Raw genomic sequence first — 60948 nt, 5'->3', positions numbered from 1 at the left:
ATACATTTTATATATAATAAACAGCTCACTTTCATATTGTTGTACAACAAATGGAGTTCCAGTGAAGTTTGTCAACACCTGGTTATGTGATCCACTGATCTCTGAGCGCCTCAGACGCGACGTGGACTATTGTCCCTGTTATTTATTCATCAACAGTGGAAACCAGCCGCATTGGTGGTGTTCTGCGCTGTGTGTGTGTGTGTGTGTGTGCGTCTGCAGACACCTGCACACGCACACACAAATAAAATTAATTAATTAATTTAAAAAAAAAAGTATATATATATATATATATATATAACACAATTTATGAATAAGTAAATAAATAGAGAGACTAACTTGAGTTACTCTCCAGTTTTATTACCTTCCTTTTTATTTTTTTATTTATAATTAATTAATTGGGCTCAAACTAACCTCCGCCCCATTTGACCCACTGTCCGGTGGGGGCTGCTCGGTTTAGGCACCCGGCGCGCGCCGGAGGAGGAGTTGACACAGTGTTTCTGCTTGTGTGTGTGTGTGTGGGGCGCGTGACGCATACAAACCCACACACGCGCCACCATCACAACCACAACAACAACGTGCGGAGACACACCACAGCACACAGCCCCGGGGGGGCGGAGGTGACATGACTCGTCCGAGTAAAGGTACATTTATTTATTTTTGTAGTTTAGTAAAAGTTTGTTTTCAACAACAGTTTAAAAACCGCCGCGTGTGCTTCGAACGCACCTGTAGCTCGACTTTAAATTAGCTAGCATGTGCGCGCGCCGCGTTGACCTAATCCCAGGCGTGTGACGTGTGTGTAACACTGTATCTGTTTATGTGGCCACTGTAGCCGAATTATAGATTATTAATCCCGTGTTCTGTGTGTGTTTTTATATTGGAAGATGAATTGGTTAAACGCTTCAAAAAAACCTTCAATTAAGATATATTTTGATTTAAAAACAAGTGTTTAAATAAACTGAGGTTTAAAACCTGTTAATTATGTTAAAATAACACATTTTCCTCCACATAATGTGTCACACAGCACGTTAAAATCAACACTTATTCCCTGTACAGTGTGAATACATGTGATACAGTAATCTACTTCACTATGAGAGTAATATGTGGCTTAGTTAAACATAAAGACAGCACTTAAGGTTCTGAGTGTTGTCTTTAAAACCTGTTTATGAAGTTAAAATAACACATTTTCCTCCACATCATGTGTCACACAGCACGTTAAAATCAACATTTATTACCTGCATTTATTCCCTGAGTGAATACATGTCATACAGTAACCTACATCACTATGAGAGTAATCTGTGACGTGTTTACAGTAGATTAAAAAACCTTTACCTTGAAGAAAATACCTTTTTTTTTTTTTTTTTTTTTTTACCAGTTGTCATAATCCCAAACGCTAACTTTGTCATGTCGTCCTGTGATGGAGTGTTTGCCCCAGCTCGGCTCTATTCTTTATTTTGTATCGGATCACTTCCTGTCAAATCAGCTTGTCACACACACTATTGTGATTTTTATTTATTTATATTTGTTGTCATAACTGAGCTGATAAGAAGCAGCGATAGCAGCAGAGAGAAGCTGGGGGAGGCCAAAGGAAAGGATATGCAGAGGCGTAATTTATCAACATTGTACAGATTACACAGGTTACTGCACGGTGTCGTGAAAGATGATTTTAAACTCAAAATCACAAAATTAGGAACACCGGATGACACAGATTGTCTTGATTTTTCTTCGTCTTGAAGGGGATTAACCTGGCAGGTGTGGTTTTTTTTTTTAGTTTGTTTAGGAGCGTTTTGTGTTTGTCACAAACAAAGCGAGCAGATGCCGTGTGATCCGTGCCACAGCGGAGGACGCTGCACATCAATAGGCCTGTGATGATCAATAGGGAGTTTTTTTCCTCGCATTGATTATAGAAACGTGAGGCGATGAATGGAACCCGATTCCTCTGCGGGGCAGGGAAGGGAAGGGGGGGGGTTTATACAATTCCTGCAACATAACACACCTTTTTTTTATTTTGTGCATGACTCAACTCCCACAATCCCCCCCAACCCAACCCTCTCCGTCTGTCTTACTCATATGTTCACTCGACGGTTGTCAGACACCATGTGAGTTTCTCAGCTGCTTTCTTCTTCTTCACCGGGGCCATTGTCGGCGGTGGACTTTCTTCCAATAAGATGCCATGGTAAGAAGCTCCGCTCTTATGATACAGTAACACACCGAGACCCGTCCGTCACTGTGAAACGCTATCTGCATTCTCGGCATTCTTACTGGGCACGATCGACTGTGGCGGGCTGTGAATGGTTCTAAAGCTGTGGTTAAAAGAAAGAGAGAGGGGACATAGTGTGTGGACATCTGCCTGATGTGAGGCTTCCAATCCAGGGTATGAGTTATGGCTGGAGATCATCTCTCTGTTGTTGGTGGTGAAAGGTTCACAATGGTCCCTCTCTGTGTGCAGTAGCATCAGCAGCGAATGGAGCTTGTGGCACAGCTCAAAAAATACACTTTTATAGTAGTTTATGATGCTAAAATGTTGATTTAATTGTCGTCACGTTTTATTTTGAAAGGCTTTGTGTGATAAAAGCACTTCAGATAATGTCAATATTAGATTTATATTTTTAATGTTGTCTTTTGTTTACATTTGAATTCTCTTTATTTGAGATGGAAAAGTTTGTGTTGAAGCATTTGTGTGTGTGTGACTTGTGACTTGTGTGTTTTTGCACAGAGCGAACGCTTGGTACCCCTCCACCCTGCCGCTACACTGCCACTTTTATAGTGGTTTATGATGTTAAAATGTTGATTTTAATTGTCGTCGCGTTTAATTTTGAAAGGCGTTGTGTGATAAAAACACTTCAGATAATGTAAATATTAGATTTTTTTTTTTTTAAATGTTGTCTTTTGTTTACATTTGAATTCTCTTAGGTTAAAAAGTTTGTGTTGAAGCGTCTGTGTGTGTGAGTGACTGACTGGTGTGTGTGTGTTTTTGCACAGAGCGAACGCTTGGTACCCCTCCACCCTGCCGCTACACCCCCCCCCCCCCCCCACTATGTCGCGTTAAGTCCTGCCCCTCGGAGCCAGCCAACAGCAGCTGTTCCATATTCATCAAGCCCTTGAGTCTTAAAGAGCCCCATCCCGACCACGGAAAGAGTCATTCTTTCTGCTCTCTCCATCTTAGCGCTCGTCCTGCTGCTGCTGCTGCCTCTCTCTCTCTTACCCCCCCCTCCTTTACCTCTCTGTCTATCTGTCCCTCCCCCTCTTCACTCTCTCACACACACACACACACACACTTTCTCCTTCTCCGCACATAAACACAACACACACATGCTTACGCGCGCACACGGCGAGCCGCTCGATCCGTCAGAGTCCGACATACCTGTGCAGGCTGGGGGCTGCGCTGCTGGAGCTGGGGCTTAGGACACTGTGTGTGTCTGTGCTGGTGCTCTGCTGCTGTCATTTGGGGAAAGAAGAAGAAGCAGAAGCAGCGGTGGCATCAGCAGCAGCTCTCAATTGTTTTCTCTTTCCTCTTCTTCCTGGAATGCTAAAACTGGACTGATGGACATTTCAGAACTTTGTCTTCCAGACCCTCTCAGCTATCATAACCAGTAGGTGTACTATCTTTGTTTCCTTCCCTTTTTTAACCTCCTTTTTAAACTTTACTCGTTCAGACGCTGAACTTTTCGTCCTTCACATTGCTCTCTTACTTTAACATTCTCTTAATCTCAGTTTAGATTATGCAGGACTTTAGAGCAACAGGGCAGGTGGAACTGTTTTACAAGTTTTGGCTCCTCGTCCACTTGGCTGATGGCTTTGTTCCCCTGAATGTGGTCGCACAGGGAGAATGAGAATTTTTTTTTTTTTTTGTCTTTTTTAAATTAAAAAACATGAGATTAATGCAGAAAAGAATGCGCAGGCGTTGAAATAGAAATAAAGGCAGCGGTTGCTGTCCTCCTGACCACATGGACACTCTGCTCTTATCGTATCATACTATAACTATTAATTTAACCTTACACAGAATTTATTTTAACTTTTAAACCACATTTAATATTTATTTTCACATAGGAAATTGTTTTAAATGCATTTTCCTTGCGTCGCTAACACACTAAATGTTCATTAATCATTTTAAAACACTGTATTGATGCAGAAGGGTTGATTTAATCTTTTGTATTACTTTAATTTAATCCCCACTGCAAAGACGTTTTTGCTCCAGATTACACTTTTTCAATTGGCCTCGTCGTGTACTCCATAATGATTCAATCTCTCTATGATGAAGCAGAATAGTTGAAAATCTCATTAGATTACAGAGCAATCCAGAAAATCCCTTCAGTGTAAAGTTTATTGCTGAATTCTCTTCGTTTGTGTTGCAGACTTTTGAGAGTCAATTGCTGCAAATTCTAAAATAATCTGTGTCTGAGCCACTTTTTTGAAACACACACACACACAGCAGTAACAAAGTAGCTATTTCTGTAAAATATAAGGTGTTATAAGTTGCTATATGGATTATTTAATATTTTTATTGTGACACATTTCTTAACGGACGATTAAACTAATAAGTGTTTGATCAGTTTTCCATCATTTATGTAAAAAAATAACGTTGATAATTCTATATAATTTTCTTTAGGTTTTAAGAAAGCTTCTGTATTTTATTCTGACAAATATATCATTTTAATTTCTACCAAGAGAAATGTGATTTACACATTTAAAGTACACTTAAATACACACCATAATATTCACTAGTCCAATCACACGTGAAATAATACAAAATTATTGAATTAATTTAACATTTTTTGTTAGATTACACAAGAATAACACGTTTATGCAAATAAAACATGCCAGATTATAGTGACGATTTAAAATAATCTGCAATCCAGGAGTGTTTTATTTGATGTACCACATTTTTAACAAATTCATTTAAATTGCTGTGAAAGTGAGCAGCAGGTGTATGCAACCTTTAGATGTTAATTTCAACAAAAGCGGTAATTTTCTATATCTCCCTAATCTCAAATAATCTGGTCTTAAAGTAGACGAACACACAGAGAGAATTAGTGTTTCCCTACCAACGACAACAAGTTAATTTGTGGAATCCCCCCAGCGTTGGCCCGAGTGTGCTTTTCAGTGAGTGAGTTAGTGAGTGTACACGTGCACTGAAGGTCTGGATATGACGGGATTATGAAGATTGTGTACATGTATATGCTGTACATTTTGCGTAATTAGCGCAGCACTGTAGTAGAAACACTGCAGTGCTCTTAATACGCTGACCCGAGAGTTTTTATTACTCTGAAAGCACAATTTCTTACTCTCTCATTTGTCTGCGTCCCATTTCCTTTTTTTAATTTACATTAGCGCGACTTGTTTAAAGCTAAATTATTTGCTAATTGCAAGTTTGAGACAGCGTTATTGTTTCGGCGTGCACTGCAGTGGCTCGTTTAACCCAGAAACAACCTGAGAAGTCGCTCGGTGCTGAGGACTTGTCACTTTGAATTCCTCTGTACTTGAACACACACACACACACACACACACACACACACAGTCTGAGCAGCAGTGAATGAAGACGTCTTCTTCTAAACCTCCGCTCTAAACCCCCTTTTTTCCCCTCCCAGAGAAGCAGAGAGAAGTTATCACGCGATGATGAATTAGATTTCAATTTATTTGACTTCATTCCCAGCTGCTCCGCCCGTTATTAAATCCCCCCCGAAAACACCCCATGTAGCACTTTGTCCTCTTGATTCTTATTAGGTTTCAGGGGAAGAAGAAAGAAAAAAAAAACAACAAGCACGAGGGGAGAATTGCATTAGCGTATCTTAAGTTAAAAGCTCTTTGACCAAGTGTTTCATTGTTATTGGGTTAATCAGATTTTTTTCGGGGGGCCGTCTTCATGGAGATGCTATCTATCGTGGGGGGGGGGGGTAAAAAAGGGCTTTAGAGGCAGCGGTGGGTAACCAAAGCAGCCGCGCACAGACACTATCCAGATGGGATCAGCGTACGCTAATTTGGTTTCGGAATACATTACCAGAAGAGGCTCCTGGCTGAGAGTGGAGCCAGGAGCTGGTGGTTTCCGGGCCCCAAACCACCTGTCCCCTCCCACCACTTATCTGTGTTAGGAGGTGTTGTTTTTGTTTATGTTTTTAATCCCAATTCTAAATACCCTCTCCCTTATACCAACAGGGCTTTGTTGTCCAATTCATTAGAGAGATTCCTGAGTCCACTGGCCACGCTGGAGCCCTCTCATTTCTGGTATCTAGTATCATTACTTTCACTGTAAATATGTCACTCGGCTCAGGCTGAGATTGGGGTGTGTGTGTGTGTGTGTGTGTGTGTGTGTGTGTGTGTGTGGAGGGTGTGGAGTGGAGGGGGGGTGCATGTTGTCGCTGTGCAGGCCAAATGAGGATGCAGAGTGTATTGACTCTCTCTCTTTGTATGTTATTTGGAGGTATTTTCATGTTTTTTAGCTGCCACATCAATCCCTGAGAGATTAAATCAGGAATAAAAGTAGTTTTAAATAAGTCGTATTGCATGAAATAATGCAACTTTCTATAATACTTTGTATGCAACGGAGCAATTTCAGAAGATTTCATTGTGTTTTTCCTGGGTTTTTTTTTGTTTGGTTTTTTTTAACCTTGGACACGTCCCCACTGCAGTGGTGAGAATCTGTTTTAAAAATAACCGAGTCCATTAGCCCGAGCGCAGGATAATGCTATATAGCCTACATGGGGCTCTCATGCCCTTGTGGCAGCAAGAGTGCTATCACTGACGGTGCGTCAGCGTTTTGGTCCTGTTGCATCCTACAGTGAAGGACTTCATTTACACACACACACACACACACACACACACCCACACACACAGTGACAGATGTGATGAAAGCGTACAAAATAATCTGTTAAATGACTCCATTCTGGGTCGGTTCATTTGCGCTTCGTCATAAAACGTGACGCGGAGGTGAAGTGTGAGGGCGGCGTTTTGAAGGTTATGTTTCAGAGCAGTAATTGAAATGCAAAATAACATTAGGATCGATGGTTCGGCTTTGTTTATTTATGAAATCAATATCGACAAACACACACCCCCCACCTCCCAACACCCCGTTTCGTCACAGTGGCAGCTCTGGATTCTCACCGACAGCTCCGACAGGTCTTGTTTTAACGCCGTTTTTCCCTCTGTTTTTCTTTTTGCGATGTTAAATGATGAACAATAAAGGGCTGTCGCGCGGGATATCAACTGTTTTAAAGCAGTTAAAAGAAAAACGCAAAAAAGTAGTGTTTATTTTTTTGCACGCTGTAAACGCCACTGGCCTCGTTTCTCTTTTGCACTTTCCATTGACAAATTTGTGAAATGTAACCCAGAAATAAGCTTAACGCAATTAGTGTTATTATTACCTCCCATTCATGCTGATGCCACATTAAAATATCAGTTATTATAATAGTTTTCTGTCAATAATTTCTGTAAAATGACTTTAAATTGCTATATAATAGAAAATGTGTGTGTGTATATATATCATACATATTATAAGGAGCTTTATGCATTAATTCCCCCAAAGTTTAATTATTCCTGAATGGTGACTGTGTGCTGGTGCTAGCATATAAATCAGTGTGGCCCACCCCGCCTTTTTATTACCTGCGCTATTTATGGGGAATGTGTGGCAGCTGGAAGAGATGAGCCTGTAAAAATAAAAAGAAGAAGAAGCTAGAAGCTATTGCTTTGACTGTGTCACACACACACACACACACACACACACACACACACTCAACAGAAATAGTGTTTTCAAGCAGCATCCCATTGAGCTTAAAAACAAGACTTCAAGTGGAAAGAATCCAACTTTATTGATAAAGCACTTTAACAACAGCTGAAACAAAATGCTGTAGATAAGAGATAAATAAATAAAACCTTATTAAGTGGCCTTAGCCGTGTGTGTGTGTGTGAGTGTGTGTATGTGTGTTTCTGTGTGTGAGCCTGATGCCTAAATCTGCTTATTTTAGCCTTTTCATTTTTGTGTGTGTGTGTTCTTCTTCTGAAGAGGATCATTTACAGAGACGGGGTTGGATCTTTGTTTATCTCAGGTATAGCCCCCCCTTTCAGAAGAAGATTAATGAAGTCATTTCATGCATGGCTCTGTGTCCAAACCTGCCATTTAAACTGGACTATGTTAAATTAACACCTTTATTTTTTTACATATTTAATTCTTGTTGTGATACACCGCGCACACACACACACACAAACCTAATAGTTGAGATTTTTGCATCGTCTTAACCCACTCGTATATGAATGAAATCGTCGTTTTCAAAATCAAAATTGTTATTTAAAATTAGAATAATGCAAATGCTGCATTAATTAAATCATAGAATAAAGAGTGTAGTCCCTCTTATTTTGATAGGGTCTTATGTGGCGATGCTGGAAATCAAATTGAAATGTGTGTCAGGAAAAATCACAATTATAGCATTTTAACATGACTTTAATTCACCATTTTTTCAATTCAACTTTCTTCCTTTTTAATAATAAATATATGTAAATAACAGTGAAACTATAAGAAAAAACACAACATTCTAGTTCCTATTGGCTTCAGTCGAGGGTTATTTTATCACACACACACACACACACACACTTAATTGTCTTGTGAGGAACATTTTTAAGACAGATTTTTTTTTTTTTTTTTACAGACCATAATTGCTTTGAGCAGTTATCATCGTTGTAAGTGTGCATTGTTAAATTATACCGTGGCCTCGCCACATAATGGATGTAATGGAAACTAATCTTTTCTAAATGAAAAGAGCAGAATTAGAAATTCGATCCCAAACGTAAAAAGGCAGACGAGACTTATCGCTCAACTTTCTTTTTTTACGCGTTACAGTATTATGGGCTGTCCAGTTCTACAGGGAGCCCCCCACCCCCAACCCCCCCGTGGGTCTGTGTAGAGAATGATTAACCCTTTCTCCCTCACATCCCAGAGCCATTTGTCTCTCGTTCAACATCCTGAACTCAGCCTCTCTTTATAAGAACCAGATCTGCCCAGCGAGGCCCAGACAGTTTACGTCAGACAAACGGCAGCATCTTTGGAACAGGAAGCAGCGAGGAGGAGGAGGAGGAGGAGGAGGAGGAGGAGGGGATGGCGGATCGATAGATGTGATCTGCTTCTTGTGCCCGCTGCTATCTTCTTGTTGTAGTGGAGTGAGCTCACTGCTTTATAAAGACTTCAGTGACATCGCCCTGTGCTAACAGCTAAAAATAATCCTCTTCTAGAGAAGACCGAAAAACTTAATTGCTCCGGCCACAGAGCCAGCATCGCCCCCCTCTTCCTCCCTCTTTTTGGTAACACGGCACGAGCCTCTATTCCATGGACTATTGATTTAAGGCCCTCGCTCCTCCATCGGTACAAATACACACACATGCGTATCACTTACTTTCTCTTTCTCAGTCTCCTCAACTTCCACCTTTTGTTTGCCTCCATGCATCCACACGTCATAAATCTCTGTCATCTTCTCTTGAGTGTGTGTTGGGCACAGACCCCTCCTCTCTCAGCCAGGGCAGCTCTTAATGAATGAGAAAGTCCAAAATTAGGGGGGGCCCATGTCCCTCTGTAGATTAGAATGAGGTCCCTATGGACACACCCCCCCCCCCCCCATCCTAAAACACACTATATTTCCATCTTTTATATTCTGTTAATCGATTACTAAATGAATCGTCAACTATTTTGAAGCGTTTGTAGTCCATGATTTAAACATGATTTCTGATCGTTTTAGCTTCTTTTCTTTGTTTCTTTGCTCCACGTAACAAAAGAATCATTAAAAATTAATTATTTTGGTTTGTGGACAAAACAAGACATTCAAAAACATCGCACATTTCAACTCCGAAGTTTTTGACTTCTTGTGCAATGACGTTAGCACAGCTGAAAACTTTAATATTTGGAATAAAAATCATTATTTCTAATCTTTTCAATGTCTTGACTATATTTTCTGTTCATTTTGCAACTCTTTTGATGAATAAAAGTCTGACTTTTAATGGAAAACACGAAATAATTGTATAGGTGACCCCAAACTTATGAGCACATATAAGCCCGTATACAGACATTGACCCTAGAGTCTTTTGGCCCCTAATTCCCCTGATGGTCATTAACCTAGAAACCATTGGACAGAGAGACTGCGGTCCGTATTTTAACTAAGTGTTTTGGAATATCTCTATTCCGTTCATGCTCCCAGGGGCCTCTCATGTACCCTCTCCTCACCACCACTCGTCTTTTTTCCATTTCCATTTCCCTCTGCACGAACACACCAATCACCCTCCTCGGTGGCATACAAGCGGCCACGTGTATTTCTGTAACTTTTGCGGATTTTTTTCTCTGCTCTCCCCTAAATATGAGGCTGTGTGTCGGAGCGGTAAAAGGTGGCAGTGGCCCCTGCAGGAGAGGTCAGCGCCGGCAGCTGCCGGTGGGGTTTCTGGCTGTGGAGAAGAAGAAGGTCTGTCAGGAGCTAATTGAGTTCGTCCTCCCAGCGCCCGACTCTGGGGCCAGTGGCTTATCAGGCCACATCGCCTGGGGCCCCTCCAGACAGATCTGCCCCTAGTGGGGCATCTGATATCACCGTCACCCTGCCTGCAGATGTCAAACCCCCACCACTCACCCCCCCCCCCCCCCTTTTTTTTCCCCCCCGCTTCCACTTAGCCAGTCTGATCAGGTAGCAGGGATGTGACACTCTGGGATGAGGTTAGCAAATCTTACAAAATGCTGTTTTTTTTGGGCATGTGGCGGCCTTGAGAGTGAAGAGGACATTAGGAATTTTGCTCAGTGTTTGAGTTCAGCCTCCAGCACAGGGTGTGCTCACTAGAGCTGAAACGATTAATTTTGATCATCGAGTAATCGGTTTGAAGCTTTTTTTTATGATAAAAACAAGATTTCTGATTGTTTTAGCTTCTTAAATGTGAATAATGACTTAACTTTTTTGCTCCACATAACAAAGTAATCACTAAAAGTGAATCATTTAGGTTTGTGGACAAAACAAGACATCGTCATTTCCAGATTTGACAAACACATTTGACCAAACTCTTCTTTGATTAATCGAGATAGTGCTGGGCACGTTAACCACGTCCAGAAAAAGACGTGTGTGACGTCATGTTTACGTGCCGCGGCACCGGAGTCTAGGCACCGTTTACCAGTTACCTCCTTTAGCGCCATTAGTGCACCTACAGTCAACCTGGAGCGGTCTGTTTATTAAAACGAAAAGAGCAGCGCTACAAAACTCTAGCGTACCTGTGTACTGCGTATGTGTGCCTCTGTTTTTAAAGTTGTCATTCGTTCACGTTGACGCTAACAACGCCATGTTTACGTGCCCCGGCACCATAGTCCAGGCACCGTTTACCAGTTAGCTGCGTTAGCTCCTTTAGCGCCAGTTAGTGCGCCTACAGTCGAACAGGAGCAGTGTGTTTATTCAACCAAAAGAGCAACGCTTCAAATAACTAGCTTACCTGTGTGCTGCGTATGTGTGCGTCTGTTTTTAAAGTTGTCGTGCGTTAATGTTGACGTTAACAACACCATGTTTACGTGCCGCGGCACTGGAGTCCTGGCACTGTTTACAAGTTAGCTGCGTTAGTTCCTTTAGCGCCGTTAGTACGCCTACAGTCGACCTGGAGCGGAGTGTTTATTCAACGAAAAGAGCAGCGATACAAATAACTAGCGTACCTGTGTACTGCGTATGTGTGCCTCTGCTTTTTAAAGTTGTCATACATTAATGTGTGTTGACGTTAACAACGCCATGTTTACGTGTCGCGCCGCCGGAGACCAGGCACCGTTTACCAGTTAACTGCGTTAGCTCCTTAAGCACACGAAAAGAGCAGCGCTACAAATAACCAGCGTACCTGTGTACTGCGTATGTGTGCCTTTATCCAGTCAGTCATCATGGAAACTCGTCATGCGTTAGTGTCCGTTAAACGTTGATGCCATTGGCCGTTAATCAACAGATTAAACGATTATGAAGCTAATCGTTAGCTGCAGCGCTAGTGCTCACTGTGTTTGTGATTTACACATAAAAATGTGCTGTAGTCGCGGACAGAACAGCAGAGGAACACCTCTGCAGAAAGCTCTCAGCAGGAATATGTACAAATTGGCTCAATTAGGTTGCAAATGTTCTGCCCTCTGACGACAGCGTCGACCAATATTCAGAGTTTTCGCTCGCAGGCGAGGGAGGTTAAGGCCTCCAGACGTGCTGCTCCTTCTCAAATTCGACAAACGGCGAGTGTGAGATGAGCTGCCAGATCATGAGACCCCGGCTAATCCTGGCCACAGCAGCACAGGTGGAGATGATATGAAGGATCTGAGACGCTGTTAGGACGGCCGGATTCAAACCAAACTGTTCCGTGTGCATTTTGTGAGCCCGTAACCCACGACTCAGCATGAATTTTGATCAGTACAAAGGGAACAAAAGGAGGAGGAACAGAGGCAGATACTGTATCTTAGAAGAGCTGTGCTCCCGTGGTCAGGCGGGCGAATTTCAAACGCTCTTACCTTGAGGAAGGAAATAAGACAGAACTATAGATTTTACAGCATCCTGTCTGTGTAGCACACGAGCTAATTAGCACCTGCTTCATATATTGAATTATTTATCGGGACTATTGCTGCCGTCAAACTATTTAATGTTCGCAATTCATTTTCCCCCTTACCCCACACACACAATGGTATTTATAGATTTAAATTGGACCTGTCCCATTACAGATTACGAATATTTATAGAAATATTTTAGAGTATTTGATTAATACGCCAGGTTCAAGTGGGTAGTGTTCGCTCGGTCTCATTAATCAATATATGCGGCCCTGTTAAAAACATAAGCATAGCGGCGGATATGATGTGTCGTCGCGGAATGAGTTAAGGGGATTCTCGCCAGCACATTTATTATAAATGACCACATTGAGCTGGAGGGGAAACAGTTAAGACACTTATGCAATTATGCTAAGTGTCACCCCTGAAAATGGCCTTTGAACCGGGGGTTAAGCTTACTCTGAATTTGTGAAATAAAAAGCTAAATGGAGCCATCTTGCGCTCCCGCGTTTTTTTTTTTTAATATATAGCCTTAATAAGCCCAAGTGCAAGTTCCCCCGTCGCACAGGTGCACATATCCATCTGAAACACAGATCATAAAGTAGATGAACACAGAGCCGTGCATTAATTTATGGCGAGATGCAATCTGCATTCATTATCGCGAGCGGCGAGTTCTATTTTAGAGAGGCATGAAATTGATTCGCCTTTTTTTTTTTTCAATTTCTGTCTACAAGGACGTTTAAGTCGCAACTATGAATAAACTCCCACAATGCTATCGCTAATATTAACATATTCTGTGCTTTGTTTGAATTTGGAGTAAATGAAGAAAAAAATGCACCGGACAGCGTTTTTCGTATCACTTCAATAACAGTGGAGGCTTATATTATATATTATATTAAGAGGAAATCCAGGAGTGCTCAGGCAAAAGGGGGCTTATTCCACAAGGTCACCGGTTTTAACAGGGGGGCCATTTTTTTTTTTTTATTATTTATTTTAGCAGTTAACCTTTTTGCGAATTTCCAGAAGTGCTCGGCACCCGGCGCTCCGATGAATATACATGACGGCAGGGGAAGGAAACCCGGGAATGAGATTTAATTTGACACGCTGACCCCCATCTCCACGGGCCTGGGAAGCCAGGGTGAGAAAATAAGGTTGACCCGCTGACCCCTGGGCCCTGAACCCCCCTCCGTCACCCACCCTCACAATTAAATCAGCCTCAGAGAGCAGGAGGCAGCAGCGCGGTCAACCGATAGGGGACACGGGGGTGTCGATGTCTCATTCCCTGCTCTGAGACAGACAGCGATGGTCCAGTCGGGTAGATGGAACCCTCCCCTTTCTCTTAGAGCTGATGGTAAACTGACATGTCAAATATGTAAACATTACCATTAGTTGGCAATATTCTAATGGTAGCTAATGTGCTAAGGCACAACTTGGGCCTGTCTAGCTGCCACTCACTGGTAGCCCCCGTGTCTGCATTTGCATAAGCCATGCAAGGCTCAATTTTGTTAATGCAAGCAAGTGAAGGTGACCTTTCACCCCCCCACTTCCCTGGTACCCAATGAAGTGGTGTGTGTGTGTGCAAGTGTGCGACCTGGCCTTGACCCTAACAGGTCAACACAGCATCCCCAATACATTGAGTTATCCATCTCCTCGCCACTCTATTTACAGATAGACAAGTTTTTCTCCCCTCCTGCAATTTCCAGTCAAAGGCTACAGAGCACAAACCAAACCACAGATTTGTATGGGCAGAGTGCATTTTGTGTGGCCACGGAGCCAAAGACGCTGCACTTTAGCTCGCACACATGTTACGGCATCAGCTTGCGTGTGCTCCAAAACACAGTTATTAAGCCGACTGGTGGTGGAGAAAGTCGATATCTCCGGCCGTGGGTTGTTTTCCTTTTGGTTGACTGCTGACTCAAGGAGACAAGCCAAGGTCCACTGTGCTCTGTCTAAACTGTGTGTGTGAGTTTGTGTGTGTGTGTTTGCAGCTGCCACGACCGTGGCTAATGAAGCGCTTACAGTAAACGCTCTGTTGTTTGTCGGAAAGATTAGTAACAGAAAATTAGAAGGACTTTGAAAACAAACGCATAGAAATAGTGCCGTAAACGTACGACACTTGTTTTTTTCTTCGTAAAACCTTTTGAAGCATAACGCCATCGCCGAGTATTGGAGGTTTATTTTAGTCGTTGGATATGGGCCAGCAAAACACGAACTATAGATAATGGGGTCACTTAGAAATGTCCTTATTTTTGAAGGAAAAGCACATTTTTATATACACTCTATACCAAGGGTGTCCAACTCATATTCACTGAGGGCCACGTCAGCATAATGGTCAGATGTCATACAGGATAAATGTAACCAAATTAAAATAAAGGTAACTACTCTGTAACATACTGCTAAATAACTTTCTCTATTTATTACTTAGTCGCATGATGCGTATACAATGATACACTCCGATCTAGTGGCAGTGCCGTCACTTTGCGGCTAACGCAATCACCATGCATTGTGGGAAATGTAGTTTATGGTCAACGCACGCCTTAAAGCAGCATAGACCTATTTTAACACGGATTTTTAAGACCAATTAATCACTCGCAGGGCCACATAAAATGATGTGGCGGGCCACATCTGGCCCCCGGGCCTTGAGTTTAACACGTGTGCTCTATACGTTGTTAATGTGGTAAACGAGTATTCTAGCTGCAAACGTCTGGTTTTTAATGGAATATGTACACATTTCTAATCATGCCAATGTCTTGACTGTGTTTTCTATTCATTTTGCAACACTTTTGATGAATAAAAGTGTGATTTTTATTGGAAAACACAGAAATTTTAAGGAATGTAGGAAAGGGATTGTTTGGCACATCATCATTTTGCACTTAATCAAGCATTTTGCTGAAAAGAAGGTTGATGAGATTCAATTAAAGCCCCTTTTTGAAGACCTCTGCTAATCATCATCCTCTTCTCAAACCCCCCCCCCACCCTCTGTGTCTTAACCCAGGCTGCTGAATAGAATGGCCGCTGATGACCGGCACCTGTCCTCCAGCTGCGGGTCGTACATCAAGACGGAGCCGTCCAGTCCCTCCTCAGTCATCGACACGGTCAGCCACCACAGCCCCAGCGGCAACTCAGACGCCAGCGGCGGCTATGTCAGCACGATGAACAGCCACTCCAACGGCCTGGACTCTCCGCCCATGTTCACCCCCGGCGGGATCGGGGCGGGCGCCTGCCGCAAGCGCTACGACGACTGCTCCAGCGCCATCATGGAGGAATCGTCCATAAAGTGCGAATACATGTTGAACTCCCTCCCCAAGAGGCTGTGCCTGGTCTGTGGAGATATAGCCTCGGGGTATCACTATGGGGTGGCCTCTTGTGAGGCCTGCAAAGCCTTTTTTAAAAGGACAATACAAGGTATTTTACTCCCCTCTCCCTCTCTCTCTCTCGCACACTCAATACCAGTCATTTCATCCCCATGTCACCACATCACTAGACACAGAAACGCCCTCCGTACAAGCCACCTTTGGCCTCGCGACAACAACACTGGGGACAAACCATTCACTATGTAAAAGAAATCATTGGAGTGTGGAAGACGCCTCCTGAGACCTGCAATATCTCACTGTGGAAAGAACATACACAAGTTTGGGGTCACCTCTACAATATATTTTGGTGTTTTCCATTAAAAGTCACACTTTTATTCATCAAAAGAGTTGCAAAATGAATAGTAAAAATATAGTCAAGACATTGACAAGATTAGAAATAATGACTTGTATATTAAAATAATAATAAAAACACAATGGTTTTCAAGGGTTTTCTAATCCGATAGCCTTCTAACGCGATTAGCAAACACAATGTACCATTAGAACACTGGAAATTGACTTCTATACACCATTAAAAACCAGGCATTCGCAGTTAACAATGTATAGTTAGTGTATTTCTGATTCATTTAATGTTATATTTATTGGGAAAAAGGGGCTTTTCCTTCAAAAATAAGGACATTTAATAATAATTAGAGTAAAAAATAAATAAATAAATAAAACAGATGGGACAGACTACGAGAGAGATTGAGATGAGATCATCTATCATGGGAGGGGGGTGTAAGGTGGACATGACATCATCACTCATAGGTCAGATTTTGTAGACTGTTTTGGTTGGGGGGGGGGGTGTGTCAGAGAATATACTATATTATTTGATATGTGTCCTCCGTGGCCAGGATTGGCTATCTGCAAAAAAGCATGATGTATCACAGCTTCTCATTAGAGAGAGGCAATGAAAGACCCCCCCCCCCCCCCCACTGTGGAAACTGTGGACCGCTCCAGATTAATCAGGAAGAGGGCAATCCGCAATCCCGTCTTTTATTCGTCGCTTTCACTAAATTTAAATCGACAAATAATTGCAGGTGTTATGCAGAGAGCAGGGCTCCATGTCTTGACGTTGGGTGTTGATTTTCCAGCCATATCAGCTTTAGACAGTCTATGTACCTTTTGCAGGCAAACAAAAGCATTAAGCCAAACCCCCCCCCCCCCCTGTTTACCCCACCAGCGATCATGTCTATTTACAAAAGATGAACATTTTTCTCTCAAGTAACATAACTAGGGCTTTTGTCCTCGTCGCTAAAAGTACACTGACGGCAACACAGTGGAACACCGGAGAAGAAAGAGGTGTCTTAAGTGGAGCAATGGCCCGAACAATTAAGAGGAAGGTACACGGAGGAAGAAGAAGAAGAAGAAGAAAAAGCTCCTCTTTTTTCTGCCCCCCGCTCACTTTGCATTGTCGATTTGAAATCCCTCTCTTTCTCTTCTTGGAGGGGCCGCCTGTAATGGAGCTAATCTGTCGTCGTTTGTCCGAGCCACAGGAGTTTTGTCAATAACAATCAGCGTTTGGAAAGTGTAATTAAGGCCGAGGCTTTTCATTAGGAAGAAGGGAGGGGGCCCCGTCTCCAGGGACCCGCATGCCAATTAGAAACTCAGGCACGCGTCGCCGGGGTAATTTCAGGAAAAGGAGGGAGAGGAGGAAGAAAAAAAAAAACCCAGGACTTCTTTAGATTGGAGAGGGACCCTGCTGCTCTTTCAGAGGAGAGGCTTAATGGCATAATAATCAGACAGGGGTCCCAGGCAAGAGGACGCGGGGACGATGATAAAAGAAACACACGCAGAATTTGCTGCAGTAAATAGCGCCGTGTAGAGCCCTTGAAAGAATTGAGAGGGCGCTGTTGATGAGAACCGATTAATTAAAGGAATAACGAGGCAGTCAAGGGTGGAGTGTGAGACGGCCCCCCTCTAATGAGAGGAAAACAAAGGAGCCGGCTTTTTCCCGCCCTTTTATCACATTGTTCCGTAGCACGTTAGCGTTAACCGTGTGCACGACGGATTCTAACGCTTCCGGCACACGCTAACGTAAACATTGATGTAAGCTGATTTAATGTAGCTTACTAGAGCTGCAGCTATCGAATATTTATGTAATCGAGTATTCTACCGATTATTCCTCGAGTAAGCGGATTAAAAAAATCTGATTTTTTTTCAAAAAAATAAATTATTATTATTTTGCGTCCTCCATTAATCAAAAAATAATTGATCGAATACAGGATTACAGAAATATTCGATAGCTTCAGCGCTACTCCTCAATGATCTTCTTCCTAGCATCATTCAACATCCAGTTGCTAATGCTTCCGGCACACGCTAGCATAAACATTGATGTTAGCTGATTTAATGTTATATTTTTGTGTTTTTGGTCGAATACTCGCCGTGTATAACTGTTTTTAATAATCTACTAATATCAAAGCATTTTAATGTTTATTCTCCGAGTAGCCGCCGCTATCTAAACCTACTTCCCGCTCTTGCCAGGGCTTCTGAGAACAGAAGCTCCATCTCCTGTCACCTGTTCAGTGCATAGACCCTTGAACTCCTGTGTGGAAATACTTACATTAGTCAAGGCCCAGATACAGATTAATGTCAACCTGGATCTCCATCTGTTCCAGAAGTACGTTCTTTCTTCTCAGGCCTCCGTAATCATACGTCCACCCCTGCTCCGCAGGTGCCCCCCACCAATCAAAAACATAAATCTCTTATTGAGCCGGTGTTTTCTTCCCATTTTGAACCCGAGTGTAAAATTGCCTGAAAAACCAACTGAACTCAGTGCCCCCCTCCTCTTATATATGAAGTAATAGACCTTGACAGTAAGCCTGTAAAAGTCAGTTTAGATTTTGATGAAAAATACCTGCCATTTTACTGTAATTTACTTACAAGACCTGACTTTCCCCCTCTGTGCCCTGGCATGGGTCCTAAAAAGCCATAAAACAGATTGAGACAGATACTTATCAAGAGGAGAAGGAGGGCAAATCTTTTTCTTCTCTCTTCACTCTCTCGATGTTATTGGGAACCATACCATAACCTCTCCAAAGACAGATAAACCCGAGAATGGCCCTCGGGTTAAAGGGGTGCACGACGCCGGTGTGCTTCATTTCTGGAAGTGAAACTCCACCGTGCTATTAGACTACTATATATATATATATATGTGTAGTACTCATGTGTCACAGTCGCAGGTCATTTTTTTTTACTTCTTAAGTTATTTTAAGTGGTGGGGACATAATAATAATAATAATAATAATAATATAAATAACTGTAACGTTACATTTTTATTTAATGAAGTGCATTAAAGGGCTATTCGGTAATTAACCACATGAATCGCAGGGGCTGTTTTGCATACAGCGTCATGAAATCTTTGGCATGTTGACGACTGAACATGAAAATGAAATTATAGGCTTGTTACGGCCGTGGTGAAAAAAAAAAAAAACATACACAAACAAAGCACCATTGGATATTTTACTTGGTTTCAATGTTATAACAGCTAAGATTTCTATTTTTTGCCCACTTTATATGCGTGTAATTTTGCCCTTTTTGTCAAAGAACCTACAAACTGTTTTCAGCTGTGCTAACATCAATGCATGAGGGTTTTCAAGGGTTTTCTAATCATCCAATAGCCTTCTAACACGATCAGCAAACACAATGTACCATTAGAACACTGGAAATAGGCCTCTATACACCATTAACCCTTTAAGGTACTACTCAACCGTTTGGTCTACCACACTTTAAGTCACTATATCTCATTGAAAAATGCATCAAGCTGAACTCACTAACGCTAAATTAGCTTTGTTTGTACAAACAAAGGGGCCGACTCTCTTAGTTCACTACCAGGTGTGGTTTTGCTCACATGACCGCTGCAACCCTACAGAAAGGAAGGAAGGGAGGAAATAAACTCCATAAATAGAACCTTCCCCTGGGACGCACACAGGGTCAACTGTGGTCAAAACCACAACATAGCGTGCACACGACGTGGTGGAAATTTGCCACCTCTCTCCTAATGACCACTCGTTAAGTGTTTTGTCCCGGGAATCAAACCCTCGACGTACCGCTGAGCCACCGCGGTCGTTCTGATTGCCTCCTCCCAGCAAAAATGGGTAGGATTATTATCGTCTGCTTCTGCTATGACAACAGAGAGGGGAAGACAATCACAGCTCATCAGCCTCACACCTTTATTTACCCCAATCCCAAAGAGATGAGGGCGGCGAATTAGCATAATGATTTCTAACCCAGATATATGGAGGATTTTCTAATTATTTATAACATCTTGGGAGCCCCAACCACCCCCCCCCCCCACCCCCTAGCTTGATCTGTCCAATAATGTTAACATAATTGCATAAGTTGTCAAAGGGGTTGTAGGAGGGCGAGGAAATGCCAGCGGAATATTTATTCTCTGTATGGAGAAGACGGAGCGAGGGTCAGCGCTGGGGGGCAACGACGGTGCGTGAATGAATATGTCGACGCTGTACTCTACCTGTTTGTCACATACTGACGCATTTTGGGAATTAAGATGATTAAATTGTATTGTTACTCAACCTTTCTTTTAGCTTTAACGCTAAAAAGCTCATTCAGAATGAGGATGGATGTAACGTCGAGGGAGTCGTTTCTAGAGCCGAAGCAACGCTTTTATTTTGTAGCAGTGCAACTCCTTTTCATTGCTCTGTCCTGGAATCAGATGCTGCCGTTTTGAATAATGCATCGGGCCTCTCTTTGCCTGTACACTATGTAAAATAGTCAACAATGGCAACAGTGGTAACAACAGGTTTGGGTCTGCTGCAGTATAATATAAAGTGGTCAGAGGAAGTGTCAGTAGCAGGCCCCTCTGAGTGTAGGGGGTCCACAGTCTGAGCCCGGGGGCCTTTCAGGGGACACGTACAGAATTAATGAGGCCAATTTAGTGTTGGACTGGTGTGACGCCCACTGATGTGCTCCTGAAGGGCTATCGTAGCTTCTTTACCCCAGGTTCTCCAGCTGTGGCCCCCAGGAAGTCACTGGACGACACAGGCCACAGAAATGGCTTCTATAGCAATATGTGTAATGATAGTTAACCCTTTAAAGCCCAAATCATTAAATAATTGACAGAAAATTCCAATATCAATTTCCATATAGGAGTTTTAATTTGTATCATATTTTATACAGCGGATCACAATGCAAAAAAATACACAAACCAATCCAACAAATCCAACAAAAACAATGGAACTGGCAGAGGTGGAAGTCTGGAAGACACAACATTCCAGTTATTTTTTACTAATTTTGCAGTTCACAACCTTCTTATTTTGAGTGATGGTCGGCTTGAAAACAGTTCAAGATGCACTCTGCCTTTCTCACAGTACACATGGGCAAAGTGGCCTACACAGTGCTTGCAAACTATTATTATGGGTTTCCCATAATAATAGTTTGTTGTTATAGGGTTAATTATAGAGCATGCAAATGCCTGGTGAAATACCCCAAAATTATATTATTTTACTTTAATTTGCTGTTTATCCAATCTGGTCCAACTTTATTTATACGGCACTTTAAAAACTACAGCTGAAACAACAAGTGCTGTACATCAGAGATAAATAACGAGCGACCTAAGAATAAAACAATAAAATACTGTAGAAAATATAAACACAAATAAACAGGTCATGCAATAAAACTATAAAAAAGATAAAAACCAAAGAGTAAAAATGTGTTTTCAGATGTGTCTTGGGCCTCGTCTGGCTTCACTGTCACTAATCGTCTTCTTCTTCTTCTTCATCTACTCAGGTAACATAGAATACAGCTGTCCGGCCACAAACGAGTGCGAGATCACGAAACGGAGACGCAAATCATGTCAGGCCTGTCGCTTCATGAAATGCCTCAAAGTGGGGATGCTCAAAGAAGGTAAGAAGAGTAAGAACATTTTTCTTATTACTCTCGCATCCACCAGATACACATATAGCACTCTATGTATTATTATTTATTCTTTGGTGGGGTTTAGAAAAGCACATTTACGCAAAAACAAATCCTCCATTGATCTCGTGAATCACACAGCAGTAAATTTTGTAGTTGAGCTGGGGGACAAAATATGCTGCATAGGTCGAGCCCCCGCCGTCTGAGGAATAGAAGTGTAACCGTATTCCACCTGGAAAGGCTCTCAGGCCGGGTCTCGGAGCGCACACACACACACACACACACACACACACACACACACACACACACACACACACACACACACACACACACACACACACACACACACACACACACACACACACACACACACAGCCTCAGCTTGGCATATTGATCCGCTAAATGTTTTCCGAACATCTCCAGCTCTCTTCCTGTGGACAGTTTAGGGAATTCATTGACAATTAAACATGCTACCGATAGCTAATTTTGCCCCCCTTCTTGGCTTCCTGAGAGTCTGCTGGCACCTATCCATTCTGTTTTATCACATATTGGTGGATTTGTTCATACCTGAAGCTAACGAGCTAAGTAGCTCGCTAACTAGCAAATTAAACACAGCATTAAATCCATCAATATGTCTGATATTGGAATGTTTATGTCACAAATTGGTCATATCTAGTGCATGAAGATGATGGTCTGCGACTGTATGAAGGAGAACGCGATCGTTAGCTAGCTAGCTAGCTTGATTCTTCTAACTAGCCTCCTCTGGGTGCAGCTCAGGGATTCTCAAACACAAAATGTTTTTTTTTACTCAAGTGCTGATCAGTTAGGACGGTTAAATCTTACACTTTTAAATTCTACATCAAACCCTGTAGAGTGCAAGTATATATTCCCCCCATTATTCTTGCCATTACTCATTGGAGAGCGGGATTTATAGATGCATATATATCCAGTTGCCACCTGAAGCCAGTATGGATCTCAACGCCGTAACAGAATCCCCCCCGGACTGCGCACGGCCAGATAAAGCCCTCAGTGCCAGAAAGACGGAGTAATCGCATTACTATCTGATGAAAAATTTATGCCAATATATCATCATCGGAGAATAAGAGACTACAAAAATATGTGGGCCTGGCTATAAATGAACGACCAGTGTCGGGTCAGGAGTGTTAAAAAAAGTCAAATATGCAGACTTTGTCGGCTTTAAGCCCCGAGGTTGTAATGCACGTTTCTGTGTATGCGGCACATTAACAGAATAATGATAAAGATATAGATGAAATGGAAAAGAGAGACACATGCTCTGTGTGTCCGCCGCAAGCTCCGACGAAGCCGCCGGCTCAACGCCGCGTCCAGGGCTCTCGGTGTGGGGAGGTGGTCACCGCTCATGTGACCGAGAGGTTGCAACTTGCTTTCATTACCGCAGAAAGGTCACATTGTATCTCAATGGAAAGTCGCCTAATTATAACTCTGCAGCAGCAAAGTGCAGCGCTGTGCCCCCACCCACCCCCAACCAATCAAACACAGCTTTAAACCCATCAATATGTCTAATATTGGAACGTTTATCTCACAAATGTTCATATCTAGTGTATGAAGACGACGGTCCCTGAAGATAAGCAGTCTAATTACAGCAGGACGTGGCCCTTAAACCCTTGTGTCGAGTCACTGTACTTTCCCCTCGACTGTATAAAGGAGGAAGTGATCGATGGGAGAATCAAATGTCAGGGACAACAGGTTTTTCCTCTGATCAATGGAAACGGATCAGAGCTTAGAGCAAAGAGGAGACAAGATACTATTGAGAGATTACATTGACATCATTTAGTGGGAGTTGCTCTCTCTCTCTCTCTCTCGCTTCCTTTTGTCCGGGTCCTCAGTCGTCAGCGTTTCGCGTCATTCGAGTATCGTGACAACCCTAAATCCTTTTCTCTTGAAGTGGAAAACATCAACGCTACTTGTGTGATGAGGGTATTTTGCAGTGCATGACTTTGCCAGTCACAGTTTAACCTATACCTACCGATACCAACCCAGTACAGAATACCAGGTCCTTTATGTATAGTGTATTGTGTCTAGCCTGCACCTTCCTGCCACACCAGCAGGGAGTCGGCTCCCCTATGCGTACAGTGGACAAAGTGGTGTAAAAGCACCGTATGTAAAAAAGTAGAGACTTTGTCTATTGGAGGAATGCAAAAGGGGAGGTGCTCAGGTATAAATGTGGAGGGCTCACTTTGCGCGAGGTCTTTTCTACAGCAAGGATAACTCCTGTGAAAATCGACCTTTTCCTTGCAACGAAAATAAAACCTTGTCGGCCAAATAGAGAAGTTCTCTATTTCATTCTTCACCAGCAGCAGAGAAATGTCCACAACAATGACATGATGCATATGCTAAATAGACGCTCACAGTTCTCAGTGGTGTATTAGGTTTTGACAACGTATATCTATCGTCTACACGGTCGCCGACGGTGCTTTTGTTTGAAGGCGAAGAAGTGTCTCACGTTATAGTTAACACATACCACGGTGACAGCAAAGCGTGTACGTGCCCGACACACAATACACCTCTCATTGTTCACTCCAGCGCGCCCGGCATGCAGAGAGCGACCGCATCCCACAATAGTCCCGTCACAGTCGCATGCACGGCATAGCACGACATGCACGGAAACTACAATGCACTGCACGTACTGCATTATGGCTGAGATTTCCTGCGTTGCAAGAAGTGTTGTCTAAATGAATCGTCAACTATTTTGACAATTGAAGCTTCTTACATGATTAAAAACGAGATTTCTGATTGTTTTGGCTTCTTAAATGTGAATTCTGTCTTCGTTTCTTTGCTCCACGTAACAAAGAAATCATTAAAACTGAGTGGACAAAAACAAGACGTTGGAGAACGTCATCATTTCCAGGTTTGACAAACACTGATTGACGTTTTTTTTAAGCAGCGCGATCACAAAAATCAGCCGGGGAACTTTAGCTGCTATCGTAGCTAACCTGTAAATGGAGTATGTGAAGAGAAATGTCACTATGGCAGCCCCTGAGGGTCAGCAGGTGGGGTGGGGGGGTGGACGGTGCAAAGGCCTGACAGTTTTTCCGCTACCCTCGCTCATCACCACTCGTGATTAAAAACGCTGCGACACGCTTACAAGCATGCAAAGCTGCCAACAGGGGGGCTCTTTGAAATAGTGCTGATGGCAGTTTAACACGTGGGGGGGCCGGCGGCGGCGGCCTCCTTGAAAGGCAAGGTTCACTTCACCATGCCTTGCCATGTGGCCTTCTGATTTTTTTTCCCAGCTAAAATAGGGTCGGCGTAAGTCCCCCCCCCCCCTTTGGCATTGCCAACCATCCCAGACATCCTGACACTCCCCCCCCCCCCCCTCCTCCTACCCAGAACAGGTGAGCGACTCAAAATAAGGGCCGCACAAAGTGAGTGAAGACAGGCCCTTCTGTAGGAGTACGCATGGAGTGGATGAGGGGGGGGATTATTATTGTTTTTGGAGAGAAAGAAGAGCCCTAGGTCAGCTGGCCACCACCGCCACCCCCCAACCCCAACCCCCCACCGCAGAGGCCTTGGCTAATCCGCGCACAAATGCCAGCCGCCTTGGCCAAAAGCCCTCTCCCCGAGCACTCCGCTTTGAAGAGGTGATACCCGAGCTCGGCCTCTGCCACCCTCACTATACTGTGTAGTAGTAGGCCATAAAACAGTGAAGATGACTCTCTGCACATGTTCATAACACGTCTTGTGTTTACTCTGGAGGGCACGACAACACCAAAGCCCCCCCCCCCCCCATAAAGAAAGACCCCTCTAGCTTCCTGTGTCTGGCCCTAGTTGGACAGTAAAAATGAGACAGGTTAGTGCCGAGCTTTAATTCCTGTCAGCAACTGTTAATTACGGACCTGGGACTGTTCTAATTAAAAGAGGCACCCGTCCACCTTGATCGGGTGGCTTTATGCCGGCTGACACCGCCACATGACTGAAGCAGCACAGGGGAGGAGGCGGAGGGTAGGGTAGGGTAGGGGGGGCGACCACCTGGCAGGGACTGAGTTCACTGGGAGAAAGTGTAAAGAATGTTTCCACGCTGACAGTTGTGACGGCTTCTTAAGCTCTTAACCCTGAAGACTCCGAGTTCTCATGATGCCTTCACGGGACAGTATTTTGCGCAGGTAGTTGCCACGCGATGATTCATGGGAAGGCTCTGCTGGGAATCGGGGGTAATTAGGTTAGTGGGTTGTCCGTATCAGGAAATTGAACGACGATCCTAATCAGATTTCCAGGTTTCTAGGGAATCGAACGATTCATATAAGTAGACAAAAGTGTACATTTTTATGATAATGCGCTGATTTGACTGAGTCACCTCCGGTCGCGCGTGATACCCAGACTCATCCTCTCTCCGAGAGCACTCGCCGATGGACAAATTGCATTAGGCTCATTTGCAGTGGCCCGGGTTTGACACTGTTATAAAGTGATGAAATCATCAAGGAAGTGCTCTGTGGTGGCCGCTCCCTCAGAGGGACGTGCGAGGCTGACAAATTAACTCGTCCACCGCCATCCGAACCTTTTCTCCTCCACCCTTTAGTATTAAATTTGAAAGGGGGGATGGAGGGGATGGAGGGGGGGGGGGTTACATTATGCATACAAGGTAAATTGAAGGGGGCTCTCTCCTCTCTTGACAGGATTAAGATATCAAGGATATTTAGGCTGCGGCAGTGACAGGGAGCCAGGATATAAATGTTTGCATACAATTACATTAAATAACCAAATACCTGCCCCCGCGGTGCGGTATCAAATAAATAGAACGACGACGGCGTCGCAGTAGATGAAATATTTTTTTTAACTATGTTGAAAATTAATAGAACAGAAAAAAGACGACGTTCCAAAATGGAAACGCCCTTATCAAATAATGAGATAATAAATAACTTATGTTGTGATGAGGCCGGCCTTGACATTTACAGTATCAGTGTGAAACCTGGGCCCCCAAGGTGTGGCTGGGGGTGATAAGGCCTCAGTGCTACGGCGGTGAAAGAGGGGTGAAATAAGGGTCTTTTATGGGGGAAAGCAATACCTAGTTATCTGTGTGTGTGTGGGATTGTGTGTCTTTGTTTTGTCGGCTGGCTAAGTTTTCGTTTCTGATGAGCACACTCTCACCTGAGCTCCTACAACAACACACACACACACACACACACACACACGGGTAAAGAAGCATGTAGCCGGCAGCTCATTAGTATGCAGTCTGCCTCGACCCAAAAGCTAAATAATTAGAAGGCCAGTCTGTGAGATCATTGACCCTGCATTAAATATTCATATGTTTAGACCTGCTCTGGGCTCAGCTGTGTCACAGTAGACCAGGCAGGCATGGACCACGTATGGGAAGACACCGTGTCTCTGACACATTCGCACACTACGCACATACACTCACTTCTGCACCGATTCCGTCTATTTTACCATGCTTAGATACAAGTCGTGTTGAATAATTAATCATTTCCAAGTAAAAAAAAGTACCATTTTCAGTTTTTTCCTGTTCTCTCTTTACAAATCAATAATGGAGCTCCTACATGTTTTAAACCGTAATATCTTAAATTTCTCATGCTCACAATTAGAGCTGCAACGAATTATTATTTTTAATTAATTGATTAATTAACCCTTTAAGGTACGCACCAAGAAAAAAGCAACAGAAGAATGATTTCTTTGCATTATATATATTTTCATAATTAGACCCTACAGTATTTTAGATACAGGCCTCTACCAAACGGTTGAGATGTCTGTTCATAATAAACCTGGTTTGCATAATTCATAAAGTACAACGTTCAGAACAAGTCACATTAATTAAGTGTTAGTGAGTTCAGCTTGATGCATTTTTCAATGAGATATAGGGCCTTAAAGTGTGGTCGACCAAACGGTTGAGTAGTACCTTAAAGGGGTAAACTGGCGATTAATGGTTTGGTCCATAAAACGTTTAAAAAATGGTCCATCATTTGTCAATCCTGGAAATGATGATGTTCTCAAATGTCTTGTTTTGAGTGATTTCTTTGTTTATAAGGAGCAAAGAAACTTAGCTAAAGAAATCTTGTCTTAACCATGAAAAAAGCTTCAAACCGACTATCGATTATTAAAATAGTCCTGTTTTTTTGGTGATGCTTTAATGCATTTTACATCTATTACACGGCAAATCAAATTGCCGTTTCGATATCTGTTAGAAAAGTGGCCGCAAGATATTTTCCCCAAATCATTCATACAAGCTAGTGTAGACACGTTTAAATGGAGGTTTGCTTTTGCATATTGTTGTGTTTTTAACTACTGCAAAAACTATCTACATCTACAAGTGTGTGTGTATATATATATATATATATATATATATATATATATATATATATAATTAGACGTTCCCTTAAAACCTTGCTCTCGCTTCACTCCGTGTCCTTTTTTTTGTCATTTTCCAACCTTCAGGAGTTCGCCTGGACCGCGTGCGAGGGGGCAGACAGAAGTACAAGCGGAGGTTGGACACGGAAAACAACCCGTACCTGGGCTTGACGCTCCCTCCTCCCACCAAAAAGCCTCGTGAGTATCCGCTCCGTCATTAGCTCGCCGTCGGGCCAGAACGCCGGTGAACCTGAGACGACTGGGACAAAGATTCTAGGCCAGACTCTCAGACTCTGCCCGTCTGTGCCGTTAAGAGGCCACTGGTCGAAGCTGTATTATAATAAGTTTCTCAGCTTATGACCGATATTAGACAAGAACACCAGTGCCGCACGTTTCCCATCCATTCGTTTGCATAATGTAATGTGTCTTCAACCTTTAACTCCTGCCTCTGTCCTCAGTCACAAAGATCGTGTCTCACTTGCTGGTGGCGGAGCCGGAGAAGATCTACGCCATGCCCGACCCCACCATGCCCGAGAGCGACATCAAGGCCCTGACCACGCTGTGCGACCTGGCTGACCGCGAGCTGGTGGTCATCATCGGCTGGGCCAAACACATCCCAGGTATTAAGCACTTCTTTTCTAACATCAGTCTCGGTGTTTTTAATCCTAGTTTCTCAGGGATAACTCGGGGATAATTAATGACAGCAGCTCATTCCGCCTCGGGGTGTCTGGAGGGTGGAGATGGTGCAAAAATGGACATAGTTGTGCAGGAACAAATCGATAATAGAGTGGATCTAAAAAAACAACAACAACCCTGCATTGAATGGAGAGGTGGAAAAGCCAATGCATTGTGTGCTGTAATCACCAGGGAGATTTAGAGCAAAGTTCTGGGACCTGGCCCCACTCAAACAAGACATCATATCACACACACACACACACACACACACCTACCTATTGAATTATTGATGGACATAATTATGTTTCGTCTTCACCTCCCATAGACATTCTGATAAACGAGGTGTTAGGTTATGAAAAGCTGTTGAATTAAGGATGCGGCGCCTGATGTCAGCACAGATTTTTTTTTGCCTCCTTCACGACTTTTCCCCCCTCTGATTTTTTGACGGAGAACACGTCGTTTGGCCGCCGCTCCTGCTTTTGCAAAGCGAGGCAGATTCTCCTTGATCTCGAGCCTGACCCCCTCATAACTCTATAACATTACAGTGCCGGGTAACAAACTAAATGAACGCGTCCCTCGGCGGCATCCTCCGTAACCTCTGCTTCTCATCAGCATAAGTTGGACGTGGGCAGACGGGGAAAATGTGCAGCATCACTTCAGTTTTGATGACACAAACACACACTCAGGCCCTTGATTGATCATCATATCAATTAATTTCATCAATTCCCCTTCATACATTGACATTGAGGTGGACTCTCTCTGACCTCGGTGCAGGTGCGTTTTGTTCTGAAAAGGTATTAGGCTCCTTCTCAGAAGGAGGCGTATTAATCAGGTACAGATCTGATAGTAAGGAGATTAGAGATGGATATGCTGCCAGCCTCTGGCTTCAGCCTTGGACCCCTTACGCGTCCTAAACGGTTTGGATCACCCCGCGCAGGAGTCCTTTGCGTGGTCAGCAGCCTGAGAGTTTAACCAAGGAGCTTACGTAGGGATTGGATCAACAACTTGACCCGATAACACACTCTCTCGTCGTCGTTGTGACCCAAAAATGACACCGGGGATGCAACACAGGCGCTGAAACGGCAGCGTTCCCATGCTAGCTGCAAACTATAGACTCACTAACACACACTGCAATAAAATGCAATAGAAAAAAAATTATTATTTGAATTTTTTAACCTCATTTACCATTGATTTATGTTTCTCAGTGCATCTTTCTACGCTTAAAAAGTTTTACCTTACATCATCCCACCCGGATTGGATGTGTCATAGGGCTGAAGCACTGTTAATCAGATTATACTAACACGTCTTGTACAGTGGATAGATTTATAATGTAAATGGGATTTGCCCAGCAGATTGGGATCATATAACCCCAAAAACTTGAGTCGGTTACATACGGTGTGTGCAGCACCTTCAAGACGTTGGAATTTAAGCTGCTGCGTTTTTAAACTCGTTGCCTACAATCACACGTATTATTTTTAGCTCTGACAGAATAAAGACCTTCACTTCAGAGAGAGCGACAGTGTGTGTCCCTTTGGTGGCGTCTGTATTAGGACAGTGAGTTTCCTCTGGCCATGAAATGGCTGCATAATTGAGTTGTACATGGCTGAACCTGATCAGAGACGGTTCACTGGCTGAGTGAGGGACTCGCTGCACTTACACTCCGTGCACCATCGGTACCCCCAGGGCGTGGCCCTGCCATAGCCCCGTTTCCTACCATATTTCCTAACCTCCCATCGCCTCCGGGACAAAGACAGGAACAAGGAGTATAAAACTGATGATTGCATTCTGATAGATTTTTTTTTTTTTGCGGGCCTTGGGCGAAGGAATTAAAAAGATTAACAGTTCATTATGAAGTCCACCACATTGATTAGGGGCCATTGACAGACGCCGGGCCAGCGACTTAAGTCCAAACGTCACAATTTAAATGTCAGGAAGATTGGCAATTACCTTCTCCCAATTGATTCTTAAATCCACCCCCTCCCTTCTTTATATGCTAACATTTAAAACCACGTTTCAAAGGGCTGTAATGTGGACCAGAGTGGCACTATAGAGTTTTAATTGGAGGGTGAAAGGAGGACATCAAAGCTCGATCATTAGCATATCATTGCCTTTCAGGGTCCAATGTCAACTCTGTCATCTTTAGCGTACCACGAAAGGTTAGTGTGCACGCATGAAGGGTTAGGGTTAGGGTTTCAGGTGCACTCGTGACTGTAGTTTAACGAGGTAGATATTGAGGTAAGGGTTAAGGTAAGGGTTAAGGTTAGGGTTTCACGTGCACTTGTTACTGTAGTTTTTCAAGGTAGATATTGGGGTTAGGGTTTTAGGTGCACTTGTTGCTGTAGTTTAGCGAGGTAGATATTGGGGTAAGGGTTTTGGGTGCACTTGTTACTGTAGTTTAACAATGTAGATATTGGGGTAAGGGTTTTGGGTGCATTTGTTACTGTAGTTTAATGAGGTAGATATTGGGGTTAGGGTTTCAGCTGCACTTGTTACTGTAGTTTATCAGATGTTGAAGACTGCTCAGTCTGTTCTCCCACTGCTGGCTTGCCCTCATTCACAATTTGCCTCTGATTAATTGCTAATCACTGCCGAGCTGCGTTCGGACTCCAGTGTCGCCGCTTTTCAAATAGCACCGCGAAGTCCAACGCGGCTGTCGCCGTGGGGAGCAAGGTCATTAGGAGCATTGGTAGGGGGACGCTGACAGATGGCTTGTTGCTCCTAAGGTGCTAACAACCTTTGACACACATAGCAGGGCTGTGTCCACCCCTGTGCCCCCCCTGTGCCCCCCCCCCCCCACCTTCCATCACATAAAGCTGCATTTCACTCTGTCCACGATGAACTAAGTAGAGTGACGGCTTCAGTGCACTCGAGCCTGTTCCACCACCCTGACACTGATGTGTTGGTCAGGGGGTGACAAGGTACTTGTGTGACCCCTATGCCACCCCCCCCCCCCTCCCCCCCGCAGTGGGAATGTCATGTGTTCATATGTAAAAACTGCTATGCATGCTGTGTATTCAGGAGGTGCTTGTTATTTCGTGTCGGCTCGCTTCCATCCCAGCTTCCCAGGCCCAAGTGTTTTCATGTGGGAATTCTCTGAAGGGTGAGGGGCCAAGCAAACATTGACACTCTGCTGCTGCTGCTGCTGCTGCTGCTGCTCTTACACAATAAAACATATTTTTGTTTTGGCATGTCACCACTGGAATGTCAAATTTCTAGCGTAAAGATTAATTTCCTCCACAGTTGTTGTTGTTCCGATGTCCTTTTCTGTGTCGCATTTTCCCCGCATTATATTCACGGGCAGATTAATCTAATGAAACAGGATGGGTTGCATTGTTCTATTTGTTATTGGCGGTTTGGGAATATTCATCATCCGCACGTTTATTGGATTCCGGCTCATCAGCGCCGGCGTTTGACAGACAGCCGCCTGTCGTGTTAGTTGTTAGCAAGGAGGCAACGATGTTAAGAGGGGAGATCGCAGCCCCCTTGTATGTTGTCGTGTTTGTGTCAGCTCAGCCCTCCGCCATAATCACCCACCCACCTATCAGCCCTCCCTCCTCCTCCTCCAGCCCCCTCCGGGCTCCTGTTTTCTCTTTGCCATTAAATTGTGAAATCTACTTACTGTGTTGCCAGCTTGATCCCACTCAAGCTGCGTAATCTCCTTGTAATAGAGTGTGAATACTGCCCGGCAATAAATCAGCACCTCATCAGCGCACTATATTAAATATAGACACCAACAGACAGCTCTTAGTATATTCAATTTACCCTCTCTGACGTAGGCTTCAGCACGGGAGATAAAGATAGATTGAACAATCAGGTGGATGCTGAGGCCTGGACTTGGGGAGGAAGGCAGGAGAAGCTGCAGGGAGATTGAGATGCTGGGGGGGGGGGACGTATCGGAGGCTTTGTTTTGTTACTGTGGTGCATGAGCAGGTACAATCAACGTCACATTTATTTAGGTTTAGAGTTGCAACTAATGATTATTTTCGTTTTCAATGAATCGTTTGGTCCATAAAATGTTAAAAAACGTTGACCAGTGTTTGTCACACCTGGAAATTACTATGTTCTCGAACATCTTTTGTTATGTGGAGCAAAGAAACAAAGAAAATATTCACATTTAAGAAGCTAAAACAATCAGAAATCTTGGTTTACTAACGATAAAAAAAGCTTCAAACCATTAGCAATGGTTGATGATTAATTTAGTAATCGATTAATTGTTTCAGCTCTTTTAGCTTATATGTACTCAACTCAATTTAAACACGACTTTATTGCATATATTTACATATTTACAGTGCTTTATAACACAAGAGTCAGTGGTGCAGTGTGGTCTATGGGTATTCTGTCAGCACGGGTTGCCAAACCAGCAGCACAATAACCCACAAAAAGAGTTTGCACATGATGATTTTTATTATATTTTGTGTTTTTTTTTTTTTTTTACGAAAACGATAGTTAATCTCTACTCTTTAATTGCAAAAACTAAAATCTCTGTTAAAAAACAGTTGATACGTATACATGCCCATTATTAAATGGTTCTACCCAACTCCTGTACCGTATCACGTAGACCACACCACTGGTGAGAATACATCTGGCTTTAAACACATCGTCCTGGATTAAACTAAACTTAAAATTTGTATTTTGTACATTCTTTTAAACCTTTAAAGAGTTTATAGTTTTTCAAATTGAAATCACAATTCGAAAAATGCGCTTAGTAAATCGCAAAAGGCTGTAATTTTTGATAATAATGAATGTTGTGATTATTAAACTGAAGCTTTACTCCACTTGGAGCTCGCTCTACTAAAATAACACGTCAGAGTATTAATTTCCAGTCAGAAAAATCACAATTACCCGAATCTATGTAGAATATTTGATATAAATTGTTTTGTGGAGGAAATCTCTCTCTCTCTCACTCTGACGCGCCTCTCTCTCTCTCTCTCTCTCTCTCTCTCTCTCTCTCTCTCTCTCTCTCTCTCTCTCTCTCTCTCTCTCTCTCTCTCTCTCTCTCTCTCTCTCTCTCTCTCTAAGCGATCGTCCCTCATTAGGCGACGTTGCTCGACGGCAGTGGAGATAAATTATGTGTAATTATGGCGATGATTAAAGCCTGATTCGTCGTGGCCCTTTTGTGGCTGAGGAGAGGTTTGTAACAGTCAGGGACCCTGGGGACGCTTAAAGACTCCCCCCCCCCCCCCCCTCCGGCTGAGGTCAAGAGGTCATGGCTCCCAGATTAAAACAAGGGGGGATTACTGTATCCGATGCTCTTCAACCTATTAATGTTCACAGGGCGCGGGGTGGTCCAATCACCCATTATTCTACTTAACAATGGGATAATGGTGCTGGTTATCAGGTTGAAAAGAAGCTATGGTTGATAGATGTGAGCAGAAAGATGAACTTAAAATGACGGAATGATCGTGAAAAGCTCGCAGCAAACCAGAGCTGTTTGTGTTTGCTCGAGACTTCAGGTCAAATTTATTTACGTCAAGCACAGCGATTTATGAGCGAGCGGCTATTGATTGGGTCCTGATGCTGTCATGTAAATTCAAGGAGAATCATCGGCGGCAGCTGCACAAACCACATACACACACACACACACACACACACGCACGTCTTTATGAAGCTGCCATTCATTCCTGTGCTGTGGTTCTACGTCGTATTCTGTTGTGTGTTATTCACTCCAAGGGGTGCGATATATATACTACTGTTAAAAAGTTTGGGCTCACACAGAAATGTGAAGGAAAAGCACTTTTTTTCAATGAATATAACATTAAATGAATCGGAAATACACTCTATACCAGGGGTCTCAAACTCAAATGACCTGGGGGCCAATGCGCATCTATTGTGGTCAAGAGGGGGCAGGCCTAGAGAACAGAAAGTGGGAAAAAAGACTTTTATTTTAAATTACATTAAAAACAGTGTGGACAACTGTAATTAAAATTCGTACCAGGAGCCGTTTTCGGCCACTGCCATTCGTGGCTCGGGCCTTAACAAGCGTATTTATATATGTAATTGAATGTTGTATATGATACATTTAATAATGGGATAATTCTGACCAAATGTCTTATTATTACTGTTATAATAAACATTGCTAGCAAACATATATTTTATTCTATCACCACGCTGGCAGCTGTGACTCAGCTACACACTGTATTTTAAAGACGGTGAGGTCGTGGGCCATTGGGGGGCCGCCAGTTTTAGACCCCTGCTCTATACATTGTTAATGTGGTAAATGACTATTCTAGCTGCAAACGTCTGTTTTTTAATGGAATATGTACATAGGTGTATATATTCCAGTGTTCTGATGGTACATTTGTTTGCAAATTGCGTTAGAAGGCTATTGGATGATTAGAAAACCCTTGTGCAATGATGTTAGCACAGCTGAAAACAGTTTTGCTGGTTAAAAAGATGTTGTGACTATATTTTCTACTCATTTTGAAACTCTTTTGATGAATAAAAGTGTGACAAACTGTACAGGTGAGCCCAAACTTTTGAACGGTTGTGCACATCGTTGTTGTTTCCCCGTTTTAAAGTTGTATCTAAAACGAATAGAAGCTTTGATATAAGATAGGGTTTAATACAGCATGATACCCTCCAAACGTTCAGTCTGAGGTAGAAAAAGAGAGGCCGTGGTGAACCTCTGGGGTCCTGTTAGGACCAGTTTTACTCCGACTGGAGCCCGGAGAGCACTTGACTTGGCTGAGGTGAGATTGCCTCTGGGCAGAAGTCTTCAGGGCCTGCTTGTCCTTCTGATAGCTGCTCCATGATAGATCAGCCTCTGTCCAGGCAGAATTACTCTCTTTCCTCTTTCTATCGCTCCCTTCCCCCTTTTTTTTTTTTTGCTCCCTTTCTCTTATCTTTCCCCTCTGCCCCATATCTTCTCCTCTCTTTTATCCTCCCATTTCTCTCTCTCTCTTCACTGCAATTCCCCTCCTTCCCTCCTTCCCTCCCTCGCTCTGTCTGCTCTGTTGTCTGATTGAGGTTGAGTTACGAGGGGGCTGCAGCTGGAGGGGGCCACCGTGCCTCGTAATTACATCTCTTTTTATTACCCGTGCTAATGGCCCTCGGGGAGAGAGGGAAACAATAATAAATTAATAGAATATGAACTCGAGCTCAACAGAAAAATCTCCAGCATTTCATTTTTGGACCGTCCTGTGCTCTGGCAGATGAAACGGCGAGCTGATTAATCTCTACAAGCGGTTTGAAGCAGCCGTCTGTGGGTTTGGGCTTCAGCCCCCTCCCCTCCTCCCCTCCACCCCCTCCTGCCAACAGCCGAGGGCCTTTGGGAAGATAAAGGAAGAGATGATGGTTTTTGGCCTCTGTTGTTGGTCTTCACTGGTCTTGTTTTCACCCTTTGAGCGATGAATGATGGTGTGCCGAGGCAGTTAGTGGTCAGCTCGTATCCCCGGTTTTCCTCTGTCATCTTTATTTATTTTTGTTCCCTCCGTCTCGATCGCACAGATACTCGGTGATTCGCTTGCACTGGGAATTTGAAAATTAAAAATCCTTGAAGAAATCAATCCTGTGTATATAAAAAATATATATATATATATTTTTTAAGAGTAGTGCTAGGCACGTTTATGTGCCACTCTCCGTTTACTAGTTAGCTGCGTTAGCTCTTTTAGCGCTATTAGCGTGCCTACAGTCAAACTGGAGCGGCAAAAAGAGCAGCGCTACAAATAACTAGCGTACCTGTGTACTGCGTAAGTCGCGAGTCGCGTAAAAATTACGCCAAGCGCGTCTTTTTCCCGTCAGTTGTCATGGAAAACGCGTCATCATGCGTTAACGTGATCATGTTTATGTGCCGAGGCACCGGCTTCCAGGCACCATTTACCAGTTAGCTGCGTTGGCTCCTTTAGCGCCGTTAGCACGCCTACAGTCGAACTGGAGTGGTCTGTTTATTATTTAACGAAAAGAGCAGCACTACAAATAACCAGCGTACCTGTGTACTGCGTATGTGTGCCTCTGTTTTTAAAGTTTAGCCTTACTTTAGAGACTCATTTTAACAAATGGGGAGTCACGTAAAACGTAATAAATCGAAAAAGACACTTTAATGTCATTCTGGAGTAGAATCGTAGCCCCAAAATCGTAATCGATTTGTGTGATGGTAAAAGATTCCCACCCCTAAAAAAACCCCAAAACGCTGCTTTGTTATCTCTGCATTCCTACGACAACACTTTCAGACGCCCGCCGGTGCACTCAGCAGTGGAGTGGAAAAAGGGCCTTCAAGAGCGCAGACAGGCCTGTCTGATTTGGTCAATATTGTGTCATGTTTGGTCAAACTCCCGCCAAGGCAGCGAACTGGAAGTGAAGATGTAAATATTGATATTTCATTAGAGGAAATCACCCACTCCGACGGCACTTAACCGGGGGGCCACCTTCAGAGTGCGGCGGCCGGAGCGCACCGCGTGACCCGCGGAGTCGGGAAGTCACTTCATTACTCGATTAAATTGAGTGGAAAAAAAAGGCGAGGCGACGACACGAGATCCCATTTGGAGCGATAATTTAGGCCCTGAAGAGAGAGGTGGGGGGGGAAAACACTACCTCTCCATCTCACAACACTGGATTAAATTCAAGGACTTTTAGCGTCAAAGGTAATTGCAGGCTGCCCGCGCTCGCATGCGCGCATACGGCCGAGAAGGTGTCTGCCGCTTCAAAAGCCCTTCACACGGACGCGGGGCGGCTGTCACATTGCCAAGCAGCGCTTTTTAGTTTTTCCGCTTGGCTTCCGTCTTGGCATTAAAAGGCTCCACAGATTCCTTACCTGTGATTGTGATGCCAACCTGATGCGGGCAATCAAGGCGGCCGCGTACGCTTGCGTGACAATTTCCCCTCCGGCCAGTCCACATTCTGTCCGACTTAATGACCACGTATGCAGACAAGGAAATCACACAACACGGGGATTTTAAAGGCGCCTCGGTACGTTTTACAAAATACGGCTTATTGCCTCGGCGGGTAATAGTTTGGGTGTTTTGAGTGCTTTTTTTTTCGGCACTTTGCTTTGTTGGGTCTAATTTGGACTCTTCAAACCCTCCTGACCAGTCCGGTCCGGTCCGGTCCGGTCCGGTGAGGCGGCCTTTCTGTTAGCACTCTATTCTACTAACTATTGATTCCCCTTCAAAATGTGAAGGCCCTCACATTCTGATCACAATCTGTTAATTAATGTATCCTGCAGCTCTTTCCCCTGCAGTGGTCATCACCACGATAAGAGTAATTGAACACTCAGGTACCACTCTCACTGCCACTTCCTCTCTCTCTCTCCTGCACACACACACTGTCCTGCTTCTTTTTAACTTTCTCTCACGCCTCCTCATCATGTCTAAAGATAAACATCAGGCTGCAAACCCCCACTGAGAAAAAACACGGTCGCATGTACACGGCCTCGGCCGACACTGTTCCTGTTTTTCGGCCTCTTAATCGTGCAGTTGTTGCATTAAAAGTCTTAACGTGCTGTCAGAATGAGTCGCCTCCAGGTGAAAGAAGCGAGGGGAGGTGGCAGAGATGAAGGCGGTGAGGTTGTGTGAGGTTGTTGGCGCAGGTTATTGACAGCTGAAGGGTTAGCACAAAGCTATCTGTGGATCTGACCCTCGTGCTCTCGCCTTTTTCTTTATTTTGCTTCGACCCGTCTTTACTTTAAGGTTTCCCCCCCCCCCCCGACTCATCTTTGCACTTTTTGATGTTCTATTTTGAGCGTATATGTATTGGAGTCAACTGTTATGATTAATCTGTACGAAGATTTCTGATTGTTTTAGCTTCTTAAATGTGAATAATTACTTTATTTCTTTGCTTGACATCGTCATTTTACGGAGCAAACGATTCATCGATTAATCGAGAAATGAATCGACAGATGAATCGATTATTGTCGCGGCTCTGCAATTAATCGTCAACTGTTTTGATCATCGATTCATCAGTTTGAAGGTTTTTTCATTATTAAAACAAGATTTCTGATCGTTTTAGCTTCTTAAATGTGAATATTTCGTTCGTTTCTTTGCTCCACATAACGAAGAAATCATAAAAACTGAATAATTTTGGTTTGTGGACAAAAACAAAGACATTCCACAACATCATTTTCTGACATTTTATAGTAGGGATAAGATATGATAAGATAATGTGATAATGTGATCACACAAAGGCAAACTTAAGACAAAAGTTAACGTTTATTCATTCAAAACAAAAACTTACAGTTACAAAAATAAACTGTACACAAATAACACAAACTGGTGTTTTGTGTGGTTTTTCAAAATAGAAACTTTACTTTTTTTTCAAAAATTGATTTTTGAAGTTTATTAATCAATTCAGAATCGTGGATGATTAGAATTGTGATTCCTATGTGAATCGATTTTTTCCCCCCAGCCCTATTTTATAGACCAAATCGAGAAAATAATCTTTATTTGCAGCTCTAATATACATATAATACATATACATATATATATATATTGAGGTGTTGAAGGGCAGGAAGTGACAGTGTTTCGATGCTCGTGAGCCATTTTGGTCTCATCCAGCTGCTGTTAGAGAATGAGACCCCGGCTTTAAAGCAGACCATGTGAACCCAGCGCCCTCTGCCTGTGTGTGAAGGTGTTTATGCACGTGTTTGTTTGTCTGGCGTAAATATAGACGTACATACTCTATGCATTTTTGTCTCGTTTGATGTGTGTGTCATCACCGCTTGTGTTGTCATGTCATGTCATGTCCTCAACCCCTTCCAATGAGAACGTGTCTCGGTTGCTAATCCCCCCCCCCCCTCTCCTCCTCACACCAATAGAAGTGTGACAGGATACATGGCTTTGTGAATCCCAGACCTTTGCACCGATTTACTGTCCTCACTCTCTCCGTAAACCCCACTCAAGTGCCGTGACGACAGGCTTCAAAGAGAACCTTCCCGTCCTCTGTGAATTTGAAATGAAACTGCGCGCACTCGCTAACATGGTGCTTCTTCACTTCCAGGCTTCTCCACGCTCACGCTGGGCGACCAGATGAGTCTACTGCAGAGCGCCTGGATGGAGATCCTCATCCTCAGCATCGTGTTCCGCTCGCTGCCCTACGAGGACGAGCTGGTCTACGCCGAGGACTACATCATGGACGAGGAGCACTCGCGGCTCACGGGCCTGCTCGACCTCTACGTGTCCATCCTGCAGCTGGTGCGCAAGTACAAGAAGCTCAAGGTGGAGAAGGAGGAGTTTGTCACGCTCAAGGCCATCGCGCTTGCCAACTCGGGTGAGGGCAATTCATATGCTGACGTCCCAAAACTATCTATATGTATATATTTGTTGTGTTTTCCATTAAAAGTCGCACTTTTATTCACCAAAAGAGGTGCAAAATAGATCGAAAATATAGTCAAGACAAAACAATCATTATCAAAACTGTTAACAGCTGTGCTAACATCATCGCACAAGGGTTTTCTAATCATCCAATAGCCTTCTAACTCCATTAGCAAACACAATGTACCATTAGAACACTGGGAATGGGCCTCTATACACCTATGTACACAATCCATTAAAAAACAGACGTTTGCAGCTAGAATAGTCGTTTAAAAAAAGTGATTTTCCTTCAAAAATAAGGACATTTCTAAGTGACCCCACACTTTTAAATGCTAGAGTATATGTTTTCTCTGTGTAACCTTTAGTTTGGAGCATGAGATGCAGAGAAGATAAGGTTATAATGTTGTGGTATTTCTCTATCTCCATAACGGTAGCTGCAGGGACACAGCAGCCACGGGGAGATAAATTTAGCATTTCATTAGCAGCTTTCACAGGGACCTGTCAATAAAATGTGTTCAGTCGAATGGAACGAGTATCGGGGGGAGCGACGGCGGCGACGCCGCTATTGACAGAGCCTTCTTTTGAGAGGACTCAGGACGCCGTCCCCTGTCCGGGCACCACGGCACGGCTGCGCTTTGCCTTGTTTTTGTCCGAGGCTGAAAAATGAAAAATGCTGATGGTGGAGCTTTGCTTTGAGACAACACAGGGAGGAGAGGGAGGAGAGGGAGGAGAGGGAGGAGAGGGTGTCCGGAACGTTAGAACAAGGTCTCTCGGAGATCGCTCTCCCGGGAGCAGCCTCTGTCTGACAGCTGTGAAAATTCATAGCGATTGATTTTGTAATTAGCAGTTTATCAATCGCATCGACACGGGCTCACTGATGGATTGCGAGGAAATTGTTTCTTCAGAGTTGTTTTTTTTTTAAGTCTGCCCCTCCTCCTCCTCCTCCTCCTCCTCCTCCTCCTCCTCCTCCTACAAGCGGTCTCCTGGCCTCTTCCCCCCCCTCACATCTGTTCAGATGTCTCCGTCTCTCTTACAGCAGCGCTCAAATCAAGTTTTATTGCTAAAAAACAAAATCTGGGTTTGATTCGAGCCTCCGTGAAACGAACAAGAGATAATTATGTCACACTACACCCTACATTTCTTGCCTTTTGTTCTCTCCTCCCTCCTCCCTCACCTCCTCCCTCCTCCTCCCCACAGTCACTTTACAAAACGACCTACTTCGTTTTACCACTGAGGATTTGAAAAAGCAGTCAGGGTGAGAAACGTCTCAAGGTTCTTTGGGAATACAGTTGTTCCAGTCAATGAATTCGGGGGCCAAGTCTGAAAATCTGTTTTTGCCTTTTTTATTATTATTATATTATATTATATTATATAGTCCCCCGCGTTGGTATGTTAAAAATATGCAAACGCCAAGGTGAGTTTAGTCAGGCGGCCAATGACACGCTGAGACGCCGGTTAACCAGCGTGAGGAAGAGGAGTCAGGGAGGAAAAACCAGAGTATACGAGATTATACGAGGGAGCACTGGAACGTGATGTACAGATCTGTTCGGAAAATGTAGGGAAACGTTATAGAAGCCTGAAATTGTAAACTGTCCAATCCAATCCAACTTTATTTATAAAGAACATTAAAAAACATCAGAGAGTACATAAAGTAAATAAAACGTACATAACGAGTGACCTAATAGACCAAAGAACAAACGGCACAAATAAACAGGTCAAAAAGCCAAAATACTGTCGCTAAATCACACAAAAATCACATTTTACACCTAAATGTGTTGAAAGTCTTTGTTTACTCTTCGCACCGCGATCGTCAGAAAGGGGCGTATTGTTCTTTTTTTTTACGGCTTCCAATCCTCTAATGGAGTTCCTGCTTTTGTTTGCGTCCGTCCTTTGGAACACAGAGGTGTTAAATGTGTTACTTACTCAGCAGAGATTGGCTCCTATTCATGCCATTGTTACAGAGCGGCGGGGATAACATTGATTTTCAGTCTCTGTGGTCAAGGGCCACATGAATATCCTGCCCGGTCCAGCAAAGGAATAAATAAATAAATAAAGTAAAGTAAAGCAGATGTTGCCTTTCTTTTATTTTTTATGATCTATTCTTTATCTTGTCGCGGCGCGTGAGTTATATTTATAATGTGTTCCATACCTCGCTGCTACTGACAGAGCCGTAAAGATCAATCACCAGATTTAATTTTGCTTGAGAAAAACCCATTTCCCATCGCTCCTGTTTATATGACCACTGTCTCAAAGTACAAACTCCAAGTTCTTTTCAAATTTGAAAACCCATAAATCTTACACTGCGTCTCTCTCTCTCTCTGTGTCCCCCCCTCGTCCCCCAGACTCCATGCACATAGAGGACATGGAGGCGGTGCAGAAGCTCCAGGACGCCCTGCACGAGGCCCTGCAGGACTACGAGAGCAGCCAGCACCAGGAGGACCCGCGGCGGGCGGGCAAGCTGCTCATGACGCTGCCCCTGCTGAGGCAGACGGCCACCAAGGCCGTGCAGCACTTTTACAGCATCAAGGTGCAGGGCAAGGTCCCCATGCACAAACTCTTCCTGGAGATGCTGGAGGCCAAAGTCTGATCACAGCAGCGTTAGCGTTAGCGTTAGCGTTAGCGTTAGCGTTAGCGTTAGCGTTAGCGTTAGCGACGATACAGAAAGTGACTGTTACTGGACTGAACTCTCTCTACTGGAAACCTGGGACAGTAATAATAATAATAATAATTTAAAAAAGAAAAAAGGAAAAAAATGTGGTTATTAGTATAAATATAAAAATGATGCAGATTAATTTAAAATATATAAGAAATAATATGTACAGTAATAATTTTTTTTTTGTTGGTTTTTGTTAATTGTCATTGCTCCTGCTGTATATAAACAAAATTAGTAGTTCTTGATTTTTGACACTCGCTCATCCTCATAGCTGTGTTTTTGTTTTGTTTTTTTGCCTGGACTCCACCAGGACGAGTGTATATATTTATCATTGGAAGTGCTGAGTGTACAGTTTTAACGTCTGGTGAACTCGGTGGCCAATTTCTCTTTCTTCTCTTTCCTGACGGTGGGGGGTCGGTGGGAAACTAAATTTTCCTAAATGTGAACTCTTGTCCTTGTTGGATTTACCTCTCCAGAGCAGTAAGCCGTGTGTTTTCTTTCTACTCGTCTTATTCTGTAGTAACTCAGCAATAAAGAGGTGGGGGTTTTCTTACATGTGCTTACCAATGCTGCTGTTGCTAAAAAAAAAAAAAAAAGGATTACGCCTGTATATTTCAGATTCACCGCTGTACATGTAGACCCCCGACCCACCCCCCCCCCCCCACCCACCCACATCGCCATCAAAAGGTCCAGGAGAGATTTTCATGTTCAAACAATCACAGGTTCCACATGTCAGCCGATCTATCTATTTCGGGCTCTTTTAAGCCTGCGGTAGAGTCCGGGGAGCAAGGTGTCCAGCATCTGCTCTCACCATTTTAGACACCTCTATTCTTTTAATAGCCGCGCCCCTGCGTTTATAGCGCTAAGCGTACTTCACGCTGGGTTTTTTATTTTTAACCCAGCAGGACGTCGGGAGTACATTAAGGGCCACAGTATACTTCTCCGACTGCGTAACCACGAAGACCCCTCGAGCCTTCGTAGTTCTCCGTCGTGTTGCCGGATACGCACTGCGAATTCCAGCCCAATCAGTAGGGGTCGCTACGCAAGGTTGTTGTGCTTTTGGCTAAAGTTAGCAATGGCGTCCGAGAGAGAAAGACTGTCGTTGCAGTGGAACAACATTAGGGTTAGGGTAACCTGAAATACTCACCTGAAATAAATATTTTTCTGAGAACCATTTTGATCCAGAGAACACTTTAAATCCTTTTCTTCGTGGAACCCTACAAAAGGGTTCCAGGTGGAACCTTTATAAAAAAGTTCTACCGGGAGCCAAAAAGGGTTCTCCTATGAGGACAAGTCGAAGAACCTTATGTGGTTCTACTTTGCACTTTTATTTCTAAGAGTGTACACTTTTAGAAATAAGGATTCCAAAAGGGTCCTTCTACAAGGGCTGAGGTTCTACCCAGAACGCAGTTTTAAGATAATTTGAGGCAAGAAATTAGCCATTTCAAGTGTAAACGACGTATTTGTAGTTTGGCAGCGACGTTGTCGGCGGTGATCAGCTCCGCCCTCTGTGGACGCTCGGTGCGCACAGTGGCCGGCACAGAGCAGCGTTAGCTCGGCCTGTCCTGAGGACCAATCGCAGCCCTTGCCATCTCCGTTGTCCCTTGACGGTGTGAAGGACCCTTAAAAAGTAGAGGCTCTCCGGCGACGTAGAGGGGTCTCCGTAACTTACGTAGAGCACTTTACGCAGGCGTATACTGTGGCCTTAAGACGCGTGGAAAAACGCCTCATGTTGACACGTCGGTGGCCGGTGTCGAGTAACACCTTCCTCACTGGATCTGCAAGCTAGCATCTGGGAGGAGATTTCCGGATGCCCAGGGCACGCACATGTGAATCGCTATGCAAGAAAACATCAAGTGTCATGATGTCCAGTACAAGGTGTGATCTCTGGTGGCTAAAACACACAGACCTCATCACGCTCCCTCATCTCCCGCCGCGTTTAGCATTAGCATTATCCGCTCGTGGAGGGGAATGCTTATACCGAGGGGATATTACGTGGCACTGTCACAACGATATGATACAGTGATCAAAGGAATCCCCCCACCCACCCCAACATTGCAGTAGGGTACGATCGCTGCCATGCTTGAGATATCGGTGGCAATCGCTGATCCAGCGGTCGACATGCCCTTTTTTTAGTACAGTCTGTACCGGCCAAGAATTGCAGGATGACGCCTCCTCCGGCACCCTGTCATCCCGACTTTAATCAGTTAATCACTGTCCGGTTAAGAAGCTCCATTATAGACGAGTGACTCAACATATCTTGAGTTATTTTTTGCAACACAACAGGGACCAGTTCTGACTGAAACCAAGCTAACATGCAGTACCGTAAAGCCCTCCAATCAGAAACATGTATCCCGTAATATATCAGAAAAAGAGCTATATTTGATTTTTTTTTTGTTGTTTTGTGTTGACTACCTGCTTCTGTGCTTCTGCTTGTTTCAATAGGAGTCCAGTGTACAGTAAATTAAAAAAAGGTTTTTGCAGAAACTCTTTACAACTAGTGTTTTCTATAGTGACTCAAAAATGATCGTCCACTACGTTCAAAACGGTCTCCCTGTTTTTTTTTTTTCTTTTTAACCTGTGGCACTGTGTTCGGTAAAAAGATAACATGTCTTTACGTTACAAGTGTGAAAAATGTATCAGCGTCAACAACAAAAAAAGAACAAAAACAAAACAGTAGGTTTGCCGAAATACCATTGAAATAAAGTATGCAGCGTCCTGCTGACTGCTACCTCATGATCATATTGTCAACTTTCTACTCTTTATCGCTGTAAACATTCGCCGTACCTGAGCCGTCCGTTTGTCTCGTTCCCCGACATTTGCTCCTGCCAAAAACAGTTTAATTTACTCCTTCATACACCTGTTTGTAAAGGTAACGCATGCTTCACATCGACCACCCCTCCATTTTGGTTACTAAGCAGGTTTTTTTTGTGTGTTTTTATGAACATAAAGTGCGTCAGGATCGGTCGCTCGATGATTAATTATTGCAGACAGGGGGGGCAGCGACTGACTTCCTGCTTCTGTGCTATGACTATTTATGGTGTGAAATATATCATTTTGGCGATTGTACATTGATGTCTCCGATCACTGGCTCACCGATATCTGTGTAACTTTCACGTTTTGATTTTCAAAAAGGTAAAGGATCGATGTATTAAATACTTCCTGAAATCTCAATCTCCCTTTTTGTTATGATTAAATATGCTGTGAATATTTCCAGGATGGAAGGTTTTATGAATCAGTGTGAGTTTGTAGCACACTGTGAGCTAGCACGTATTAGGGCTAGCATCTTTATGACAACATCTTACACTAGTGAAAAGGGTTAGATTCAAGAGGTCAACTGACGTCAATTCAGAGAGAGACGCGCAGCTAACGTCGCTAAACACAAGTAGCTTCTGGTTAATTCGGAGAGAGACATGCAACTAGCATCGCTAAAAACAAGTAGCCTCTGATCAACTAGCTAGCTAGCATCTTTATGACAACATCTTACACAAGTGAAAAGGTTAGATTCAAGAGGTCAACTGAGGTCAATTCAGCGAGAGACACACAGCTAGCATCACTAATAACAAGTAGCTTCTGGTCAACTAGCTAGCTAGCTAGCATCTTTATGACAACATCATGCATACATTTAAGCTGAATTATACTGTAGTCGTTGAAAGACTTTACCTAAAATCACATATGTGGTCATGAACACACGTCCGTCCGTCCCCCAAAAAAAGTTAGATACAAGAGGTCAACTGAGGTCATTCAGACAGAGACATGCAGCTAGCATGGCTAAAAACAAGTAGCTTCTGGCCAACTTCTTTTGAAGCCTCAAGGTTTGTGATTAGTGATTTTCCTGATGATATGTTGAGGTTATACGCACACATTGTCTCTTATTGGACGGGTCACGCTGTTGCCGGTTTGATTCCCGGTTCAACCAAACTGGAACTTCCTGTGTGTAGTTTGCATGTTACAGTTCCTGTTTCCTGCCAAAAGGAAAACGTTAATTAGACTCTGACACCTGTATCCTGCCTTTCACTCTATGAGTTCGGTTTCTAACCAGTGGTGGCGCCCCCTTGTGGCTATTCTGTATATTCTTACTTTCCTAGTTGGTCTCATGAAAACAATGCTTGATTTTTATATTATAGTCGATGGTTAAACACCATGAAACAGTAGATTTTGTGTATCTTGAGTGGATCGACGTGGATTCAGGGGAGGGAGGCGTAAGTCAGTCAAGTCAGAGATTCACGCAGACCACCCAACCAACTAACCAGCCATCAACCGCTGCCACTGCAGGGCCACAAGCTGTTGAAAATGGATCCGTCACAGGAAATCGGCACACAGACACGCTAACACTGATGGTGGGGGGGGGGGGAGTGAGGGGCTGCAGCTCCATTATTTCAGGAAGCTGATATTCTAGGGAGTTAAAGTATTCCCCTCTCTATATAATTATAAGAGCCAATTTCCCTTTTTTGAAATAATGTCTCGCCAACTAATTAATGGTAATAATCCTCCGCGTTGGAAACAAACGATGGCGGCGGAGATGTGGAAGACGGAGAGAGCACAGTCGTCAGGTGCCGTGTTTTTAAAACGTTCCTTGTTCCTCGTGCAAATCGCAGATATCGGCCATCGATAAGTTTCCCCGCAGATACAGCGGCGAGGCGATCATTCAGCGCCATTGACAGTTCTCCAAAAACACCTCTGATTAGAGTTATGAGGCGGGCTCATCGGGATGCAGGCCCCCCCCGCGTGAACGGCCGTGTATTGCTTAAGTGTGTTTCATTATTCCCAAAGCAGCGTTCATGATGGCGGGCGGCGGAGGGGGGGGGGGGGAGGGGGCGAGGGGGGGATTACACGTCAGAGTGAGTGATTGGGTTTGAACAGAGCTGCTGCGTACACTCAGAATCAACCCAGGGCTCGAATTACACTTAGGTTGAAAACGGAGCACGCAAATGCCCAGGAGAGCTGGTGGCACAGAAATGAAGAGTGGGCCACCATCTTTCTCTCTGTATTCCACACACACACACACACACACACACACACACACACACACGTCTCATCTTATTCTTTTGTCGTATTATATTGTTGACCCCTCCTCCTCCTCCTCCTCCTCCCGTTCTCTCTTGTTGTTTTTTGGATGCACGACCCCTTTTATTATGGGCATTCTTATTGTTCCGCTCATTCTGTGATATTTATTGCTCCATTTGTGAAATTGGAGGCACGGGGCCCCACACCCGACAAGGCTATTACTATTCAATAATAACAAGAGCTGGGCCTTTTCACAACCGTGAGACGTCAGGGATCCCAGACGGAAACATCACCGCGTCACGTAGTGATGGAATCTGCAGTTCATTTCATTCAAATGATTTGTTCAAAAGATTCGTTCAGAAGATTCGTTCAAGAGATTCGTACAAAACTTTCAAAAGATTCGTTCAAAAGATTCGTTCTAAATATTTCTTCACCGAATTGTTCAGTGCTAAGCAGGAGCCCAGTGCCCTTCTACGGGACTCACGTCCTCCCTGAGTGCAGTACGTTCGCGCCGCGGGGTCAAAGAGTGAGTGACGGCGCGAACGAGATTCACGTCCTCAGCCACAGTTCTCCAGTTCTCTGTGTGTCAGTTCGTTCGTTCATCACCTCACTCGCTCCCCGCTTGGCGCACGTTGGCCGAAACTTCACGAGTGAGTGACGGCGTCGGCGAACGACTTCACGAGTGATTCACAGAACGCGGCAGTTCCACTCCCCGGCCGCCACGATTGCTGCTGAGCTCAACTGAACTGAGAAATCAGTTCATGAAGTGATCCCAGTCAGTTCGTTCACTCAAATGATTCGTTCTTTCTAACGAATCTGTCACGATCTCACCAGCACCTTCAGCACCTTTTTATTATCTTTAGTTGTTTTGTTTTTGTTGCTGCTGCTGCTGTGCTCCTCCTCTCTCTCTCTCTGCAGGAGGCGTGGCTGACCTACTTTTCCCTGAAGACACTGGTGATCGTCTACACCTGGGCGGCTCCGCCTCACCTGCTGCTGATCGGCAATCAGAAGGTCTCTTAAGCCCGTAGTTATCGTTGACCTCCTGGTCACCACGTCTCCTGCACTTCTGTGAACCGCTGGTTGTCGTCAGTCGTCCCTTTTCTCCTGGGAATCTCCTTCGTCGACTCCTCTACTGCCAGTGAGTTTGTTCCGTGCTGGTTAGCCACGCTAACCCAGGCACAGCTGCATCGGCGTTACTTCCCTGTTTCTCCCCGTTCACTTCCTGTTGTATTTATCAGGTTACACCAGGGCCGCTCTCTTCATCCCTATAATGCACGGCTGAGCTGCTGTCCTAAAAAAAACCTAAAAAAAAAACGTAATGGCCGACAGCAGACCTTTGTCCCAGTTTATGATTTATGAAATTTAACATTAAAGGTGCACTCTGTAATACATCTAAAGCAACATCCCCCTAATATTTCACAGAGACTTCATGTAACAAACTGAACTCACCAACAACAACAGTACAGACAAAATATTAGCATTAAAAAAAATTTGCAGACTGCAAATCATGTTTTAGCATGTGGCGCCACCTACCAATCATTGCAGTCAGTAGAGTCTCGGCTGCCGAGCAACCACGGGTCGGCAGTTAAGCCCAATTTATACCACTTTATACGGAGAGCCTCTGCGTTGTCTCCGGTTGCACAAAATATTTTTTAAATGTCCGTCAAGGGACAACGGAGACGGCAAGGGCTGCGATTGGTCCGCGTCGCTGCCAAACTATAAATACGTCATATCTTAACACACACGGCACATGTTTAGACTCTAAATGGCTAATTTCTCGCCTCAAAATATCTTAAAACTGCGTTCCGGGACACAGAAAAGTGAGAAACGGCCACTGTTTCAACAACAACATCAGTCTTTCTCTCTTGGACGCCATTGCTCACTGTAGCTAAAAGCACAACAACCTTGCGTGGCGACCCCTACTGGTCGGGCGGGAAATTGCAGTGCATATCCGTCACCACGACGGAGAAGAATGAAGGCTCGAGGGGTCTCCGTGGTTACGCAGTCGGACAAGTATGATGTGGCCTCAACGTCTGAGCGACAACGGTGGGCAAAGCGAAACCTAAAAGACTTCGGTATTTTTGAATTTGAGTGTAGTAACTGTTTTTTGGCCACATTCTTACATATGGCGCCTTTAAATCGCCGACACTGATTTCACTGTTCGGGCAGATAAACGCCGTGGAAATGGAGCAGGAAAAAAAATGCGAAAAAAGGAGGACAAGACCACACTGAAATCACTGCTTTTACACACACACACACACACACACACACACACACACACACACACACACACACACACACACACACACACACACACACACACACACACACACACACACACACACACACACACACACACACACAGATGTGAAGGGTTTTGTTCCTTCATTTGAGATTTATTTGCCCAACTGTATCTTTATCTGTGCTGCTCACTGATATGAAGCTGTGGGGGGGGGAGCAGAAATATTTCTCTGTGTGTGTGTGTGTGTGTGTGTGTGTGTGTGTGTGTCTCCCCTCTTTATTGCCTCTGCCATGTATTCACATGTCCTTATGGGCTTTTCCAATTTAACCACTGGTTTGGAAATAATGAACGTAGATCAGGAGAACTGATAAACACAGATCTGTCCGTCAGACGGAGGAAAAAGTCCTCACACGATGGTTTGCTCGCTCGTACTTTGCGACGCGTTAAGCACAATCGCCTGCGTTATTACCGTGGACTGAAATTAAGACGTTCATACTGTACCTCATCTGCATTTCCTGTCCATATTTAAATAGTTTTGAATTATTCGTATATTATTTACTTAATCTACACTAAAAGTTTGGCCTCATCTATACAATTTGTGTGTGTTTTCCATTTAAACTAGGCCTAGGTCAAAAGATTAACATTTTTAATCAAATTAATCACGATTAATTATCATTCGTAAATATGCCAGAAAATTCTAATTTTCTCTTTATATTTTTGTACGAACGGAAAGATAAAGTATGTGAAAATATATACATTACATTGTAACCTACATTAAAAGACAATATAAATATATTGAAATATAAAATACTGTAAATAATATGTAAATAATACTTTTTTTTATTTAATAAATTTAGTAAAAAAAAAATACATTACACTGTAAATAACTCACATTCTAAACTTTACACAAAAGTATAGAAGATAAGCTAATATGTGATAAGATAATATACGATAAGATAAGCTAATGTACGATAAGATAAGCTAATATACAATAAGCTAATATACGATAGGATAAGCTAATAAATGATAAGATAAGCTAATATAAGATAAGTTAATATGGAAATGGTTTTCTTGGGGGTACTAAACCAACAGCAGACTGTGAATAACTCACATTATAAACTTTAAACAAAATAGTAGTATAGAAGATAAGCTAATGTGCGATAAGATAAGCTAATATATGATGAGCTAATATACGTAAGATAAGCTAATATGCAAAGGGTTTTCTTGGGGGTAATATAGCCTACCCACAGCAGGCAATTCCTCATCAGCACCTTTTAAACACTGCTTCTACTAGTTAGCGTTAGCATCAGCTAGCGCTCTGATGCTAATGTTAGCTGCTGTTCAAGTCAAGTGTCCCCATTAGTTAGACAGGTCAATAACAGCAGTCAGTTTACTGTTAATGTTATGGTTAATTTAATGTTTAATGTTATACTCATTGAAAAAGTGCTATTCCTTCAAAAATAAGGACTTTTCTATGTGGGGGGGGGGGGAGCGGTCAGGCTCAACTCCGGAGGGGGAGAGCAGCGCAGAGATGGCTCTGACCTTTGAGGCATGTCAAGCAAAGGTTAGAAATCTCCACTGGCCTTAAAGCAAATGCACTTGTTTGCCATAATGGAGAAAGACCCCTGTCTTTTTCCCCAGCCAGAGACCAGGTCTGGTCCCCAGAGGGTTCCCTATGATGGAATTCAGTCACACACACACACACACACACACACACACACACACACACACACACACACACACACACACACACACTGAGGGAGACTCTGTTGTCGGAAGCTAATTAAATATTCATCCTCCACGCATCAATCCAACCAATCTCAACTTATTTTTTATTAAGTGATGTCATTTCACACGATAAATTCAGACAGGAAGTCACCCGCCCCTAATCCCACGAGATTATTCTGTAGAAATCCCATAAATATTGGTCAAATGCTCTCTCTGTCTGTCTGAGAGGCCTAAACACCATAATTCACGCGCTCATATTCATAAAAAGCGTCACGTATGGAAATTGACAGATCATATATGACCCCCCCCCCCCCCGTGAATTAAATATCATATAGATCACGTGTTTAATGTCCTTTTCCGCTCTTTTTTTCCTCGCCCGGAGGTAAAAAAAAAAAGGAAGCCTTGACCAGGTAATTTACAGTGTTATGAGACGAGCGCAAAACACGCTGTAAATAAATAAGATGCGACGCCTATTTCCTTTTAGAACAGGAGGGAGGTTATAGACGGCCCTGTTCTTCTTTGTGTGGCATGCGTATATATCTGTATATCACCCAGAGCAGGGGAGGCCGCAAATGCAAGGGGGCCGAGGGGGGGGGGGCTGGTTTGGGCGTCAAGCGACACTAGACGCAGTCCATTTGCTAATTTCAATATGGTCCCCGCCGTCTGTGTTGGTATGGCCTTGGGCACGGTCGCAACCCCCATCTTAGTGGTTCCCTCCCCGGTCTGTCCCTTGTGTCCCTTTGACCTTGCACAAACAGCACACACACTCACACACACACACACACACACACACACACACACACACACACACACACACACACACACACACACACACACACACACACACACACACACACACACACACACACACACACACACACACACACACACACACACACACACGCACACACACACCTTATTCTACATAAACTTATTTTATGATTTTTCCTACATAGGGTGTTAATGCATACTTAATATTTACTAATAAAGGGCTAGTATGTGAGTTATATAATATATAATAGTTAGCCTAATAGCATAATTGCCTAGGTCATTTTTTTTGGGTAATTGTGATATCTGCCTAACTTTACCAATGTGCTTGCTAAAAAAAATTGTTTTTTTTCTTGTTTTCCCAAAAACGTTCAAATATGACTTAGGCAACTATGCTATTAGGCTAACGATATGCTATTAAGCACCTAGTTAATGGTGGAACATGTGTACCCTAAACTAAAGTACCAGATTACCAGGGATTCTTTATTATAATAATAACAATGGTAACGCTTTAGATTAGAAATCTTAATTAAAGTCAATAAATAGAGGTAGAATAAGGTGTTATAATATGTGGTTAATGATTACCAATAAAGGGCTAGTATGCGAGTTATATGCATGTTAGTAAGCACCTAGTTAATAGTGTATATGTGTTCCCTAAACTAAAGTACCAGATTACCAGGTTTCTTTATAATAATAATTATAACACTTTAGATTAGGGAACACATATTCACCACTAACTAGGTGCTTGCTAACGTGCATATAAGTCGCATACTAGCCCTTTAATAGTCAATATTATGCGCGTATTAACACCTTATGTAGGAAAAATCTTAATTCATGTCATAATAGAGGTTATGCAGAATAAGGTGTTAATATGTGCTTAATGATTACAAATAAAGGGCTAGTATGCGACTTATATGCATGTTAGCAAGCACCTAGTTAATGGTGTATATGTGTTCCCTAAACTAAAGTACCAGATTATTAGTTAGTATATTATATATGCTAGTAAGTGCCTAGTTAATGGTGAATGTATTCCCCTTATCTAAAGTGTTATAATTATTATTATAATAAAGAAATCTGTTAATTTGGTACTTTAGATTAGGCAACACATATTCACCATTAACTAGGTGCTTGCTAACATTATGTAACTCGCATACTAGCCCTTTATTTGTCAATATTAAGCACCTTACGTAGGAAAAATCTTAATTCACGTCATAATAGAGGTAGAATAAGGTTATGTAGAATAATTCATATGTGCTTAACGATTACTAATAAAGGGCTAGTACGCAACTTGTATATGTGCAGATTGAGTTTGATCAAGTTACGCCACCTCCGTTACTCAGGAGCATCTCGTGTGACTGACTGGCTGCAGTTTTAAAGGTTTACTGGGCCATAAATCACGATTAAAACACGTGAAATGTTTCACAGTTGTTTCAGTTTGTGCCGATCCACAGCGCGTGAATATGTCCTCTCCTGTGTGTGTGTGTGTGTGTGTGTGTGTGTGTGTGTGTGTGTCACCCTAATCCAGAGTGTGTGTGTGTGTGTGTTAGAAGAGAGCAGCAGCAGAGGGAATATTACACAATCCTGTGTGTATTATTGTAATTAGATTTCCCAGGATAGCTCAATTAAGTCATAATGCTGCAGGGGTGTATGTGATGGTGTATGTGTGGTTTGACATGTGGGTGCACTGTGTTAAATAAAGAGAGAGAACACACACACAACTATGACTATATGGTCACTGTGTGTGTGTTTGTGTGAATGAAAAACCCACAAAAAACAGCCTTTTTTTGTTGTTATCCAGCATTTCCTCATGTGCACAGATGCTGCTAAAGAATGAACGAGCGCTGTAATGTAATGTAATGTCATGCATATTCTAATGAGAGGAGCTCCATCTATGGACCACCTGTTGAACTGCATTCATGATGAATGATTGGAACCCTCCAATCCTCGTTTTTTCCTGTTAAAAACAAAAGGGAAAAATGCCTTGTGGGTGGTAAATAATCACAGAGCTCTATTTTTAGCTGTGGATAAATGTGATGGACCCTCAGTGTTGCTGCAGAGGTCGTCTTTAAAGCACTGTCCGTGCGATTATTTATTTGTATGAATGGCAACAAAACGTGAATACGTTTGGGGAGGAATTGCTTGTCGTGTGCGCTGACAAAGGCAGATTCAGCACTTTTGATGATATGTGGTCACATTACCGCGTCCCAAGGCTGCCGTGCTGAGTTTAAATGCTCCGGTAACATTTCCTTTTATTTATATCCGCAGACCTTGGCTGAAATAAATGAGTTGAGACAAGTGTGAGAGGCGGCCCCGGTGTTACGAACAATTTCTTCCTGACGAGTCCGCGCGACACATTCGACTCTTTCACTGCCAGTGGCTGACAGCGGGGAGGCCTCTTAAAGAGATTCAATGTCGACATGGACGCGAAAGTCGTTGTGTCATTATCTTAAATCTTAACTATGCGGCGGGATGAAAGTGTGAGAGACAACCATATCTGTCAGCAGATGTTTTATTCTCTGTGTACAGTGAGTGTCTCTCTCTCTCTCTCTCTCTCTCTCTCTCTCTCTCTCTCTCTCTCACACAGGCCCAGATTAGCAGGAAGTGGCTCCACGAGGGTCATTCTGCAGCCTGCCTTCAATTTACTGCCACTTTTAATATTCTGTCACAGTTAAAGTTTTTACTGCGCTCTTTTATGACCATATCCTTATGTCCCACGCTTATGAACTTTTCTATGCAAATCACTCACACGGATCTACGGAAGAGGATTAGGGCCACAAAGGGAAAAAAACATGTGACTTCTGAGTTTCAGTCAGAATTTCAAGAATAAAGTCAGAATTTTTTTGTTTAAAGTCAGAATTCTAAGAATAAAGTTGGAATTCTGAGTTTTAAAGTCAGCAACTCTGAGTTTAAAGTCAGAATTCTGAAAATAAAGTCAGAATTCCGAGAATAGTCAGAATTTTTGAGTTTAAAGTCAGAATTCTAAGAAGAAAGTCGGAATTCTGAGTTTTAAAGTCAGAAATTCTGAGTTTAAAGTCAAAATTCTAAGAATAAAGTCAAATTTTGAGTTTTAAAGTCGTAATACTGAGAATAAAGTCAGAATTTGTAAAAAATAAAGTCAGAATTCTGTGAATAAAGTCGGAATTCTGAGAATAAAGTCAGAATTTGTAAAAAATAAAGTCAGAATTCTGTGAATAAAGTCGGAATTCTGAGAATAAAGTCAGAATTTGTAAAAAATAAAGTAAGAATCCTGAGTTTTAAAGTCAGAATCTTGAGATTTAAAGTCAGAATCTTGAGTTTTAGAGTCAGAAATACTGAGAATAATGCCAGAACTCAAATATTTTTTTTCCTGTGTGGCCCTAATCCTCTTCCGTACGTGTCAAAAATGGTGTCTTTGTCTTTGGACGGACGGCAGCAGCTGTGAAAAACATCTGAAGGAAACGACCTCAGGGTTCAAAAAATGACGTCAACCCATGACCAAACGCTCAGGACGTGAGAAACGAGGCAAACTGGATGTTTGTGCTCGTGCCACGGACTCACAGGGGACGAGTTCTTCTCTGTACTGAACATTTGTACTCGTCTTCCACCTCCTCCTCCTCTTGTTTTCTCTTCCTCTGAGGCTTGACAGGAGAGAGAGAGAGAGCGCGAGGGTAAAAAGAGAGGCAGAGTGGATGCGCTGGAGATTTACGAGTGTATGGATCTGCCACTTTGAGGATGAAGTTCATGAATACATTTAGATTGTGTCCTCTGACGCTGCTGTCCTCTATGTTACAGGGTACGCGGGTACATACAAATATGCAGACAGGCGTATGGGGGGGGGGGGGGGGGGAGTAGGAGACTGACCAGTGGCCAGCAAGACGGACTATTGTCCTGGTGCCATGGCGACTGGGACCAATCAATAGTACATTAGTACGATCACTATATAGATACTTGCCTCTCTTGCTTTGTGTCCGTCTCACACACACTCACTCACACACACATGGGCTTTTAATGATAGTTATTTGATTGGGGGAAGGTGCACGGAGGTGTGCGTAGAGCTGACCACGGTGATGTGTGGATGGGACTCTAAGTGCTCATGAATGGGCCCTAATGTGGCTGGCAAATGGAGACATAAAGAGGGAATGGGTACACTTTTCACTTTGGCTTTGACGTACCGTCGCTGCCCTCCCCGCCCGGAAGCCCTTGAGGGGGGCATTTGGAGAGGGTTTAAATTCTCCTCCTCCTCCTCGGACTAATTGTTGAGGATATTGACCTTGGGAAGGTAGGCGAGAGCGATGGAGGGAGGGGGAATTGGGCGAAGGGTTGAGGTTGCTCACAGTTCACACCGGGTTGCTTGACCTACGGAGAAGTTATTCCTTGAAAGAAGCCATGGAATAGAGCAGGTTATTGCACTGTTTCAGGTAAATCTTTCACAAGTGGAAAGAAGCAGCACAATTTGACTCCAAAATCACTGAAATCGGCCCAGGAAATGAAATCCTGATGGAAAAGATGGTTGGAAATGGCACCATTTGGAAATTTGGGTGGCTAATGGGATTTTTTAAAAGAATGATCTAAGAGGTAAATTCAGTCAAATGTTGGTGCTTCTTTCCAGTTGTGAAATATCTGCTCTACTCTCTTAGAACTAAGGGTTCCAAAAGGGTGGAACCCTCCAAAAGGTTTCCAGGTGCAACCCTCGAAATGGTTTCCAGGTGGAACCCTCCAAAAGGTTTCCAGTTGGAACCCTACAAAAGGTTTCCAGGTGGGACCCTCCAAAAGGTTTCCAGGTGGGACCCTCCAAAAGGTTTCCAGGTGGGACCCTCCAAAAGGTTTCCAGGTGCAATCCTCCAAAAGGTTTCCAGTTGGAACCCTACAAAAGGTTTCCAGGTGGGACCCTCCAAAAGGTTTCCAGGTGGGACCCTCCAAAAGGTTTCCAGGTGGGACCCTCCAAAAAGTTTCCAGGTGGGACCCTCCAAAAGGTTTCCAGGTGGGACCCTCCAAAAGGTTTCCAGGTGGGACCCTCCAAAAGGTTTCCAAGTAGGACCCTCCAAATGGTTTCCAGTTACCAGGAACCTTTATAAAAAGGTTCCACCTGGAGCCGAAAAAGGGTTCTCCTATGAGGACAAGCCGAAGAACCTTGTATGGTTCTACTTAGCACTTTCATTTCTAAGAGTGCATGTAGTAGAGCACATTATTGCATTTTTCCAGTATTTCAAATTACAAAGGTGTCAACGAACGTGGCGTCGCAACTCCTGGAATCAACCGCTTCAATTTCAGGCCTTTTTATTTTCACCCGCATGTCATTGATTCAGAGCACACACACTACCACCCCCCCATCCCCTGTCCTTTGCCCTGACCCTGATCGGGCTCGGACAAGTTCACCTGTTCCCGTTCCGTCTCAAGTCCCAGTCAATGGGTGTCAATACGGCGGATTGGTCGGGCGCGACAGCAGCAGCTCGAAGGGGAGTCGATGAGGAGCTGATAAGCAGCGAGAGGCTGCTTTGTTTTAGTAATGACGGCTTAAACAAATGCCCAGCGGCCCTTCTGTTAACCCACAGCATCACCTCAAACAACAGGCGCTCATCAATAACGGGGCAGTGGAGGGACGGACGCGGATATGGACCCGTGCTCTGCACACACCCCACACTACTGAGTTGCAGAAAATCTACCTCTTGAAAATGTTTATGTTACGAAAAACGTTTTATTCTTTATTTAATCCCCTTTTTCAGGGATGTTAAAAGTACACGATGACACTGCTCTATCTGTAGATGTCGTCCTTATTTATCAAATTAAACATTATATATATATATAGCCGTCAAAAGTCTCCCTATTATGAGTGGCGACCTCTCATTGTGTCACGTTCCTACTGCGGAGTGCCACAAGGTTCTATTCTAGGCCCTATTCTTTTTTTAATACATGCTACCTTTAGGGACCATAATAACCATGCAGAATTGTTCTTTTTGTTACAAGTCTACCTCATCTAAATGGAAGTAAAATTGAGTTTATACAATAGTAAATAATTTTTTTTATAAAATTCTGATTTAATATGCAAATTCTGTTGTTTATGCACAACTACAGTGCTTTTCCCCCCTCTAAAATCAATTTCCATTGTTTGATTCTCTTGATTTTAAATTGTTAATACACTATTTTAACATGCAGAAAATTGTAAATAACTGCCAGATATTGAAAAATATTCTGGAAGAATTTTTCTGGTTAAAATAAGCAGGAAATGTTTTATTTTTTTCTATTCTACTACCTATTTTATTTCCTGTTTTTATTATGTATTGTATGAAACTATACACAGCTAAGATCGTCTTTGGAAGGCAGAGCGTATGACCCTGTTAGCATTAAAGGTGCATTATGTAATAAATCTAAAGCAACTGGCCATAAAATCCTCCTAATATGTCACAGAGACTCAGGAATAATGTTCATATAACAAACTGAACTCACCAACAACAACAGTACAGACAAAATATTTGCATTAAAAAAAAACTTTGGCACACTGCAAATCATGTTTATGTTTTGAAATCATGTTTTGGCATGTGGCGCCACCTACTGCCTTCTACCAATCATTGCAGTCAGTAGAGTCTCAGCTGCCGAGCGACCACGGGTTGCCAGTTACTTCAGAAAACTTAACCTAAAAGACCTTGGCGTTTTGAATTTGAGTGTAGTAACCGTTTTTGGCCACATTCTTACATATGGCGCCTTTAAATACTTTTTGTGTTCAACACTGTGATGAAATTAGGTTTTTCAGTAGTTAAATCCTCCCCTTTTATTTTTCGGGGCTGATTAATCGCCAGCTTAATGGCATTTTATAATGTTACATTAACGCTTTAACGACTTAATGCTCTTGGTTCTGCATTGCGACATCCAAAGTTCATTAGGAGTAAATCTCGTCTCATTACTTATGCTATTGAAACTGTAACTCTGATTTATATCTCGGTAAAGGCGCTGGGTGCGGTGGAAAAAGCAGGGATGCAACAAATATCAGGAGGTGAAAGTGTGAGAATTTGTATTTTGGTGTCATTAATTCAGTCTGTGCTTGTTTTCGTCTGCTCTGTGTAGCTTATTTTATTTGAATCCACCATTCCTCACTCCTGTACACTGTAAAAAAAAGAAAACTCAAAATTTCAAGACAACTTGCTGCAATCAATTTTTGAGTTTACAGCCCAACAAAAGGTTTTTTTTTTTAAGTTCCATCAACTGATATTATTTTGTTAGACAAACTTGTAAGTTAGAGTTTTGCCAAGTCAAAATTCAAAATTTGATATAACTTTTTTAAAAACTTGCAATCTTTTGTTTGGCTGTAAACTCAAAAATTGATTGCAGCAAGTTGCCTTGAAATTTTGCGTTTTCTCAACTTTTTTTATATTTTATTTTTACATTGTATGTGTAAATGTCTGCATGTGCACATAAGGTGCCAAGGACAAAATGTGTGATCGTAATCCTGGAATTCTGGGATTAACTAAAACCTAGTTCTCACCAATTCTCAATCCTGGTCCATTCATTGCATTTCCTGAAAATTTCGTCCAAATCCGTCTGTGATTTTTTTGAGTTGTTGTGTTGCTAACAGTCAGACAGACAAACAAAACTCCTTGGCGGAGGTCAACAATGTATATAATCCCTTATCTACATGAATAAACAGATTAAAACACTTCTACGAATGTGGAAACATCACATTTCTGAGTTTAAAGTCAGAATTCTGAGAATAAAGTAGGGAATTCAGAGTTTTAAAGTCAGAAAATCTGAGTTTTATAGTCAGAATTCTGAGTTCTGAGGTTTTTTTTTTACAGTGTAATTGACCCATATTCTACCAGTGTTCACTTTACAGTGGTTTACAGACATAACAAAACATTTAGATAGCGTAAATCAGTATTTATCGCATTAATATGTGAGAATAAAAGAGTCATGTTTTCAACGGATCATTGCCCCTGTTAACATTTAGCGTATACGGCCGTTGCTTTGACCACTTCCTGTCCTGTGTGACTGCAAACAATAGCCTTTCTTTTTTACTAGGACGCCCTCCTCCTCCTCCTCCTCCTCCTACGACAGGCTTTTATGGCGTGACAGTTGCACTATACCTCCGCAATTACTTTTCAATTAGCACGATGAACATTTCCAACACTGCGGCGCAATTATTTTATAGCCCAGTGTCTTAGCCCATTAATGGCGCCTACCAACAGCAACGGGGAAGCGATAAACCATCTGGCCGCGCTCCCAAAGAGATAGAGCACACTTAATGGAGTGAAAAAGTAAAAGCAATTAATGTCACATTAATATAATGATAATAATGCTTTCCCTTACAGCTCTGGCAGGCAGAGCAGGGGACTGGGACAGAGCTGAGCTGAGCTGAGGAGACAGAGATTCTGCTGGGAATCACAGCACAGCACAGCGAACCCGAGGGAAACTGCAGATGTGAATGGAAACGTTAATCCAGCCAGGGAGCGAGGAATTTCTCAATGGAGAGAGAATCGAACGCAAACAGACAAATATTGTGAGGGAAACTTTGAAAATGGGGGCCATAGATTTAGGAATCGCTGCACAGATCAAGTGTGTTTCAGTGTTTGATTGACATACACTGTAAAAAATAAGAAAACGCAACT

General features: G+C 43.2%; 1 protein-coding gene across 3 annotated transcripts; it reads left to right on the top strand.

Moving 5' to 3' along the window:
• Window positions 1-2106: 2106 nt before the first annotated feature.
• Window positions 2107-42561, top strand: esrrb (estrogen-related receptor beta; the record flags this gene model as incomplete). Of its 3 annotated transcripts, none has more annotated exons than XM_083892911.1 (8): window positions 3386-3590; window positions 6151-6219; window positions 15492-15901; window positions 21595-21711; window positions 28144-28254; window positions 28515-28676; window positions 39661-39930; window positions 42317-42561. In XM_083892911.1, exons 1-8 carry the CDS (start codon window positions 3541-3543, stop codon window positions 42559-42561), a joined length of 1434 nt encoding a protein of 477 aa, XP_083749037.1. In that variant the 5' UTR covers window positions 3386-3540. The 3 variants fall into 3 exon arrangements, with proteins under 3 accessions (XP_083749039.1, XP_083749037.1, XP_083749038.1); XM_083892912.1 differs by having other exon boundaries at window positions 21595-21720; XM_083892913.1 differs by lacking the exons at window positions 3386-3590; window positions 6151-6219 and adding an exon at window positions 2107-2173.
• Window positions 42562-60948: the final 18387 nt, after the last annotated feature.

The sequence above is a fragment of the Microchirus variegatus genome (genome assembly GCF_963457635.1).
Source record: "Microchirus variegatus genome assembly, chromosome: 7".
Taxonomy (NCBI): Eukaryota; Metazoa; Chordata; class Actinopteri; order Pleuronectiformes; family Soleidae; genus Microchirus; species Microchirus variegatus.
This window is presented reverse-complemented; position numbering and strand designations above follow the sequence as displayed.